The sequence below is a fragment of the Eucalyptus grandis genome, chromosome 10 (genome assembly GCF_016545825.1).
Source record: "Eucalyptus grandis isolate ANBG69807.140 chromosome 10, ASM1654582v1, whole genome shotgun sequence".
NCBI lineage: Eukaryota > Viridiplantae > Streptophyta > Magnoliopsida > Myrtales > Myrtaceae > Eucalyptus > Eucalyptus grandis.
The window spans coordinates 18,231,925-18,302,954 of NC_052621.1; the positions used below are offsets into that span (position 1 = coordinate 18,231,925).

General features: G+C 38.3%; 6 protein-coding genes and 1 long non-coding RNA gene across 8 annotated transcripts in view; 5 read left to right on the top strand and 2 right to left on the bottom strand.

Moving 5' to 3' along the window:
- Positions 1 to 11,526: 11,526 nt before the first annotated feature.
- LOC104422103 (NADPH-dependent diflavin oxidoreductase 1) lies at positions 11,527 to 19,896 on the top strand. Of its 2 annotated transcripts, XM_010034330.3 has the most exons (12): positions 11,527 to 11,918; positions 12,106 to 12,183; positions 12,301 to 12,405; positions 13,299 to 13,390; positions 14,140 to 14,324; positions 14,636 to 14,733; positions 15,990 to 16,064; positions 16,147 to 16,257; positions 17,380 to 17,514; positions 18,252 to 18,371; positions 18,688 to 18,904; positions 19,003 to 19,896. In XM_010034330.3, the coding sequence occupies exons 1-12, from the start codon at positions 11,775 to 11,777 to the stop codon at positions 19,530 to 19,532; spliced, it is 1,890 nt and encodes a 629-aa protein (XP_010032632.2). In that variant the 5' UTR covers positions 11,527 to 11,774; the 3' UTR covers positions 19,533 to 19,896. The 2 variants fall into 2 exon arrangements, with proteins under 2 accessions (XP_010032632.2, XP_018719631.2); XM_018864086.2 differs by lacking the exon at positions 11,527 to 11,918 and having other exon boundaries at positions 12,167 to 12,183; positions 12,301 to 12,379.
- A 1,068-nt stretch (positions 19,897 to 20,964) lies between these two features.
- On the top strand, positions 20,965 to 24,015 carry LOC104422104 (30S ribosomal protein 3, chloroplastic). The gene is made up of 2 exons (XM_010034332.3): positions 20,965 to 21,305; positions 23,479 to 24,015. Exons 1-2 carry the CDS (start codon positions 21,045 to 21,047, stop codon positions 23,758 to 23,760), a joined length of 543 nt encoding a protein of 180 aa, XP_010032634.1. The 5' UTR covers positions 20,965 to 21,044; the 3' UTR covers positions 23,761 to 24,015.
- Positions 24,016 to 24,967: 952 nt separating this feature from the next.
- On the bottom strand, positions 24,968 to 26,075 carry LOC104423678. Its single transcript, XM_039302861.1, has 5 exons — positions 25,890 to 26,075; positions 25,708 to 25,811; positions 25,443 to 25,614; positions 25,248 to 25,361; positions 24,968 to 25,057 (listed from the first exon to the last, which is right to left on the bottom strand). The coding sequence occupies exons 1-5, from the start codon at positions 26,073 to 26,075 to the stop codon at positions 24,968 to 24,970; spliced, it is 666 nt and encodes a 221-aa protein (XP_039158795.1).
- Positions 26,076 to 38,587: 12,512 nt separating this feature from the next.
- LOC104422105 (cytokinin hydroxylase) lies at positions 38,588 to 43,054 on the top strand. Its single transcript, XM_010034333.3, has 5 exons — positions 38,588 to 38,861; positions 38,971 to 39,197; positions 39,301 to 39,542; positions 39,659 to 40,043; positions 42,614 to 43,054. Exons 1-5 carry the CDS (start codon positions 38,588 to 38,590, stop codon positions 43,052 to 43,054), a joined length of 1,569 nt encoding a protein of 522 aa, XP_010032635.3.
- A 2,141-nt stretch (positions 43,055 to 45,195) lies between these two features.
- Positions 45,196 to 48,791, top strand: LOC120288888. The gene is made up of 3 exons (XR_005546797.1): positions 45,196 to 45,478; positions 45,553 to 45,658; positions 48,193 to 48,791. It is a non-coding gene; the product is annotated as an uncharacterized LOC120288888 (long non-coding RNA).
- Positions 48,792 to 54,651: 5,860 nt separating this feature from the next.
- On the bottom strand, positions 54,652 to 56,259 carry LOC104422106 (LOB domain-containing protein 40). The gene is made up of 2 exons (XM_010034334.3): positions 55,747 to 56,259; positions 54,652 to 55,618 (listed from the first exon to the last, which is right to left on the bottom strand). Exons 1-2 carry the CDS (start codon positions 55,934 to 55,936, stop codon positions 54,873 to 54,875), a joined length of 936 nt encoding a protein of 311 aa, XP_010032636.1. The 5' UTR covers positions 55,937 to 56,259; the 3' UTR covers positions 54,652 to 54,872.
- Positions 56,260 to 70,876: 14,617 nt separating this feature from the next.
- The window catches only part of LOC104422107 (ribulose bisphosphate carboxylase small chain, chloroplastic), a 1,415-nt gene continuing 1,261 nt past the window's right edge, over positions 70,877 to 71,030 (top strand). The window contains exon 1 of the mRNA XM_010034335.3: positions 70,877 to 71,030. This exon is cut by the window's right edge and continues 162 nt beyond it. Within this exon, the coding sequence (XP_010032637.1) occupies positions 71,013 to 71,030 (18 nt within the window). The 5' untranslated portion in view covers positions 70,877 to 71,012.

A 71,030-nucleotide genomic window follows, 5' to 3' on the forward strand; every position in this document is an offset into this window, starting at 1 on the left:
ACCAATTTATAGCTTCTGTGGACAGGGAATGCCGCTTCTCACCATATCTTTAAATAGGGAGCAATTCAAGAGGCTCTGACGCGTAGCACGTTAGACATCCAATGTTTCCGTAATATCTGCCATCTTCTCTCTTCCGCTTGCTTGGAGTCGACAGCCCGCCTTTGGTGACACGGCCTCTGCCGCCGCCTCCTTATCACCGCCTCCATTGATCCTCCAATTCAGCTGTGACCACACCGCCGATGTCGCCTCTGTGCGTCAGCACGCGTGCCTGCGCACGCACGTGTCTACACATTTTCTAGGTCGAAATTGTGCGTATGCACCTTATCATCTACAAATGAGTGTTTCTCAATGATTTTTCTTCTTGCATAAGTAAATAAATTTTTATGCATGTAAAATTAGTAAAAATGACGGGATACTTATACAAGTCCAAATGGTATCACCAATCCACACATCTTGCATGTTGTTTAGTATGTTATCACATGCATTATCAGTTATGAACACATGCTCAAAACTACAATGAATATCAGTACATAATTGGTTTGAGAAATCAAAAGCCAAGATTTTGTAAGCATGATGTATCAAATATTAAATCGCAACTGCATCTTATAGTTTTAACTTTCATATTAATTCATGGAGGTTCCATGAAATGCAGTAAGATATTAGCTCAGGAGGATTAGAGAGTCAATTTTTCCATATCCCCAATTTTTTCTCTCCAAATGTATTTTCATGATTTAGGGTCCGTTTATTTCATTGAAATGAATAATTTAAAAAATATGTTCCTAAAAATAATCCCTTGTATAGCTCGAAATAATTGGTTGATATAAAAAAAAATCCATTGTCAATAACAATTTATGTCTAAATACTTTCATAAGGGAATACCAAAAGTTAGGGGGTGTCAAAAACCAAACCGATCCGGACATAACTTTTTTCGATTTTTTTCAGTTCAGGTTTGGTTTTCATTAAAAAAAAAAAAAAAACTTTTTAACCAGTTTGATTTTTATTAAAATCTAAAAAAATTTCATTTTATTTTTTATTTTATTTTTAAAAAAATTGTGATTTTTTCTTTTCTTTTTTTCAATTTTTCTTTCTTTTCTTTGTCTTCTTCATTGGCTGGTCGCCGGCCACAGTGGTAGCCAACGACCAGCTAGAGGCGAGCTGGAGCCTCACCACGAGCCAGTGAGGCTCAGGCTCAAATAGCTAGAGACTGTCAAAGGGAGAGGTGTGACGATGACTGCCAGTTGAACATGATGGAAAGAAAGGGGTCATTTTTTGTTAAGCCATGGAATAGTATCGTTTCGGGACTACTACTGATGCAACATCGTTTTTAGTTGACCCACGAAACGGGATCGGTTTGGCACCATGGTGCCATGTTGGATGAACCAACATCATTTTGCAAGTCCACGTGGATGAGATTTTTCATATAATGCCAACTCATATAAAAAAAATTAATTAGAAAAGCCACGTTAATTTTGATTAAAATTTCTCACCGTTGGCACTTAAATAATCATTTTTTATCCAATTTAGCATTTAAAAACTTTTGGTACTAAAATATGCTCTGTACACAACTTTTGACACTTCTAATATCCTTCTCCCCGCTTTTGCAAATAATGAAAATATTTTTATTTAATTTATTTTTGGAAGCAATACAATTGATCATTTTAGGAAAAAAAATTCCAAATCACTCATTTTTCGCAAAATAAACACGCTCGTTATGTCAAAAGTCCAGAATATGCATGAAAAGGAGGATTAGAATATTTAGGTATCAAATCATGTAAGAAGACTTATAAAGGCGAAATAACTCATACGGACGAAATACCTTATTTAACATCGGCATAGCTCCGAGGGACACCGCCAGTGAGAAGACTTTGTCTCAAGGATGCCTCCTGATCTCACACGGGACGATGCTTTGATAAATTATTTTCACTTTGCACATCATTAATACAGGAAAGTCCGAAGTTGGAATCACTACATGGATTATTCTTAGATGGAAATACTCCGTTCTCTGTAACTTTTACATAAAAATACCGCGGCACATAAAGTTATAAAAAAAAAAAAAAAAAAAAATTGCAATTAACAGATGAGATTTTTTTTCCCCTTGTCGAACGGTTATTGAAAGGTTGGACATCCATTTTCCAAAATCATTGAAAACCAACTCCTAGTTACGTGGCCGTCATGACTCTCCGAAACATCATACTTATGATGATATCCATTTGTGTGGCTGTCATGACTCTGAAATGTGAAACGTAAGACATAGAATGACCTCAACTTGCATGACCATCATGGCTTTGAATGTGACTTTGAAATGTGAAACTTGAAACGTACGACGATATCTATTTGTGTGGTCGTCGTGACTCTTTGTAATTAGAGACGTCAGACGTACTGTGATATTTATTTGGGTGGCCATTGTGACTTTGAAATGTGAAAGATAAGACGTACGATAAAATTAATTCACGTGACCATTGTAGTTTTAAATGTGACTTTAAAACATGAAATGTAAATTGTACGATAATATTTATTTGTGTGGCATCGTGACTCTGAAAAATTGCTGGTGCATAGGACTTGTGATGGTACCGTGTCAGTCCTACGCGATGTGCTTCGCGTGGGGTGGCCTATGATTCGTCCCCATCAACTCAGTATCACCAATGAAGTACCCCTTAAGTGCCATTATGGAGCTCAGCGTCTGGTCCAACACCTCTTTGGTTGAGATGACAGAAGAAATCGAGATCTCCACATAATTTTCTTCTTTTTCGTTTGGAAATGCGAGGCGAGGGGACCGGTGATAGCGATTTTTCTCGAGATATGCCACAATTAGATAGTGCAGCACGAACCGTTCAAAAGGTTCGCTCAAATCTCGTGATTTCATGGAAAACAGATAATTCATTTATCACTAGACCAATCACCTCAACAGTGAAAATCTCCATTCATTTAGACCCCGTAAATATACCGTTCTCCCTTCGAATTTGAAGCAAGAGTACCCGGTTGATCTCAATTTTTGACTTGGATTCCTACTCCTATGTGATTTGGGACCAGATCCTTGAGAGCCACTCGTGGGCTCAATTTGTTTTCCTGGTTTAGGGTTCCGGTCGTTATGAACATTTTCTTTGTAATTTAATTATTCAGGTAAACAAATTGAGACTTTCAAGTGCATCATGGGAGGCTAGGGCTTTAGGGGTATGTTTGGTTACTTTGGTTTTTGAGATTGAAGACTATTCCGCATTTTGTGGAGAACTTCAAGCCAGATAAGTTTGGATGCCAAATAACTTACTTGAGATCTATGTTTGGGAAAAATTATCAAGCTCTGTCAAAATTAAATACATGAAACATAAAAAGGAATGAATGAACAAAATCCCTTCTTGTTTAAAGAAAGAAATAGCGACTGCGCAATGGCACGACCGATGACCGTTGCAAGGTGGTTGCTGCAATGCTCCCAAGCATAGTCACTTCAATGTCTCTCACACACTCAAGCATATGCGCGTGCACGCACGAGACAATATCAAGGGACAATCAAGGCCGTAGTCGATATGACATTCGTCTTCTAGTGTCGGTGTTTTCTTTTTTATAAGCTAAAGGGAGAGGAGGGGTGGCCCGCACTAGCAGAACCAACATGGGCTCTAATATAAGTGTCCCGCATCCATTACGAAATGCTTAGATTAAGCCATTGCTAATCTACCACCAGCATCCCGTAGATTAAGGTCAGCAAGAAACCCTACCAAGACGTTAGCAATCAGAAAAGCCTCTTGATCATCACCGAGCCAAATATCTCACTACCAATGTCTTCCATATTTAAGAATTCGTCCAACTCAGCCGTACAAGGCAGGTCGGAGTTGGGCAAAGCATCACGAGCTATTCAAAGGTTTGCTCATAATATAAATCGAATAATTGATCTCGCAAAGGACAAATGACCAATTAGTCATTATGCCAATTCCATCTCTGTGGTTTGTAGCACAAGTGTTTGGTTACCCTCCTCTGATATGCTTGGTTTTTCAGGGTTTGCTCACTTTTCAATTTAGTTGGTTTTTAATCGTCAAAGCTTATGATGGACCAACTAGCCAGACCATGGAGCTGTTTGCATTTCCGTGAGATATATAGATTCGTTTGGACCATTCGGGCCTTTCTTCTATCGCTCAGTCACTCCTCGTTTCCAAGCCAATCCCAACTGAAAAAACCAAGTTTCTTTTTCTATTTTTGGGGTCGGGGGAAAAACCAAGTTGTAAATAAGATTTTGATCTTTTTCGGGACGAGATCGAGCGAAAATTCCACATCAGTTTACGGCCTGGAATGTGCAAGATCTGCATGGCGAATGTGAGTGCGTCTTGAGTGCAATCTGTACGCATGTGTAATTGACTGATACGCGTTATTTAATGATGCATGCATATGGTTTTGAATTTAAGGAGCCAAGTAATTATTTGGCCAAGTAAGATAGGAATACTTTTGCGTTTTAGACTATATACAATATTAGGTTTGAAAGCTTAAAACAATTCTAAAGAAAATATCATAAATATTGAAAATATTATATATATATATAAAACATGACATGCACAGGGACCTAGTTTCACAATCAGGCAATCATTTTGGCTGATCGGCTTTAAGTCTACCTAGTTCGATCCGCTTGCTACTTCGACCTCTGGGTTGACTTACATGCAATAGGTTTCCAGATGCAAATTTTATAGTAGATAGAGCTACAATCTAGAGAAAGCATAAAAACCTCCCGAATTTTATTTAGCTTACTTTTATTTTGCATTTTTTTTCGGAATCTATTTTGAATATAACAACACCCTACCTATTTAAGAAAAAGTCTGTTCAAGATCCAGGACAATACCGGCTACATTTATTGAATTCTCTAATTTTTATGTCCAGCGTTATTACGATACTAGTTTTATTTGAAGATTAATAACTTGAAAATAGAGAGGAATGAGAAAGGAGCAAATGAGGAATGCACTTACCTTGGATTTGAAAGGATAAGGGAAAAACCATACTGAACAAGCCCACACAGGAGCCTTACAGAAAAAGGCTTTTCAGGCCATGCCAAAGGCCGCATTGGGTTCCACACTGTAACAGACGATCCCTGGGCCACAATGTCGAAGCCCTTGTGCAACAAAAAGGGGCGGCTGGGCCGCGCCCAGTTGCCGATGCGCAGTACTGAAAGGGTGTTGGGCCGCCTATCACCGGCGTCGATTTCTCTTTCTTTTTTTTTTTTTTTTTTTTTTTTTTTTTGGTTCGTGGAATTATATATGTATTTCTAAAAGTTGATCAAAAGTTTGATTGAGCATATCTTTTCTATTCAATAAAATTAAACCTTTTTTTTTTGGGTTCCTAAACTTCCCAAAAATACAATCTAATTTTCTAAATATGTCAAGTAGCGGATTTTCAAAAATTGGGCTGAACAGATAATTGTACTAAAAGTCCTTGACGTTTTCTACATTAAATATTTTATCAACGTGATTCTTACAAATTCATAAAGTTTGTTTGGTCTTTCCGATATAATTTAGTTGATACGGTTAAATCACAAAATTCCTTCTCAAGAATAGAAAAATGTGGTTAAAAGTTGCGATACCTTAAAAACTTGCCGTTCAATTTGGGTAAATGTGGTTTGTTGGTAATCACTTGATGAGTACAACACTCTTATAACCTTAGATTGAATTGTTAGGAAAGTTCTATTTCTACAAATGTGGGTCAAATTTTTATTAGACATTAGATGAAAAATTATGTGTCTAAATTTTTTATAAATGGGATAATTGCATTAAATAGGTGAATTTCGCTCATATAATTTCCTTATTAAATCATGGACTTGTATATAGGAGCTAAACTCCTTACTCCCAATTTCTAATAACACATTTGGTTGTTGTAATGACTTTTACATTATAAATTTGATTGGTCGTTTGCTTGTAGTAATAGCTATTACAACGTAATTTCAAAGCTGGAATGGTTTTTACATGGACCCCCTATGTGATAGTTATTATAGCCACCGAAATGCCCTTGTTTTAATTTATTTATTTTTCTTCTACTCACTCTACCACTGTTAGACCGTTCAGATACTACACAAAACACCCTCGAACTTTGGAGGTTATTTGTCCATAAACTTTTAACCGGGGCATATTATCCGTGTATTTTGATTCTGTTACGCCTGTTAAGTCCCAGTGATATTTCATCTCATTTCTTGATAGGATCACTTTTTTATCTTTGATTTCTATAAACATTAAAAAAAAATCAAGAAAATCAAGAAAAATAGTATTACTAAATATTAGTATCAAAGAAATAGATATCAATAGTAACTTAATAGAAATGTTATAAATTGATGAAAATATTAATAGAACTCAGATATTTGAAGAAAACAAAACACAATTAATTGAAAGGAAAAAATCCTCAATAACAAAAAGGTTAAGTAATAAAATTAATCAACCAAAAAAAGTAATAAAAATTGGACAATGATCGTGTATTCTTAAATTATTAATCAATGCAAAAAGAAAAGAAACGGTTGATAAATAGAAAACATTTAAAAACCAACTTGGCTTTCAGTTAATTATTTCCTTTTATGAGTTGAGAAGATCATTTAATTTTATAATTTTTTACATATTTTTATTAATAATCACTTTTTACAGTAATTAACTATAATATACATAATAACTAAGCAATTTTTTACATTAACTTTTTTTGTTTTTTAGGCCTTTTCCCCTTTTATTTGATTTATGTTTATTTTTTTTCTCAGAAAATTGTATTTAGTTCCATTCAAATGACTATATGTATCAAATTTCGTTTAATAAAACCATAGAGTTTTTATTTTATGTATTGTTAGTATCTAGATAATTTAGTATGCTCTTATCTTCTCTTTTTATTCATTCTTTTACAGCAATTAAGGGTAAAAGATATATTTCTTTCAAAAAATAAGATGAAAACATACTTTTGACTCTTAAAAGTTTCGTGCATTCCACATGCTAATAGAAAAAAATAGGAAAATTATCAAAAAAGTCCTAAACCTATTGTAATTATACCAATTTAGTCATAATTTTTTTTTTTTGTCAATTAAACCCTACACATTTTGCATTTGTATCAATTCAGTGCATCTAGTTAAAATTGGTTGGTCGGTGTTAACATGAGTGTCAACAATCTTACATGGCACCATTGATGTTAACATGAATAATTTTTAATAAAATCTTCGAATTTTTTTCCTTTCTCTTTTTCTTTTTTTTATTCTTCACTTCCTTTTTTCCTCCAACTAGTTGCTAGCGACAATTGGCCAAAGGCATGGCTCTAGGCGAGACTCGTCATCGCCAAATCTAACAAGGGTCAACCCTCACCAGTGGTTGGGCAACCTCACTAGAGGCTCATGAGGTTGCGCCTTGCCCATGACCGGCGAGACTTGACCCTTGCCAAATCTAATGAGGGCAAGCTTCAACAGCCCAATGGGCGGCCTAGGCGAGGCTAGAGGTTGGCCAAGGCATGACCTCATCGAATCTAGCAAGATCGAGCCTCACCTGGCCATGGCCAGCTTCCTCAAGATCGACAAGACCTGGCTAGCCCTACCTCTAACTAATCGCGAGTTGGCAACCAACTAAAGGAAGAAGAAAGAGAAAAAAAATTCAAAAAAAATATTAAATTATTATTAAAATTGTCAACGCCAACACTAATGACACCACGTTGATGGCTAGTGTCCATGTTAACATCCATTAGTTGACTAAAATTAGCCTGGATAGACTCGAATTGACACAAATACAAAAGATTTATGATTTTTTTATAATTTTCCTAAAAAAAATAATGAAGGGTGGCCCTATGTAATAAAATGAAAGTTCAAGGGGACATTGCTTAACACTTGAAAGTTCAAGGACAAAGGTTACTACCCCAAAAGTTCAGGGGTTTTGTGTAATTTCCTCTAATTTTAATCAAAATTTCTATTAACTATAACTAGTATGATGTATATTATTTGTATAAAGCTACCCAAATTATTACTATTTTGACTTAATCAGCTATTATATTATTAATAAATAAAATAATAATTAATATTAAATTAATTATATTATCTTGATAATACATAAGTACTTATTTTATTGAAAATTAGCATGACATTACTTGTTTACTATTGGGTACAATTATGTAAATTCCTATAGCTTAGTATAACATTATTCACAATAAGATTATTAGCTCAAATATTATTATATTAATAAATGTTGGTTAAACGATTATAATTATAATTATAATCTCATTCAACATAAACAAATTTTATATTTAAGTCATAATAATAAGTTAATTGTTACAAAATTGATACAAACATATGCATTAAATTGCAATAACTTGATAAGATATATGGGACACTACATTCATAATTGGCCATTAAAGTAATAGTTATTGTTATATATTATTTTAGCATAATCACATGTTATGTCCTTCATTTTGTATTACTATTATAAATAAATTATCAAAATATAAATAAACGCCTGACGTAATATGCTGTATAGCTACTATTATATGCAAGATATTAACCTTTTATTTTAGGGGTGTCTGAGAAATGCAAATGTTATCTCTAATTTATATACTGGTCTGGCCTTTCTTCTATCACTCATATGCTTCTCATCAACAAACCCAAAACCGCAGGCCCACTAAAACTTTAGAAGTCGATGGACAGTGGGCGCTCATCAAAGGCTGATGCTTGAGATCGCAAATCATACGGCACTTAGGCTTCCTTTGGTTCTTGGACGCCTAAAGCTTAGCCTTCCTTGATGTATCGCTCACTTGCTCACTAGTCCATTCAGATAGTAACGAGAAAAAGTGTTTAGAGAGAGAAACTCTAAAAGAGAATGTACATTTATTACTCAAATGTTAAATGATATAAATGAGACGGAAAACACCCCCATTTCTACATGAGATCTTCCAATTACAACTATTGATAACCTCTTGATCAAACAGTGCTCCCCATCTATCACCTATTCTATTGAAAATAAGAGTACCATTTACCCCATTAAATACAAGAAATTTCTTGAATACAAATATACATCTCACATACCGTCCCTAGGAGTATTCCATAATCCTCATGAGGACACTAGAGCCCTAGATACTTCAAGGTTTGCCAATCATCCAAGCTAACTCTTTGGCTGGTTAGGGAAACCTCCAATTCATGACATTCTCCTCCACCCGTTTGAGCAACGTGCTCTCAACTCTTTCACTTACCCATTCACATCCTTCACTTGGACCATTGGTTTCCTTGAATAGGCAAGTCTTCCATCTTCAATGCCACTTGGTCTTTCTCCTCCTGACTTCTCAACTATACAGCTCTTGAATCCCAATTCGTTCCACAAGCAACTCCTTTTTGGGTTCGGTCATTTCCATGTTACTTGGCAAGTTCTCCACTTCTGGAAGCACATAGAAGGCATCTCATTTTGAGTTGGCATAGGTCGCCTCAACTCCACCTTTGGTTCCTCCAAAGGTTGTAGCTTTTTTTTTTTTACTTAACTACGAGCTCCTCAATTCTCGCCCTTCATCCACGTGTCGTATCGTGGAGATGCCCTTGGCCTCCGTCAACCCTAAGATCATAGACACCACTTGTGGGCATTTTGGGTTAGGGATAGCAAATTTTTTGTTCTCATATTGATCATGACATCCACACTATCAAAGAATTCCAGATAAGATCATATTCATTAAGTGGAATTACCTCAATAGAAAATTTGCCCTTCCAATCACCAATATGTAGTTCCATGTTTTGAGTAATGCCAACAATCAGTACATCAACCAAGTTGAACTCCTTGAACCGATGTTTGGTTGGCTACATTTGAAGTCCCAAACATTTTTCCTTCAACAAGAACATGTTTGGTGCTCCCATGTCAACCAAGTTCTGAATAACCTTGGCTTCTACGAATAACAAACTTGCAGTTGGAGGCTTCTTGAGCTACACTTGAGTCTTCCAGGAGTTGATAAGCTTTACTGCCCCAAGCCGCAATTCTCTCTTCTCTTACTCTGGTTCTTCCTCTTCCTCCTCACATCGAATTGCCAAAAGTTTACCCCTCTTTGGGCAATCTTGAGCAATGCGCAGGCGTTCGCGAAAGAAGCACTTGATTGGCTTTCCATACACTTCACTTTGTGGCTTTGTTACTTGCCACGCGAAGGCCTTCCTTACTTGTCCCATCAATCATGGATAGCTTCGTCCTTTCCAATTCCATCATGATGATGGATCCGCTCCTTGATCTTTTTACTTGGACTTAAGATCTTCAAACTAATGGAAATCAATCAAGGACTAGGTTATGGCAGGAGCTCTCAATAGCTCTTTCACTCCCCAACGTCCCGATTCCAACCTTCCCCCAAGGCTTAAGCCCATCCATGAATGTGAATAGTGCCTTGGACTTAGTCATATCTAGAACCTCCAACAATAGCTCGAAAAACTCTTGCACATACTTGTGAATATCTCCCTCGTGAGAGAGAAGGCGAAGCTTACCCGGGCTTCATTCTTGGCACATTCTAAGAAGAATTGCTTGCAAAAAGTGGCAACAAAGTCGGACCATTGAATGATCGATTTGACACCTTGCCTTTCATCATTACATTTACTCTGCCACCAGAGCAAAGCAACACCGGTGAAGTACATAGTCGAAGTGAGTAACTTAGTCTCACTACCCTTGATTCCCATGGCGTCGAAGCATTGCTCCATGCCACATATGAATTTGTCCAACTCTTTGGCAAATCAGTCTCCCTTGAACTTCTTTGATTTAGGAACATCCACCTTTAAACTCCACTAACCACCCCCTTGTGCCATGGCCGCTTTTGCAAGCCTTGAGTTCATCCTTGACCACCTTGTTAGCTTTGAATTCATCTTTGACAAAATTTTGAGCTCATCTTGCAAGTTATTGCTCAAGGTCTTGAGGGCATCACCCCTTTCGATCATCAATCTGACAACTGCATTCACGGTACCCAAAATTTCTCCATGGAACAACTCTTTAATCTTGTCAATTTGCTTCTTCACCTTCTCGCAGGAATTGTGCATCATCGATTTCATCCGAGTGAGTCTCTCATCAAAGGAGGACATGACATCCCTTGAGGAAAGCTCTCTTAGCCCTCACGCAAGTGTCCTTCTATTGGACAACCTTCTCTTGGTCCTTGTCATCAAGGATATTCTCTCGAACGCTTGGTATGCATCCCAAGCTTTTCTCGATCACACTGTTTATAACTTGCGCCGAAACCATTTGTCATAGGTTAATGCTTGAGATAGCAAATGACTAGCTCAATTACTATCGCTAATCATCCTTTAATCAAACAGTAAAAATTCACTCTCCCCAACTATCATTTATCTATTAAATACAATATTATCATCTATCTCATTAAATATAAAAAATATTTATACACACACACACACATTTCTATACTATCTTGAAAATTTTTTAAAAGAAAACTGATTATGTGACGGTCTTTAATATATTATAAAAATAATAATCTATGACCATAAAAAAATAAATTATATATAATTATAAATTATTATGAAATTCACTTTCAAGAATTTGAATATTATTTGGACTCCCGACGTACATCGAGCTGAATACGTACGCTAGCTCTTCGGCGGGTTTTGTCTTGAAACCTCCGGTCTGTGACAAACCGGCCCTCTTCTCCGTGCCTGCCTACACCCCGCCGGAAATTCCGAAACCCAAGCCGCTCGAGCTCGCCGGAGAAGAAAGAGAGAGATCACTCGGCGGTCACCGGGCGACGGCGAGTCTCGCCATCGGGGTTCAGCCGATCGTCGCTCACTCGTCGTGACCTCAATCTCGCTCCCGAGGGATCACGTCGGTTCGTATCCCCCAGGGGCCATGACGGAGACCAAGTCCAAGAAGCTGCTGATCCTGTACGCGACTCAGACCGGAAACGCCATGGACGCGGCGGAGCGCGTCGGCCGCGAGGCCGACCACCGGGGCTGCCCCGCTTCGGTCCTTTCCGTGGACGAATACGACGCCGTGAGTCTCGAATCGGCCTCTCCCGCTCGCATCGGCTTATTAGGATGAACGGATTGCGTTGTTTGATATTAGTTCGAGAGTCAGTGATGACTTTTCAGTCGTCCGTACGTTGATTTGCGATGGTCGTATCGTTCGGAGGCGATGCGTTGGCTCATGCTGAGTATGTGTTTGCTTTTATGCGTGGCAGAGCTTGTTACCTCTCGAGGATATGGTCGTGTTTGTGGTTTCGACCACGGGCCAGGGGGATCCGCCGGATTCCATGAAGGTGGGTTTAGGTCTCATGTTGGGTTTTGAGGCTTTCTGATTTCGAGTTGCTGTGGTGATTGGATTGGTTAGCGTTTGTAGCTCCTGACATTCCCTTGTTTTGTGAAAAAAAAAACAGGTGTTTTGGAGGTTTCTTTTGCAGAGAAATCTGAACCAGCATTGGTTGGAGGGAGTGCGTTATGCCGTGTTTGGGTTAGGTGATTCTGGTTACCAGAAATACAATGTAATCATGTTTTCGCTGCTTTCTAATGAGATTGGCATATATGCTTTAATGATGGCATCAAACATTCTGGCCCTGACTTCCACTGTCATGCAACTGCTGCTTCTGTGCTTATTCTACGGAAAATAGGAGAATTTATTGAATTTTGTGTAATAGGATTGTGACCTTTTGAAGTCCTAGGATGCATTTATGCCCAGCAAAGCAAATTGCTTTCAATTGAAGTTGATCTTCAAAGCATTTGGTGTCTGATGCTAATTCTGCTCTCAAGGCCCAGCACCATCTTTCTAATAATCATAGTTGCATGACAGCAATTTGATCCTTAGATGTACTTAGATGTAACTGCCAACATTGTTTGTGGGGATCATCTGGCGTCTATAAATTTTACCATTAGGTATTCTGAGTGTGTTAATCCATCATTGTTATATGTTCCTTGTCCCTTGTAGAATTGTAGTTCAAAGGAAGTGCTTAGAGTAGGTTTCTATTGACTTTTTATGGTGCCATTTGCTGGTATTTTTCTTTCCACAGGAATAAGCAACCATTTTAGTAATTTTCTTTTTGGTGGAATCAAGTAATGTTGCATATGCTTTAAGCATAATTGATAGTGTGTCAAGTTCAATGCTGTCATTGTAATTTAGCTTGAATTCTACCCAGACTTTGTCTTTTTTGTTATTCTTCAGTGAAAACGTATCTTGCCAACCATTTCTCTCATCCCATTCCTCTTCTCTTCCTGAATAATTCAGCTTCCTTCAAGTTTAAGTGCCTGGGTGTCTCTTGGATTCATCCTAGCTTTCAGTGCTACTTTGTTAACTCATACCATTTGTTGCAATATTCGTTTCTCCCTCTCATTTACTTCAGCTAGAGGAACTTATCTTCATCTTCATGACTGATGACTGCAGTTTGTTGCCAAAAAACTTGATAAGAGACTTTCTGATCTTGGAGCACAGGCCATTGTTGAAAGAGGTTTAGGGGATGACCAGCATCCTTCAGGGTATGTCACAGTACTATAAACTAAATCCTTAGTAAAAAATTGTTATGCTAGTTCTCACGCGATTAAATGGAGAAACTTTGCTTTGCAAACTATAGTCTTGGTAATCTATCAAATGACATTTTTCCCCTCGGAATGCAGCTTCCAAGTTCTGGCTAGTGTTATGGAATGTGACCGTGTGACTATGTGAAATCATTGGTATTTTCTGGCTCATGCTTTTGGAGCTCATCTTACCTATTTATTAGGATGGTTAAGTTTGGTGGCATGTAGTTCTTTGTCATGACTGGTTGTATTATATGCTTTCTCATTTCTATGTAAACCTGTCTTTTACGTTACTTGTGTAGTTGTGAACCACTGTTGCTTTTCCAATAATAAAACTTCAAATACACCGTCAGAGGAAAGTAAGTATATCTTCATGTCTTTCTTTTACTTTCGAACTAACATGGTTGATTAGTTTTTGAAATGCAGTGTCCAGTGTTTATGAGTAGCTTATGCCTCAATGAAATTGGAGCTTTGTCAACTGATTTTAATAGTTTTATTTGGTTTTCTTTTACAATCAATATTTTGTTGTGTTTAAGGAAGTGTGACTTAGAATCCCTTATTTATTGCACTGTACTTTTATTCACAATTGTTTCTCTGTCACTCCATTGGAGTTTCATGGTAGTTGACTCTTCATGCTAGAGTCTTTCACCTTAAGATAAGGTCAAAATTTGAATAAGCTAAGCAAACAAAATATTTATTTGTAATTCAAGGTATGAAGGTGCTCTGGACCCTTGGTTGTCATCCTTGTGGAGAATGTTATATCAGATGAATCCAAAGCTATTACCCGATGGTCCAGATTATGTGATATCAGATAAGAAATTTCTGGATCTGCCAAAGGTTCAGATCAGATACCATGCCGCTGATGAAGTGAATCCGCAATATGCAGTTGGTTCAGGTAATTTGGAATCTGTCTAGCACGTATTGATATAGGGTATACAAGTGGTGTGGATCTAGGTTAAAAAATTCAAGCTTAGCCAAAAAACGTACCGGGTGTCAGTCAATCAATCTATTGCTAGAACTAGATGTGCTGTTCTAGCTAAGTTGGGGTATTAGGAGTGTTAGTATACACGGTTCTTCATTGTCTGTACTAAGTAGAGATTGCAGGGTGCAAAAGAAGAGATCACTGAGTTGTTTATTCAATTTATTTTTATATATGTGTTCAGGCTGTATTGTCATTTGGACTCTTTTTCTTTCTCAATTTTTCAGGCGTGTCATGCACAGAGATTGAAATTGAGAAGGCTCGCTCTATGTCTCCTGCAAGATTCTCTGGTCGCCAAACAAGACCTGATTGCTTTCTTAAATTGGTAATGCCCTACTTATATGATATAGCCAATTTATAATTTGCAATTTCAACCCTTTGCTTTCGAGTTATGGTTGATTTTGTTATCAAACATATGCTATAACTTTGTCTTAACTCCATTGGGGGTGAGTTCAGTACTTCCAGAAGTGAGAAGGATAAGTAATCAAAAGCAAATAATCCAATATTCCAAGTAATCAAAACCAAATAATCTAATATATTGACAAGCCGAAGTTTCCCTATCAACCATAATCATTTGGCAAATCTACTAAGGCCTTGTTTGGTAAATTTTATTTCTATTCCCTGGAACAATTATTTATGTTCTTTTGTTCTAAGGAAAGAAAAAAGAACAGAAACTTGTTTGGTAAAATTTTTGTCCCCGGGAACAAAATACCTATTTTTTTGTTCTCAGAATAGATTTGGAACAAAAAAAAAAAAAGTAGAAAAAAAGTAATTTTTTATTTCCAGAAACAGTTTCTAGAATCTATTTTTTCTCTCCTCTCTTCTTTTCTTTTCTTCTCCTCTTTCTTTTCTTCTTCTTCCTTTTGGCTGCGCCGGCAACCTTGCCGGAGTGTCGTTGGCCCCCGGAGACGCCGAGCCTCGCCGGTGGCTAGGCGAGGTCGGGCCTAGGCCTCGCCCTCACCATGGCCACGAGAGGCTCCACCTCATCAGGCTAGGGCGAGGCCCCGAGCCTCGCCCAGCCGGCCACCAGCCACGATGGTCGGCAACCGGCCAAAGAGAAAAAGAAAAAGGAAAAAGGAAAAGGGAAAAGGGACAAAATAAGAAAAATAATAAAATAATTAAAAAATTAAAAGAAATAAAAGAAAATCTAAGAATCCTACCAAATGTGTTTCTATCCCGGGAATAGAAATTTTGGGAAATTACCAAATGCGTTCTTTTACTAAAAAGTTGTCCCTGAGAACAGAATCGGAAAAAACCATTTCTAATCAAAAATTGTTTCTCGGAACAAAAGCATATTACCAAACGCGCCCTAAATCTATTTCTTTCTTTCCTTCTTTTTCTTCTTCTTCTTCTTCTTCTTCTTTTTTTTTTTTTTTTTTTTTTTTTTTTTAATTTAATTACTACGTTTAAGTGAAGATGCATTGGTGATGCCCTTTTCTTTAAAAAATTTTGGTCGAAGCTGACGTGCTTAATGAGTGAAAAAGAATATAAAACACTTTAATGCTGTGTGCTGTGGAGCTGAATTTGGATTAGGAAAGCACAATTATATTGATTAATCCTTTTTCTTCTTTTCCTGAGTAGGTAAAAAATCATTGCTTGACCAAGGCAGGCTGTGGAAAGGATGTGCGTCACCTCGAATTTAACTTTGAGTCATCCGTAAGATTTTTAGATGTACTGTTCAAAAATTTTGGAGATTGATTTTCTCTTTCTCATATAACGTGTAATGATGAATTTTCAGGCTATTGAATATGATGTAGGTGATGTTCTGGAAATTCTTCCTGGTCAAGATCCTAAGGCAGTTGATGCTTTCTTGGAGTGTTGTCATTTGGACCCTGAATCATTCATTACGGTAGGGACTGTTGCAGTCAGACTGATTATTTATCATTACTGCCATGATCTTGCTGTAATAATAGGAAATTCTTCTTTAAAATGGACATATTCTTTGCTACAGTCACTGTGTTGTTCACCTCCTTTACGATTTTACTATGCATTCATCTCCAGCAGATTTTAGCTGTACTCTGATCGCATGCTTATTACGTTTCTGTGCATATGCAGCCACATATATCTATCGCTAATGAAGGACCACTATAAAGTATGTCCATTTGGACTAATAATTTGGAAGCTAGAGTATATGCTCTATGACTATTTTCCCTATAGAAGCCAAATAAGTATATTATTCTTTTGACTGGTCATGCTGTCTTTATGGTATTCTTTTTCTTTCGAATGTTTCACCTTGACATGCATGAGCACTCTTGGACAAAATCTCATGCAGGCACACATACTAAATATCTTGGTAATGGTGTTCAGATAATTCAATTCCTTTTCATATTTTGCTCCAACTGAAGAGCAGTGCTACTTGCTGGTTTCTTATCTTTTTATTACTAAATAAATTGCAGGTAGTTATTGTTCCTCATATTAGATTATAAAATCCCATCAATTACTCGTGCATAAAATTAGTTAAGCTCATTTTAGAGGGTTGTTCTAGTCTTCAATATCTTCCCTCCACTCCCTATAAAATTTTGGGCTTAATTCAAAGATAAGCCAATTAGATTTAGGGTGTGTCTTGATTGACTTTTACTTTATACTTTTTGCTTAATCAGAATTTCATGATGTACACATTTTGAATTTTATTGTATCCCAAAACACCTGAAACTTTCATAGCATATAAATGTGGCCATGTAAGTTAGCATTTTTTACTCATAACTTTTCTGGTATCAGATAGTATTTTAAGTTTTGGTGGGAAAAACTTTCTGTCTATACTTAAAACTTACATGAACAACCAATTATAATCTAGAGAACACCAAAGCACATAAAAAAATGCTATAATGACTAAATCTCGAATGAATCCTAGCTAATTATAGAAATCAAGGCAGAAAAGTCCCTTTCCCTTGAAGAACTGTTATCTGAGTTTCTCATACACCTCTGTGCATGATTACTAATTGCTGCTTGAAACCATTTTTCTATGCTTCAGATTCATCCAACCAAAAAGGATAATCGAGTTCTAGCCAATGGAACAAGGGCCTCAACAGTCCCCATCAAATTAAGGACCTTCGTTGAGTTGGCAATGGATATTTCATCAGCATCACCGCGACGTTACTTATTCGAGGCAAGAGTCTTTTATGTCTGACGTTAGAATCCCTATGCTTATCAAATTACGATCAACTCCTTTATGCACCTTTTTTTGCTTGTGAATTGGCCATGCTTTTTGGTGATATATTCTATAAACCTTGAATGTAAATTGACACAAAAGTAGAAGAAGAGTAGTTCATCTGCAAGATATTGATTTGTGTAGTTTCACTATAATTTTGGTATGCATATCGTCTTCCATGTTTCTCCATCCAATGATTGTTTTGTCCAAAATTTCTTTATCTGGACTGTTGTTTTTTTTTTTTGGTAAAGTCTTTATCTGGACTGTTGTTGTCTGCTGCTATATCAAAGAAAAAGCCTAGCATTGGGATTTGTTTGGCATATAAGTCACATGAGCAGCTTGATTTTAGTGAATATATGAGTTCAGTTTGAAATTTAAGTACTCATTGCTGTGTCGTATGATTAGTGGATTTTCCCTTTTGGGGGTTTAACAAGATTCCCTGCTATGTTTTCTCACATACCGTTTCGTACTGGTAAATACAATCTCGCCTGCATAGATTGAAGCTACATTCTCATGACCTACAGATATCCATTACTGATGCAAATTATGCTGGGAAATGCTGGAATAGATAGTTCATGAGCAGTAATAAATAGTTGAAATTTGTACCTATTGATCATGGCTTTGGTCTGGTGGTTTTTAACTCAGTATGTCTTGCATATTTTTGCTCTATTTGTACTAATAGCACCATCTATCAGGTAATGAGTTATTTTGCTACAGCCGAACATGAAAAGGAAAGGCTTCAATATTTTGCATCAGCTGAAGGAAGAGATGATCTGTACCAATACAACCAAAAAGAACGAAGAACCGTTTTGGAGGTGAGGAAACTAAATTAATTGTACGAGATTTTATTATTTGTGAAACATTTGGAAAGAAATCTTACCTTTCATGAATGTATTTGTCCTCAATATGCTCCACAAAAGAAATGGAGATTTTTTAGCTTTGTCAAAATGGTATAAAATCATTCTTTAAAATCATGGTATTCCTCCCTTCGATTACACTATTGACATCACCGCTTGTATATATGAGTGAGATTTATGCTACATTGAGGTATGTATCCTGCTAGAGGTTTTATGTTAATCTTTTCCCTGCATCAGGAGAGGGATTCATTAATAAATTTTCAATTTTAAATAGGTATTACAAGATTTCCCTTCTGTACAACTGCCGCTGGAGTGGTTGGTCCAGTTGGTTCCTCCATTAAAAACAAGGGCTTTCTCCATTTCATCTTCTCCTTCAGCCCATCCCAATCAAGTCCACTTAACTGTGAATGTTGTGTCATGGAAAACGCCTTTTAAGAGGAATCGAGCAGGGCTCTGCTCAATGTGGCTGGCCAATCTTGATCCTAATCAGGGTGAGTTAATAACTAGGCAGACATACTCTACAACAATATGTAGATGGAATTATCAATTGTACATATTGCAATGCTAAATGCTGAATCTGACATGGTAGGTGCTTGTATTCCGGCATGGTTTCAGAAAGGTTCACTTCCTCCCCCACCACCATCACTACCTCTCATCCTCGTTGGACCTGGAACTGGATGTGCACCATTTCGTGGTTTTGTCGAGGAAAGAGCCATTCAAAGTCGGTCTATGTGGACTGCTCCCATCATTTTTTTCTTCGGTTGCCGAAATGAGGAAAGTGATTTTCTATACAGAGATTTTTGGTTAGATCAATCACAAAATGATGGGGTTCTCTCTGATGCCAAGGGCGGGGGCCTTTTCGTTGCTTTTTCTAGAGACCAACCTCAGAAGATATATGTGCAACATAAGATACGCGAGCACAGCCAAACGGTCTGGAATTTGTTGAACTTGGGAACTGCTGTCTACGTTGCAGGTTCTTCAACCAAAATGCCCACTGATGTTTGGTCAGCCTTTGAAGACATTGTATCTAAAGAAGGTGCCGTTTCAAAGGAATCTGCTGGTAGGTGGCTTAGGGCACTGGAGAAGGCTGGTAAGTATCATGTTGAAGCTTGGTCTTAAATTTGTGTTGACTCCTCCTCAGACAGACATTGGTGGAGGATAATGAGGCTGACCCCGCCTTGCGTGGAAGAGCTGTTTTGGGGTACTTTGAGTTTTTCGATCTTCAAGCAACAATACACATCCTTCTTCTAATCAGAAAGTCGATTTTTTTCCCGGTGTTACCGGGCTTGCGAGCTCGAAGGAGGATGATCTTCATTTAATTTCTTAGAAACGCTTTACAATATGGTCTCTTGTAATTTGGTGCTCGATATGAAGGGCTTATAGAGATGTTGGAATGATTGTTGTGAAAGGAAAAAGTGGACTCCCGTCGAGATATATTGATTTCCAATATAAGATGTCCATGAGACGTTTGATTTCTCTGCCTTACGCTGACTTCAGAGGAATGTGGATGCCTTGCTTTTCATCCGCTCATCCGGGGACGTTAGCTGGGACTCGGGATGAGTCGAGACGCGATTCAGTTCTCTGCTTCAATTCGACTTGATTCTTCAGAGCTTAAGTACTTGATGAAAATATACTCATATATTAATAATGCAGGTCCGTAAGGGGGAAAAAGGAGCCAATTCATGTCAAGTATTTGATATCAATCAAGTATTAAACTGATGCATTGCAACCATTTTTAGCATGAACCCTGAAAAAGACTAAATTGCAGCTTGTTGAGCAAGTTGATGATCACGGATGGGATCGTAGGATCGCGGCAAAGTAGAAGGTAATTTTAACCTTCACTTTGATTAAAATTCTTTAACTTCATACCCGTAATGTGATTAGAACTTAAAAGTAAATTTCGTGGAAAACTATGCCAAACTCACAGGAACTTCTAAGGTACAATGTCACACCGTAGCCCTACAAATTTGAGCCTTTTAAATGGATATGAGAAAATCTCATACATGATGGTACCTTTGTTCATTGAAAAATATTTTATACTAGTTTAAAATTATTTATTTATTTATTTTTATAAGCAACACAAACAATCATTCTTAAAAAATAATTTTCAAATTATTCATTTTCCACAAAAATTATAGTTACTTAATTTAAAAATATTGCAAATAATCAAAATAACTATTTTAAACCAGTAGATAAAGTGATAGATTAAGAATTTTCCGTTTAAAAGTACAAATAAATCTATCTGTTTAATTCCAAATTAAGCCATAAGAGGGAGTAATGCAATTTTATAAATATGTCCATGTCGGAGTTCCCAAAAGAACAAATAATTTTTCTTCATGAAGAATTTTTGAAGAAAGATTGGAGGTAAACATGCAAATATTACCCGCAGTGAAAACTGCAAATTGACTCTAATAATTAATTTCAAATTGGGCTGGGCTGAGAATACTTTCATCATGAGCCCAATCAGTCCATGAAGTGAGGCCTCAACAAAAAGCCCAATTCCTTTCTTCCCGAACATCATCTTATCCTCCCACCATTATATCACCAAAATCCAGAATCTCCCTCTCCCTCTCTACATTTGAGACTTCCCTCGCTCAAAGCTTTGATACAGTTTCAATTCCGTCCAAGACAATGCTGACCATGGCCGTAGAACCCAAGGTCAGCGCCGCTCTCGTGCAGCGCCCGCCGTTCCTCTGCTCGGACGTTGTCTCGAAGCCGTCCAGAGCTTCGTTCTTCGCCGCGAGGAAGACCGGGCGTTGTGCTGGACTCAAAGTGGGTCGTTGCGGGTCGAGAGGAATCAGAATCTCGGCGGTATCCGCGGCCGCCGAAGCGGTCGCCGCGGAGGAGACGCCGGCGGCGGACTCTTCCCCGGAAGTCGTGCAGGACAAGGAGGTGGAGCTTTCTTTGTTCTTTTTCTTTTCTTTTTTAAAAAAACTCTTTCTTTGTGTTCTAACGATAGTTTTCTGTGTTTGTGGTTATGCCTATGAGAATTGCGACAGAATGTTCATTGTTTGGCCCAGGATGTGATTTGGACTCTTTTTCTTGTTATGCGGCTTAGCTTGTTTGGGGAATGGAGTGATCAGTAGCTGATAAAATTAGAGGAAGCATTAGCTCAATCTCAAGTAGGTAGCTAAGTTCTAATACAATTGTGGATTTCCAAATCGGTTTATGGAAACTGAGGAGGGGAGGATCAGTTGGTTGAAGATCATAGCGTAAAGCGAAGAGCAGCCTGTGGAATCAAATCCTGTACTATAGCAATGGCGTTACACCTGAAAATGTTTTACACTTGTTGCTCTATTTCGCTCCTAAAGAATCAGTTGATGTTATAACATAGTAATGTCCCAGCAGTAATTGACGCATTTGGTAGGGGACAATAAGGAGGGATAAGGAGATTGAACCAAGTGTTTAAAGAGGTTTGGCTGTACATGTGTATATTCTCATTTCCAGCTCTAGGGGCCTCGAACTAAAGCTGAGTTCCACTACTTCAATCAAGCAGTACAGGAGTTGCAATATATTTTCCCCTGCAACAGTAGCAGTTGCTTCTGTAATTCCCCCCTGGATACAAAACCACCTCCCTTTCTGAACACCTCCAGTAAGAACACAACCTGATTTGTGTACAACTCAAGTACAGTGAACCCATTCCTTCTCTATTGACACACTGAGTGGCATTATGCTTTTCTTCTCATAAAAAATTTAGTCTCAATTTCACAAGTTTTTGATCCCTCAAAATGTAATCAAGAAATACTCTTCAGAAATTCGGAAGTGTATAAATAAGAATAAATGTGATAATCAGGGTATGCTTCTTTGGGTGCTGTCTTGTCTTAGCCTTTTTCTCTTTTCCTCCACTTCAATTTCCAGCCCTTATATGCTTCAAATTTGAAGATTTTCCTTATGATCCACTAGCTGTTGCATCTTATGCTGACTTTCATTAGGATGTGCATTCATGTTTCTAGAATTCTTAGTAGCTTGATTGTCAATCACATAAACAACTCTCCATATATGTGCTTCAATCAAATTTTAAATCACATCTTCAAGCCAACTAGCCTTTTCTCACATTTAGCGATTCCCTAGCCCAAATTTTTTTCAAATAACTGCAAACAGGATCAGATATGCAGATTACAAGTCCCATAAACCAATGTAATCAATCTCCAATCACCTTGATCCTCTCCTTAATAAAAAGATATCTATCTTTTGTTTGGTCTATCTTTGATCAATGCAATTTCATCAATCAACTATTTGTGTCTCGCATTGAGTTGATCCAAATTCAAAATTTGAAAAGTTGTTGGTTCATTAGAGCACCTCATGCTACTAAGTGACAACACTTCCCACTTCTATTTTTTGTAGCACTTCTTTATGTTTCTATTGTGACCTCCTCATGGAGATTTTGCTTCTGTGGTTTATTGCATTAGTAATTGAAGTTTGTTATCAAGCTCTGTGTTAGAATGTATAATTGAAAGACTTGAGTTAGCGGGAACAGAGACTGCATGTATGTGAGGCACATTATAACTATGTATTGAAGCGGCGTGAGAATATGATCGACACTCCCCTCGCATGTAAGCTGATCCTTTACAGTCACACAGCTCAAGCTCTGTTATTGTGAAATGGGCACGACTCTTATTTTCCGTGAGCTGGTTGTTGTGAATCCAACATGAGGAATGAGTTTGAGAGGGCAGTGCTGGGATTCAACCTCTTGACTTGTGCTCTGATACTATGTAAGAATGCCCAACCCAAAATTTTAAGTCAATAGGTGGAGGAAGACTGTGTGTATAAAAGACGCATTATGTATTTATACAATTTAAAAGTATACTTAACACTCTAAATCTCCCTCATGTTGAAATTCATTATTTTCGCATCTGACCTTCTCTTTGCTTACCAAGGACACACAACTGGGAAATTAGAGACACAATTTGCACCTTTGTGAGCTTGGGGCACTTGTTTGATTTGCTGATATTAGTCTGTTTGCATCTTTAGGTTCTTCGGTTTTTTTAAAATGCATCCTTGCTTGTTTAACAGGTCTGTTTGTTGGAATAATTTGTTTTTATATTTATATTTTTGGATGGTCCAGAAGCTTGGAGTGGTTGTAAAGCCAATGGATAAACCCAGACTTGTCTTGAAGTTTATTTGGATGGAGAAGAACATTGGGATTGCACTAGATCAAATGATACCTGGTCACGGCACAATTCCGTTGAGTTCCTACTACTTTTGGCCAAGGAAAGATGCGTGGGAGGAGCTTAAGGTCTTACTCGAAAGCAAACCATGGATTTCACAGAAGCAGATGATTATTCTTCTTAATCAGGCTACTGATATCATTAATTTGTGGCAACAGAGTGGTGGTGATTTATCGTAAGCTGTAGCAGTAGCATACTGGAGTCTGTATTTCTGTGGTCTATTTGATTTTACCGGTTGTTATATCCAAATTAGCCAAGTTTCATCTAATCCGGAACACTTGTAGCTTCTGTTAATGTGTATTCTTCCTGTTGTATCAGCCTATCAGGTTCTGTTTAATTACGTATCTTATTTGAGGTAAAGTTGAGAGTGGAGCATAATGCATTGGGTTCGATACTATACAAAATTCCTGCTGTAATATATTTTCTACCGCAAAGTCCTGGGTGGCTCGATGCATTTTTACCTCTTTGATTGCGGCTGTTTTGCATATGACTTTGCTTTTCTGCAGTCCAGTGATAATGTAACGGGCGTGAAGGAGAAACTTCTTCTGGAGCCCTACACGCGCAGAAATACCTATGCTACAACAATCTGGGTTCCTTTAAGCAAGTAATTCATTTTGCCCAGCTTTACTAGTTTCTGTACAATCAGTAGGGAATGGAACCTGCGTTCTTCACACCATGCGAGAATTAGCTCTGGATGAAAGCTGGTAGGGGTACATACTAATGCAACAGTAGGTAGGGGTAGACGAGTATATGATAAATCATCAAAAGAATAGTTGAACCTAGAAGCGAATACATGATAAATCAACGAAGGATAGCGGAACATGGGGACAGACATCTTTTTATTCCGTGCACTGAACTAGTCCCCGTCCCTGTTTTTGTTTAGATCTGCTTAATAGCTCTATACTTTGATTCCTATTCAGGAAGCATTCATCTGCAACTTCCATTATATTTTGCAGGATTAAGGAACTCATTCATGGGTGATCTAAGCTTTCCATCTCTGCTCCATACCCTACCACCCGCACTTTTTGTTCGATTGATTGTTATTGGTGTCAAGCCACATTCTATTGTCTGAGGGCTCTGTCTGGCTCCATGGTCTCGAAGATGCAATCATCTCGTTTAGAATGTTCCTATCCTAGTTTAAGCCGACTTTCTCAATGCATTTGCCTTTCGTTCTTCTCCCTCTTTTCAAGATGAATCCAAACAGCTTCCGTTTCTTCTTCTTCCGAGTCCGAGTAATAGACTGGATGGATGTTGTCATAAATTGGCCTGTCAGAAAGGGGATCTGCGTCTACCTCCTCTGAAGTTTCATACAGGTCATTTTCATATGTCGATGGTGATGGTTCGTCAGTCATTGAAGTCACAATGATCATCGGGATCATGGTCCCCTTATCCCGATGCTGATAGCCTCACAGCGGTGACCACGTCGTTGTACTCCCTCCACTTCATGGAGTACGAGAAGCTCTCATCCTCGCCTATCTTTTCGGATGCATCACAGGAGTCATCATCTGCGAGTACAGAACTTGTTTAACTGTTTTCAGGTTGCTTGTCCTCATAATCTATGCCTGCGTTTTCCTGCAATATAGGATTTATATATTTTAAAAACTGTCCAACCAATTTCGATTCATCGAGCGGTCCCTGAATCTACTGCTCTAATTCAATGACCTACCTCATCATCAGCATCCTTGAAGTGCAAAATCATTCCATTTTCGTAGGCGATTTCTTGCAGTGACTTCATCCTACTTTCCACGCTTGGTTTTCTCGTGGAGAACTTCTCAATAATCTGAATTCATTGAGCTTTGAGTCACTACACATTAAAGAAAGTGACCAATTTTGATCAAGTGATCAGAGTCAAATCATTTACCCTAGGATTCACTCCAGAGTCTTTGCGTAGTTCAACTGCTCGAGCCACAAACTCTTCCCCGTATATCTTTGTGATGACAGTGCGGATCCCCTGGAGCTCAGGGAAGTCCCCGCTCCTTGAAGCTGCAAACGTCAAGCTAGATACTGCCTCTTTGAGCTCCTCGGGACATTCCCTGTTTGTAAAAGTGCAGCGAAAAGCCTCAGGCGTCATTTGATTGGTTCTTTAGTGTTCTTACTGAAAATTGCGAAGGCCTTGGCAAACTTACATGTTCTTTTGAATGAGCATTCCCCTCTGCACAAGGATGTGGCAGTAGCATTCCAAGATGCAAAACGCATCCACCAGATTCTGCTCCTTAATTACAAGCTCAACCTGTACAAAGATAATCCGTATTAGAATGATTGTGCCTGCACGCAAGCACGAGAGAGAGAGAGAGAGGTGAAAACATACGCGGAGGAGAGCGCGTTCTTGGTGTCCAAGGCTCAGTAGCTGAACGACATCTGACCAGGCATGGAACAGCCGGACTTCTCGATGTTTTCTGAGGATGGCGATCCTAGAGATGGCGAGTTTTGAGAGAGTCTCGATCCTGGATTCGTTGCTGTTCCTGCCAAGAAGAACATTTAGCTTCCCCCCCATGATCTCTTGGTCTGCTGTATCAGTTGTTAAGAGCTCTTAAGAGCAGAAGAGTTTCTCAAGTGCAGACTCAGGCCGTTGCCGTTTGCAGGCCACTTCAGACTTTATATACCCCAAGGCTATAGGAGACGCGTCTGCCCAATGCGCAATGCTCGGATACATTAAATAAAAGACATGTTCAACTCGCCGGCGTTATTTAATGTACGCCTAGGTCCATGCAAAGCTTTTTTAAGCCAGACAAGACGCAGTCAAAGCTCGGCAACGCTGACGTTCCCTATCAAGACAGTTAAAAAAGAAGGGTATAGTTTACAATAAATGTTTTGACCTGAGGGTTTGTGACTTGAAGATGTCCAGGGCGAGTTTCTGAGTGTACATACAAAGTCAGCAAGCGAATGCCAACGTACGAAGCTCCTGGAGGAATCATTCCTCCCACCTTCGAAGGGACGAAATGGTCTGGTCAAATGGCGGCGAACTACGTCTAGAAGGGACAAAAGGAATACTGCGGAAATCGTACAGATTGGTCCTTCATGCGCTGTACTGCGTTGGAAAAACATTGAGTTCTAGCGCTCTGACTTGGCGGAGGCGATGAAGGCTTTGTCAGCCCTTTCATCGACCATTTCTTCGCACGTAGATACTGATGAACAAATGTAGCGGGGTCATTTAACATGGCACGTGAGTTTAAGAGAGTTTTTGTTACGCAAAAAATGAGTAATTTATACATTATTTTCATAAAAATAATCATTTATATCATTGCAAAAATGAATCAATAAAAAATATTTTTACCATTCACGAAGGTACTTAAACATAAATTGATGTCTATAATGAAAATATTTGTCAATGACTAATTATTTTAAGTGATAGAAGTGATCATTTTAAGAAATCTATATTTCGTGAAATGAATAGAGTTTAAGGGTTTACATTTTTCTGAGAAAACCTTCACACATTATAAAGGAATTATGGAATAGGAGGAACATCAAACCCAAAAGATCCTTTTAACTTTTGGTCATTGATTAAGTGGTGTGGGAAGAACCTAAAATATTTTCCCGAAAGAGAATCTTTTGCATGCTACCCCGACTATCTACCAAGCTAAGTACCACAAGACGAGCGTTATCCGAGAGCATATGAAAAGATTTCTATCTAAAATACCCGATTTTATATTATATCGGCTAAATATTTGGTACCATTATGACGAAAGTGGCATGGCATGATTTCATATCTTTAGAATCATTTACTCTTCTCAAGTTGTCCAATTGTGTAAAAAAGACAAGGCCGCTTGTATAATACTATAAATATAAATTTAAAAAAAAAAATAGAGAGAGGAAGAAGAAGAAGAAGAAGAAAAAACGTAGCCCTGTGTGGGAGTGTTCGCGGAAGGAGTCAACTTTGACCCCGACACCTTCCATTTTTATGGCTTTCCTCGGCCAAGCGCCGGCGCCGTGGGGATCCTCTCATGGTCCACACCGTACGGACAATTGGACATGATTTGTTTTTTTCTCTATCTCTCGATCATATTGGATAAAATTGATCATTAATTTTGTTATTGATTTAGAGGATTTCCTATCTCTAACAAGCACACCATCATAAAAACCTCATCCAAGAGAAATTGGAACAAAAAGTTGTAGTGCTGGAGAAAATTGACACATAGGTTAATAGTGCATATTCTTTTCAAGACAGTAAATGCAAAAAAATTTGAATAGTAAATAAGTGTGTCGAGATTAAAAAAGTATGTGGAGTATTCACCTAATAGGAGAATATTGTGATGTGTTTCATACTTTCCATTAATAAGAAGGCACAAAGGTCCCAAGTGGGGGTCCAAGAGACCCACTCTCGCGAGGGTTGCAAGTTCAGTGCTCTTAAGTTGCCAAAAGGTTTTTATAGTTTGAGCTCATGTTTATTAATAATTTAGGCTTAAGCCAATGAATAACTACTTAGGATAAATATATATATATAATCCATTTCTCTTGTAATTAAGGAATGTAATAGAGAGGAGCAATGTGCTAATTATAGTGGAATTCTTTATTGGATATAACCCTAGTTTAAGGGTAAAACAAGATAAAACCTTGTGTGTCGAATTCTTTTTCTTGCTTTAACTCTCTATTTTCTTGCGATTGTGCGCTGAATTCTAGTATTAATTATCTACTTTACCCCCTTGACATAAAATCCAAAAGAGTTTGAAATTGATTATTGTCAAAGCGTGTCAATCATCAAACTTTTAATTCATGTAAATTCAATCGTTTTATCCTCCATCATTTTGATCATACCTGCTGGATGCTGATCACCTTGTTTTCCAAGGAGAAACTTAAGTTTAATGGCCATTTATGATTCGGATTAGAATGTAACATCAGAATAATTAGAAGATAAGAACAATGGAAATGTGATCACTTTCATACAATGTTCTTTTAAATACCATAATTTTTTTGCACTCACTCAAGTGTCACATCTTTTAAAAGTCGCTCACTTGAATGTCATAAGCAGTTTGTTTTGCCGGAGAATCTAACACGGCATTAATTTATTAAATAAGATCAAACATGGCTTGCCAACAAGATAATCAACCAGTAAGAAGTTAAAATAACGTCTTTTAGAGATGTATTCAAAAACCCCTAACTCAATTTAAAGAAATTGGGGCAAAATTTTTCAAAATTGAAAAAGTTTGTGAAGAAGCCTGACTTTGAAATTGGGGATAAAATTCTGTCAAATACAAAATTGGCGTTCTTAGACCAAGTGAGAGAGAGAAAGAGAGGGTTTGTGCCATCTGTTGGGGAAGAGCCCAGACTCAAAACGAGATTCTCTCACGCACTCTCTCAGCAGTTGTCATCGCCATTCTTCTCCACGAACAGATTTTGAGATCTCAGAGCAAGCTCAGGGATAGAGAAGTGAGGACAACCATGGACAGTAGAGGAGGAGCAGTATCGAAGTTGTCGGACTATGCTTCCAAAGCTAAAGTAAGAGAAGACAGTGCGCGAGTGACGGGAGAGGGAGAGGGAGAAAGCTTCATAAGTTTTCCTTATGTAGTCAACCATTTTCACACACACAGAGTCTTCCCAAAAGAGTCGTTTTGTTAACCGTTGCCACTCGGACAAAAAAAATTTCACACCGAACGCCAATTTCTTTTGAAAAATCACGTTAGATACAAAACATAATTTAAAAGCTACGTAGGAAAAGTTGCTAAAATAGGCACTCAATGGAACGATTTTACATTTATGTGACACTCAAGTGAATAAATAAATAAAAAGAATTATGATACTTAAGTGAACACCATATAAAAATTACAATAATTTTAATATTTTTACCCCCAAACAATTAGAGTACTTCCAATGATAAATTAGCGTTTCTGTCATGAAGATCATAATACCATAGACATTATTTTCCACAAAAATGTACATGATTATAAACAGAGTTTCTCTTGAGAATCATTCGATTTTTACTTGGGCAGCAATAAAGATGCAATTATTCCTTGGGCGTCCACGACTTGATTTGCTTCTCTTTAGTAGATATACTTGGTAATCCAACTCCCGAAGCTATTGATAATTAATTATGCAAGAAAGATTGTTACCAAGATAACATCTCAACACCTTAGTTTGTTCTTGTATTTCCAAATCGGTATCTAATATCACTAGGATTCGGAATATTATCATGATTTATCTCTCTTTTCATGTCTACTTTCTTAGATGAATTGTTATCAAAGTTGTATATAAACATAGGCCTAAACATTTATTTCATTTAGCATTTTTATTGATGAATTGAGAATTCTAATTATGTGTTAAGCTACCTAAATTGGTATTTCCTCTTTCTCAATTGGATTGAAATTTCAATTTCTTTAAATATGTCTTACTCGCTATGCGTTAATGTTCTGCATCAATTAGTGTTAGAACGAGATTTGTGGTTGATCAATCGATATCAGAGCCATTCATTTGTTTTATCCTTTGGTATTGGAACTTTGCATATTATTTTGAAGGAAATTATTTGCGCAATCAAATTACTTTTTTAGGCCCAGCCCAATCTCAAACTCTGTAGTGGGCTTAGCTTGGCTCAACTGGTGGGCTCTCTCACATGGATATAATAAATGAAGAAAAAGTCAACTAGATTTCAATAGTCCCAGACAAGGGCTTTTCCAAGCCCAACGTTTGGTGAGAAAAATAAGAAAAACAATTATTTTGGACGAGCTATTTCCACCTCCTCTTTAGCTGAATAAATACTTTCTTTTGTTAACAGATCAAAATAATATTCTACATTTTTCGAAATAAGTCAATCCGATCCCCGATCATCCTACTTTTTCTCTCTCATCTTCACTATTCACCTTTTTTTTAGTTGCTAACCGGTTAAAATGACCTTTTTATGTTTCGAAACCTATTAATTGTTAATTAACCTAATCTTTCCTTTCTCACATTTTGTTTCTCACCACTGCTTGTCGCATCTTTTTTTCCGTAATTTATATTATTTTAAATGGACTTTTTGTATCGTAAAATATTCAATAACAAGAAATGCAATTAAACTTGAAAATTCCTCTTATTAGTTTTTCCATCACAGACCTAACAACTCTCTCTCTTTTTCAAATGACAATACTCTTATTTATTTTTCAATTTCCAAATGGGTCATCGTTTTTTCCACCTCTAGTTTCCCTAAAATGCACCCCCAATAAAGTGTTATGACCATTTCCTCCCATTATGGGTCCCACCTTTGAGCATTTTAGGCATCCCCTTGATGTCTTTTCCTTTTCCCTTTTGTTTTCTTCTTTTGCGGGTCCAACTTTCCTTCTTCATCCTTCTCTTTTATCACTCTCTCTTGCAGGGACTTATATTCCTCTCTCCTGTGGCTCCCACTTCTATGCTTTTTGGCAAAACGTCATCGTCTAGCAAAGTTGAGGACAAGCACTGGAGTCAAAGAGAGTCAAGATTGTAAAGCAACCTCCGAGCAAGCGGCGATTTCTTGCCGAGATAGTTATTATCGCACCTGAGATTCGCCTCCGAGATGACAGCAATGTAAGAATCAAATATGTTGGTGAGAAGAAGTCTATAACACAACATAAATCTATGAGCAAGAGAATTGCAACCAAACTAAGACAAAAGAGTGCCTCATTTTTTTTTATGATTTGACCCATCTTTATGAGATTTAAGGTTAAAAGCATATCGATTGAGCAGTTCCATGTGAAGCCTGTAAAGTGTTGGTTTGATCTGCCTATATGAAATGACCCTAAAAGGAGACAATAATGTAGGCCATTTGAATTTGTCAAAAAAAAGTAGGCCATTTGAAAATTAAAAGAAAAAATGCATAGATGAAATTGCATAGATTTCCTAGCAATTCTTTTTTGTAGAGAAAATGCCACCATAATCACCTCCGTAAAAGCACAAAACTTGGTCGAATGATGATTTCTGGGGTCTAATTAGTGGTTGTGCAACAGGCAAAAGCCCTTCTTTATTAAACCTACCCAATATAATAAAGAGGAGGAATCCAACCACCCTTTGCCTCTTCACCAATAAACTTTACCAGCTGATTTGCGAAAATGCATTTAGCATACGCACTTGTTTTCCACTTTCTCAAGAATCGGAAACAAATCATAAAAGTTTCAATCAACCTACAAAAATGAGAAGAAAACTCAAATTTCTTGGGAAAAAAAAAAACCCTTCATTATTTACTAAGTCCGAACCATAATTAGACCAATGGTATGAGGTGCATCTTGAAATCATTCTTCCAAACAGAATGTAGAAAAGAAAGAGATCAACGAAAACAAGTCCGTGAAAAATTTTCAAGAAAAAGAATACTCAAAAAACCAAATGCATGCTCTATCCCAACAAGTCAAAGAAATCAGTAAGTTCTATAGTTGAAAGTTAATGGATGATAAACCTTTTTCACTTGGTGAAAGCAAAACTTTTTAAATTCAGACAAGATCCGTTTTTCTTCTATCCACTCTTGTCCACAAAATTTTGAAAACTTTAACTAACAGAGAATTCCTAGAAGGAGAGACACTCGGCAATGCCAAAAGGCCGCACTAAACATCCTCAAAAATATCAACTCTAATCAGATTCAACTATTAACAAGGAATGAATCAATACCCAATTTTTTTTCGACATTGAAAGAGAGAGATGAAAGAAGAAAAAGAGGGAAAAAGACCTTCAGGCTTCTTTGACCCGAAACCATCACCAGGAAAATTGCCACATTACTCGACATTAACCAACACCCTAAATTTATTCAACTTATCTAGCACCCGAACATGGAAGGGAATAAAGTAAAAGGAGAGAAAAAGGGGGAACGATGAAGATCGAGGAAAGTGGACCCAAGATGGCACCCACCACAATGGGTAAAACGGTCAAGACGCTTGATCTAATCAAGTGGGTTCTGACTGAAATTCATTCTTGACCTTTTATTTCTAATCAGGATCAGATTTTATTTTATTTTTTTGAAGGGGGTTGTTGGGACGGGGTTTGCCCTCTCCCGACTTTGAGAGTTTGTTTGAGACCCCAATAATAAAAATTTCTTTTACAAATATGTTTCTAAAAGTTAAAGTTTTATTCCCCCTCCCCCAGAGATTTTCATATTTCTTGAAACTCAAAATTTAAGGACATTTTATAGTAAAAGAAATGGAACATCAGTTTTCCAACCTGTCATGTCAACGAAATGGGATGAGAAGTCCACGAAAGAAAAAAAAAATTGCACTAGCTATAATTTCATGTAAGATTTTAATTGCGCTTTTTGAAATGTTCTTAATTAAATTGTACTTTGAGTCCAATTTCGAGACTTATGTTGTATTTTTATTTAACTAACTTTCAAAATTATACTTTAGGAAAGAGAAAAAGATAAATTTCTTTAAGTATTTATTATCATAATATAGCAGCATATTTATATAGAATGACATATTGAATAAATTAAAAATACTTTTGCGTCAAACTTTAAGCAAAGCATGAGAACCCGTGTTTATTATATGACAAATCATAATCTATTCGTGTTAAATTATGGACAAATTGGTACTTCAAAAGCTGTCAATATATTATAAAAAAACAAAAGAGGTATCTCTAGATAGTTAAAACATTCCAAGATCTTATACTTGTTAGAGAGATCGAATCTCCAAATAATTACTTGTGAAAATATTTTATTTCTGAGAAATTGCAAAAAGTGGTCACTGTTGTTATTGCCACTTTCCAATTATGGTCATTGTCCTTTATCTTTTGACGAATTCGATCCTAGGTTAATCTTTTGTCTCGATTCTAGAATAAATCCCCTTACATTTCCACATTTCATCGGAAATGCTAACTATGCGCCGAAGAAGAACACGTGGCCCTGACATCGAATAAAAAAACTAAAATGGTGGAGAGATTTGGAAATATGGATTGCCTATTTTTTGAAGCTTTCTCAACCTATTTTATTTTGTGACCGGTTTGGTCCCTAAACTAATTCTCGATCCAACAATCAAGATAAATTTCATATTTTCGTCAAAATGATATATTTCATATCATCATTTAACATCCATGTGTTCATGTTAAGCCATAATTACTTGCTCCATGCGTAGGAGCACGAGCCCTCAGCACAATATGATCATGACTTTCTTATATCACAAGAATTACATTGCTCCTAACTCAACCGACGCAACTTTCTTGCCTAGTTGCAGGATCACTTGACCAAACCTATCACAATCATTTATATCACGAGCTCAAGTACGGGATCCACATGAGATCCATAAAATGAACGGCCATGATATACTTGATTCGTGGATCTGAGTCCTATGAAGAAATTTCCGCTACCGACTATTCATTTTCTTGAGTAGCAATGAATGAGCAGAGGTTCACCCTTTTTTAGCGAACCAATTCTATCGACAAAGACTATTCATTTTCTTGAGTAGCATTCTATTGACAAAGACTATTCATTCCTTTTCACCTCTAGGAGGACGAGCCCTCACTGCAGTATCGCCATAAGTTCAACAAACCATTCACTTGCACAATAATCAGCACAAGAATCACATTGCTCCTAGCTCCACCGACGGAACTTTCTTGCCTGGTTGTGGGCCCACTTGACTGGGCCTATCACGATCATCTATATCATGAACTTGGATACGAGATCCATGTGAGACCCATAAAATGAATGGTTGTAATATACTTGATCCATCGAATCCGAATCTTATAAAGAAATTTTCGCTGCCGACTATTTATTTTCTTGAGTAACAATGAACATGCAGAGGTTTATCCTTTACAGCAGACCAATTCGGTCAACAAATTCCTTTCTTTTCCACACGTAGGAGCACAAGTCCTCGCCACGGTACCAACATAACTTCGACAAACCATTCACTAGCACAAGAATAGCATTGCTCCTAGCTCTACCAATGGAACTTTCTCGCCCTATTGCGGGCCCACTTCACTAGGCCTATCACAACCATTTATATCACGGGCTCAGGTACGGGATCCATGTGGGACCCACACAAAAGGCATGGCCGTGATATACTTGATCTGTCGGATCCAAATCTTACAAAGAATTTTCCGTCTGCCGACCATTCATTTTGTTGAACAGCAATGCATGTTCAGAGGCTCACCCTTTTTTTCTGGCGGACCAATTCGGTGGATAAAGTCCTTTTTTTTTTTTTGTCCACTCGTCTGTCCGCAGACACCACAGGAGGGCGCGGATTCACCATCAGCGGGCGATGAATCATAATGTACCTTTCCGCCATCGATGACAATGCGCACAGCTTCACATTCTTTTCCGCAAAAGCGTCTCTCGAGGAGAAGGAAAAAAGGCCATCTTGGCCGTCCTCTTACAACGTGAATGATGGCGAGGGAGGTTCACGCACCGACGAGAAGTCTCCAACTTTGATCGGTTTTTCCAAATCCTGGCTCCAAGTCCTTCTGCATCGATCCCTCTTTTTTACCCCGTGATAAAGACGTTACTTTGTGGGCAAGGACCAGCGATGGCGATTCTCAGTCTACACGGGAGCGAGACTTCGACTCCATTTTCATGGTGCTGCCAAAGGTTCTTTTTATAAAGGGCTTCGAGGAACGATGACATCACGCCCCAACATTTTTCCTTTTTTGCAATTTCCACCCCGACATTATGAATCCGTTTCAATATGACCCCAACCGTCGAATCTGGCCTAGTTGCTCGTTGAAAATCCGGTGGCGTGCTCTCACTTGGTTAGGTGGTGCGCGTTGTGAAGAGCTACAGTGTCCCGCAAATTCGGAAATATTACAGTATGTTCCCGAGGGTTTTTTAGATGGTTACGATTTTGCAATGTGGCCCTTGATTTTCTGGAACTCATTGATAAGTTCCCACTAACATTAGTTGTAAAGTCAACAGAAAATGAAATTGATACTATTGCTACTTCCAGAGAAGTCGACGGTGGTAGTGGACATCATCACTTTTTTAAGCATCATAAGGTCCCACAAAGCAGTGGGAGGAGATAACTAGAAATCTGATCATATGGTGGTTGAAGAGGGAGCCGGTGACTCAGAGGGAGTGATTGGTTAAGAGAAATCACCAAAGCCGTCACGAAAGAGAATCTTTATCGTCTAATAACATGAGAGAGAGAGAGAGAGAGGGGATGGGAGATGGGTCCTTGGCTAAAAATAAAGATAAGCAGTTCTAGATTTCATCTAGATTCCATATAAAACTTGGAACCTACCGTTGGAATAGGTTTTTAGAACCTATAACCTACTCTACATACTTAGGAATCAAGATAAGTAGTTCTAGATTCCACCCAGATTCCATATAAAACCTGGAACCTACCATTGGAATAGGTTTTTAGAACCTACAACCTACTCTACATACTTAGGAATCAAGAATCTATCATATCACAAAGTTCTAGGGTCTATCCAAATGCTATCTGTACTGTTGATTGAACGACAACAGTTATTATCACCTCTAATATTTATCATTTATTACAATTCACTAATCACAACTTATATTTAGACACACGAGGATTATGAAATATTAATAAAATAAAAGTCTTGGTCATGGATATTACCGGAAACAAAGGCTCAGACTAGTAGTTTGAGATTATGCACTCATCATTGAATGTTATAAAATACTGCAAGATCGAGCGGAGATATAGAACAAATAGATTTGTTTCAGGTTTCAAGTCCATGCTGCCTATCGAATAGATTTTCTAATTTTTTTAAATTTGAAACCTACCCTACATATATTGAAACTTAGAACGGAACCGATTTGCAAGTCTTGGTTCTACTTTAGAAGCATGCTCCCCTCTAGCTAAAATTACTTTAATTTCAACGACAATGACTGCCATGAATCTCTACGGACGAAGCTATTATTTTCTTATTTATTTTATCCTATTGTTATGTTTAATTTATTTTGACTGTACAATTATGGAGGAAACATAGCAGGAGATTTCAAAAGGGAGGGGCACATGGGGGGGCGAGGGGGGCGCACTTTATAATAATGTGAAGAATTCGAAATTGACGAATGAAATTCTAATTTTGTAAGATATTTCTTTCGTTCACCAAGGACGCTCACAACTCACGGGAAAGCATAGAATTGAAATTCCGACAAGAATTTAATCAGAGTCAAACTTTGGGAGCCCATCGAAATTGATTTCATGCAAGTCGCGATTATGACAACCGGAGTGGCATAACTTAATTACCTTGAGCTTAGAAGTGACAAATATGTATTTCAATCGAGGACAAATTATGCCACATTCTATCCGACAATGCTATGTCATCCAATCGGATCTAGGATCTATCATACGCAAATCACAACTGTTCTATCTCCTCGGGAGAAATGAAATATAGGTACTCCACGCTCGACTAGGCTAGTATAGACAGGACCAAACTTTCCTCGGTATCCCGTTGCGAGATTGACTCAACAACCCAACTAGATAAGTTTCTTGCTTTCCTTGCAAGATCTTTTCACATGTCACTACTTTGAAAAGGATTCAAATCTACCTTAAAGATATGGTCTTCCCTTAAAATTCCACAATCTTAGGTCAAAAGTACGTCGGCACTTGGAAAAGTCAACATCACGCCTCCTCCTCTTCCTCGATAGAAAGCAGTCTGTCATGGCTTGGCCAATCCCTTCTTAGTCTTCACGTTAATAGGAAACAATTAGGCCATGCTTATTTCACAAAAAATAAATAATTTAAAAAATATTTTCTTAAAAATAATCCCTAATAATGCTTACAAAAATTAATAAACAAAAAATATTTTTATCGTCTAAGAAAATATTTAGCATAAATTGTCGAGACAATGAAAATATTTTTCATTAAATAATTATTTCCATCGATACAAAAATCATTTTTCAAGAAAATATTTTTAAATTTTTTTATTTTTTACAAATAGAGGGTGGAGTGCTCTTCATTATTTCGGTTTGCCCTTGTGGGCATGATGGACAATCGAATTTCCTTAATACTTGATAATTAACGTGATTAGATCAATCGGGGAACTCCTTTAATCATGAGAATAATAAACAAAGAAGGGAAAATCTCATCACGGGCGTGGACTTTCAACCACATCATCTTTACTCGAAGAGTTCTCGATAGAAGGATCAATAGATTATGAGCCTGGTAGTGGTAGCTAATTAATAATTAATATAGTCCCAGAATTCTAATTAATTCCAAGATCAAATTAACATAACAATTATGATAATGACGAATGCTGGAAATTTTTTGCGAGTTTTCAATCAAAGAAGAATCAAGACCGAAGTGAAGTAAGGCACCGATTCTTGTTCTAGATTCAAGAACATGATTTAGGATATACCCTAAATTAATTAAAGTGGATCTTGGTGAATAATAAGAATGTGTATTAGAGACTTAGTCGCATCAAAAGAGACAGAAAAAATGTACACAAAGTATATGTCCTTTATCACTTCTGATGTTGTTAAAGCAAAGTTTGCATATCCAAAGATGCTCTATGTTGGATCTCGGCACCCCATCTCGGTGGACGGAACGACAGAAATTTGAAATATATGGACCCTTTGTATTCTACGTTTAGCGATGTAACTGCACAAACGGGGTTACGAAATTAACAAAGTTTTATTTTGGCATAACTTTATTCTTTTCTTTTTATTAATAGAATGGTATTTCACAACTATTCATATTCGCATTGATAAGTTAATTGGACACAGAACGGAGAGATAGATAAAGATAAGAGGATTTCATGTAACGAAAAAAACATTTGGAGCACCAAGCCATGTATCAACATTCCTCACTATACACCTGCATTCTAGTATTATGTAAAGGTTTTGCTAGGATAACGATTTTTAGTTATTATGAGAATAATAGTATGTTGTAAGTCACATATTTTCGAATGAGTAGGATCCATAACAATTTATAATTATTTTTTATTTGATTTTTTATGGTCCAGAACAGGTTGTATGTAAAATTTAACGCATTCATCCGAGATTTTGATGTAAAAATCCAAAAGCAAGCGTCCTGTCAAAACCAAGGCACCCGTCTGTTGAAGACTCTATAAATAGGGCATTCAGGACCGCTTACCCTACATTGCGTATCAATCTCTCCCTCTCCCTCTCGTCTGGTCGAGCTTGTGCAGTGCAGAAGTCTCTTACGTGCCATGGCAACCACCATCGCCATGGCGGTTATGGCAACCCTTCTGCTTCTGCTTGTGTTGCTAATCGTGAGAGCCGTGTATGCGACGTTCTCGTTTTACTGGCTGACTCCGAGACGCATCAAGAAAATAATGGCGAGGCAAGGAGTGCATGGCCCTGAACCGCGGTTTCTCGTTGGCAACCTCGGCGATGTGTCTTTTTTCGTTGCTGAATCTACCTCCAAGGACATGAAGCCCATACGCCACGACATCGTGGATCGCCTCTTGCCTCATTACGTCAGATGGACCAAACAATACGGTCTGTCCTTGATTTCTTCCTCATATGATCTAGTTGCGATGAAATGATCGTTATGATAAGAATTAGCTCATCTTTTTCGAGCGTGTGCTGATAAGAATTTTGTTCACAGGGAAGAGATTCATATATTGGAATGGGGTTGAGCCTCGCCTGTGCTTGACCGAGATCGACCTCATCAAGGAGTTGCTTTCCAAGTACAGCACACAAACTGGAAAATCATGGCTTCAGCAACAAGGATCAAAGCACTTCATCGGGAGAGGGCTCTTGATGACTAATGGGGACGATTGGATTCACCAGCGCCGCATCATCGCTCCTGCGTTCATGGGAGACAAACTCAAGGTTTGTCCAAACATCAGCAATTGGTGTTTTGAGCATATTTCATGAATTCTTCTGCAATATATCAGTGAACTGTCTTCATGTCTTCCGTATTTGTGAAAATCAGAGTTATTCTGGGTTCATGGTGGAGTGCACTAACCAGACGCTGCAATCACTGCAAAAGGACATAGACTCGGGTCGAACCGAGATCGAGATCGGTGAGTACATGACTAGGCTCACGACCGACATCATTTCTAGGACTGAATTTGGGAGTAGCTACGAGAAGGGAAAGCAAATATTCCATCTTTTGACAGTTTTACAGCAAAGATGTGCTCAAGCAAGCCGGCATTTGTGTCTTCCCGGAAGCCGGTGAGTTGCGAAATATGTCTTCTTTGTGATACAATGAATTTTTCAACCATCACTTGTGTTCAACATCAAAATACACAAAATTCTGTCTCTAAAACATGTTCAAAATTTGTATGCAGGTTCTTTCCCACCAGATATAATAAGGAGATCAAGACATTGAAGATGGAGGTGGAAAGGCTCCTGATGGAGATAATTGAAAGCAGAAAAGACTGTGCTGAGATTGGACGGAGTTGTACGTATGGCGATGATTTACTCGGCATGCTGTTAAGCGAGATCAAGATGACGGGCAGGAATAAGAGTGCATGTAGTCCTAGCATGCAAGTGATCATGGATGAGTGCAAGACGTTTTTCTTTGCCGGGCATGACACAGCCGCGCTTCTGCTCACATGGACCATCATGCTACTGGCAACCAACCGGTCTTGGCAAGATAAGGTCCGCGCTGAGGTGACTCGGGTCTGCGACGGTGAAAATCCTTCAGTCCATCATCTTCCCAAACTCAGCTTGGTAAGCACTAAAGGCACATACTCTATATGAAATATGGTCATTTTTTTATTTGTTATTGGAGCTAACCAATATGAACATCATTCACAAACCAAGTTAAACTAGATATTGGACTCTGACCAAATAAATAAATAAATAGAAACTGGACGTGTGCTATGTCTATATTCCTAAGTAGCAAATTAAAATGCCATGTAACATAAATTCACAAGCACAAATAATCTTCAAGAAAAGCAAATTCTGGCGGTGGTGGCACTCAATAAAGCACGATTGACTTCAAAAGAATGTAAAAAACTTTCAGGATGATTTCATGTTCATTTATTTGAAGTGTATTGCAAGAATCTGTGGTGGTTTTTTTTTTTTTTTTTGGTGACCCAAAAATCTGTGGCGGTTTTTGGTCGTAAATTAGAAGAAATGCTAAAGAACATTGAAGATGTCCACGTCATAGGAAAGTTTTGGTAAGTCCCACGAAGTCGAATTTGGACTAGTTCTTTCAACTCATGGGACCATCGAATCTTAGAATTATTTCCTTAATAGGTTCCTCCAAGCACTTTTGTTGTTCTTTTTTGGCGTAATTCATGCACCCTTTCGAGAACTGCCCCATAAAAACTAATTTCAGAAAATTTACCTGAAGAGATTGTCAAATGGGTGACCAAAGTAGAGAAGACCAACCAGTCAGAGTCAAGAACTGCGTCTTTCTTTACTTTGAAAAATTTGCATGCAAAACGCGAGAGGGAAACCGGGATAATGATCCAAAAGTATCTCAACTTTTACCCGCTTCACAATCAAGTATCAATCTCTTTTCTTCGTCAAATCAAGTATTTCCATTGTTCAAATTTAGCTCAACGTGAGGTCTACTTCGGTCACAGTAAAGAAAAACATATATTTTTGAGCTAATTACGCCGCAAGCACTCGAACTTGCGACAAGGAGGCCGCAGTTGGGGGAAGGGCGGTGGTGGTCCTATGGCAAGGACTGTAGTGGCCATGGGCGGCGGCTGCATACTGAGAGAGAGAGAGAAGAGAAGAGAAGGGCTAGATGGGGTTAGGGTTTACTTGCATCGACTAACTTTGCATGTTAGGGTTTTTGTGAAAGCATGAAATTATGCTACCTGTCCTGATAGCAACGTTAATATTGCTGCGCGGCGGCAGCAACAGCTTCTCCCACATGACAATTTCAAATGGAAAAAGCCCATATTTGAATCGTGAGAATCCTTTTCCCCACTCCAGTCATGCCCTCATTGCATGTTGCATTCTCTTGATCATGACATTCACCAACTTCACAATAGCTTTACTGTTAGAATTCACGTGTGAGTGAGTTGTGTTACTTCACATTAGAGAATTGATGTGGTATAAAGTAGTTAATATATCCTAGTTGATCATAACTCATTGACTTAAAATTTTTGAATAAAAGTGGGTCTAACTTAATATATTGACAGGCTCCAACTTGAACTCCCTCTTAGCAATCCCTCTAAGTGAAGATTGCATGTTCCCAATATTTAACATACTATATCGAAACTAAAACCACCCTAACACCAAACACCCCTCTCTCTCTCTCTCGTCGAGATCTTGGCCATGGAGGCAACGTATGGAGGCAACGTATATCCCTGAGATCCAGAGGCTTACCTCTCTCTCCCCACCTTCCATTGTCGGCTTACCTCTCTCTCCCCACCTTCCATTGTCGTCGAGATCTTGGCCAAGGAGGCAACGTATACCCCTGAGATCCAGAGGCTTGTCGCCTTTGGCAATGAGAAAATGGATCTCCCCCCCTCGGGCGAAGTCCACTTCCACTGTCGTCGAGATCTTGGCCATGGAGGCAACGTATACCCCTAAGATCTGAAGGCTTATCACCACTGACAATGAGAAAATGGATCTCTCTCTCTCTCTCTCTCTCTCTCTCTCTCTCTCTCTCTCTCTCGATTTCCACTTCCCATTGTCGTCGAGATCTTTGCAATGGAGGCAATGTAAACCCCCTGAGATCTGGAGGTTTGATGAGAAAATGGAGCTAAGCATGCAGAATTGGGTCGCCTAGTAGTGCTAATTAGTTTTTTGCTGGATTACATAATCCATTGAATATCAACATATCAATGAAAATTAGAATATAAATGATTGTATAGTTAGAATATAAATTAGAATATAAATGATTGTGTAGTTAAACCTAATAATATTATTCATAGCTAATAAATTGAGTGATGTCCATGTACGTAACTTATCAATCATAAGACCGATTCCTCCGGTAAGAGATGGAGTGAAACATGACCTTATTTGCAGCCATTATATTTTCTTAAAAGAACCTAATACGATATTTGACATATTCTTTCAGCCATTATGAAAAAACAAATTGTTTTCACTTTCATCACTTAAGATTGTCCACTTAAATTTTCAATACTTATTTTTTCAGTTTTATCAAATGAGTATCTTCATGTGGATAGGGAAAATCAATGGCCTATAACATTTACATTTGATGATTAAGGTGTGCAAATCAATGGCCGAAACACCTAATGCAGATATTGACTAATGTCAGCACTATGTTGATTATATATTGTGACGAGTTGCTGAATAATTCAAACTTCATGCAGCTGAATATGGTTATTAACGAATCCTTAAGACTCTATCCACCGGCATCACTTCTTCCGCGCATGGCCTTCGAAGACATCAAGCTAGGCGACCTTCACGTCCCGAAGGGATTATCAATCTGGATCCCGGTGCTAGCGATTCATCACAGCGAAGAGTTGTGGGGAAAAGATGTCAACGAGTTCAATCCCGAGCGGTTCGCATCCAAACCATTCTCATCAGGTCGGTTCATGCCATTCGCGATGGGCCAGCGGAATTGCGTTGGCCAGTATTTCGCTATGATGGAAGCGAAGATCATATTAGCGATGCTGGTATCGAGGTTTAGCTTCACAATCTCAGACAGTTATCGTCATGCCCCTGTTACTGTCCTCACCGTAAAACCTAAGTACGGGGTTCAAATATGTTTGAAACCCCTGAATCCATGTGAGAATGGTTGTTCTGATTAGATATGCTTCTTTTTCGTATCTTGGTTCATGTTTCGTCAAGAGAGGTACAATGAGTAATGTTCCTCGTCAGGATTGTCGCAAATTTGCTCTTGTAACTGCAGATGGGATTAAACTGGCACATGAGAGCAATATTAGAAATCTGGAAATCGAATGATGATAAATTGGTGCATAAAATGCAGTCAAGCAAAGATCAAGTGAGGCTTCATACGGCCTCTTGTTATTCTTGAATGAAGGGCGTCGTTATGAGGATTGCAGCAAGTTCAGATGAAGCATTTCAGAAGATGCGTGGATACTTTGGACAATCCTAGGTTGACACCAAAAGCAAGAAATGCATATTTTTGGTGAAGTATCTATTGGAGATTTGGAATTTGAGAGGGATTATTACCGGAAAAAAAAAGTCCTAAAATTACTATATGAATACCAATTCTGTTATAAACCTTTTAATTTGGCTAATTTAGTCCTAAACATTTTGATGTTTTTTAACTAGCAATGTTGATTTGGACCGTTGGTGTTGATGTGGAATATTTTTTTGCATACTTTATGAATTTTTTATAAGTTTTTTCTTTTCTTTTTCTTTCACCAATCATAGGGTAGTGGCTAGGGGTGTGCAAAAGAACTGGGACCTGCCCAGATAGCCTGGAACCGGACCGAAACCACTCGAAACCAATGGTTCTTAAGGGAACCAATCCGGTTCCCAATTCTAATTTATGGGAACCGGTGGGTATCGGTTGGTTCCCGATTCCATTGGTGGATCTAACCACCCGCCCACCCGCCCACCCAGCACCGGACCGGTTATATTGTAATAATATATTAATTTTTAATATTAAAAAAAATTGAAATTAACAAATCTAAAATTTAGGGCTCCAATCACTATCTTGTTTCAATTTAGTACTCTCCTACTCCATCTTGTCTCTCTCAGTTCAAAATCTCCCCGAGCTCCCTCTTCCTCTCTGATTCACCTCCAAATCTACTCATCTCTCTTTAAGTCCTAATCCAAACTCGGCAAAATAATGAGTTAATTCTCTTTTCCTCCCTCGAACTTAAACTCTCTCTGCACGTCGTCGCCACCTCCGCATTCACTGTCACTATCGTCCTCTTCGTTGTTGGGCTTGTCCCGCTTCTACCTCCCCTCTTCCTCCTCCCCCTCCTCAAGCTTCTCCCCATCATCCTCATCTTCGGGGATGGGCAAACTCTAGGTCAAAGAACGGCTCATCATCCCCATTGTCCTCCTCATTGTCAGTCTCGAGGGAGAAGTAGGAGACGACAGTGGCCAAGATGGTGGTGGTGGCCGAGACGGAAGCAAAGCGAGGGTTGCAACCGGTTGAAGGCGAAAAGGGGAAGGCATGGAGGTTGAACCGGTAATATGGATCCACTCGGGAATCGGACCGGACTGGTGGTCCGGTTCTCAGGTGGATCCATGCAACTAGCAGGCGATTCCTAGTTCCAATTTTTCTTTCGGAACCGGTTCTTAGCGGGTGATTCCTAGTTCTAGGTCGGGAACCACACGCCCGGACCCTGCACACCCCTAATAGTGGCCGATCAAGGAAGAAGGAAAACAAGAGCAAAAAAATTCAAAAAAAAAATCATAAAATTTCAGAAAATTTAAATAAAAAAATCTCCACTTAGCACCACCGTTTGGAAAGTGTAGGTTTTTTTTTTTTTTTTTTTTTGGGGGGTCTAAGATAGGTAATTCATTCATTCATAAGCAAGGATTACAAGTAGACAATAGGTTTGATTCAGAGCATAAAATACTAAAAAGAGGATAGGGAGGTGCATATAACCAATTTGTAGGAAGGGATTTAAAATGATGCGATTTCGCTACCCAATCGGCGGCTTGGTTGGCTTCTCTCGAGCAATAAGATAGCTTAACGAGAGGTAGATTTTGTAGCATAATTCTACTTTCATTAATCAAGCTACTCACAGCCCATGGAACTTCGGCCCAACCCAGCGTTGCTTCGACAAGAGCTTTGTTGTCACTTTGTACTTCCCAACCACTTCCCCTATTCTAAACTGTTCCCACGTGAGTTGTTGTTCGGTGGGTGAGAAAACGCAGACCGTGTGAAAGGGCTAAGGCTTCAACGCATAGAACAGTCTCCGCTTGAATCTCAGTAGCAAAGCCATCAATCAACAAACCTCTTGAGTCGCGCACGACCTCGGCCACGGAGTTCTTCTCTTCCCCTTTCACCCAGGAGCAATCGATGTTTAGTTTGAAGCCATTGCTGTCCGGCAATCTCCACGATTCAGGCGAAAGTCGGCTGCTGGTTCTCTTCTGCTCCTTACTCAAAACCCATCTGGCGAAGGCCTTGACTTGTGCATGGGCAAGATATGCTATGGAAACAACTTTGGGAGGTTTGGATCTGAAGACATGGTCGTTCCGGAGCTTCTAGATTAGCCAGATCATGCTGGCCACCATTTCCACTGAGGGTAAGTCAGTTTTTTCAGCAAATAAGTCTTCAAACCACTTGTCCATTCGGGTTACTGAGGTTGTTTTGTTTTAGAGGTTGAGGCACAGATCAAGCCATATGTGTCGAGTTCTTTTGCAGAGGAAGAAGAGATGCTATGTTGTTTCAGGATGCCGAGAACAGAGGGGGCACAATGGATCAGGTAATACTCGCCTCTTGTAAAGATTGTCCTTTGTGGGTATTGCATTTTGACATATGCTCCATAGAAAAAACTTAACTTTGGGAGGAACTAGAGTACTCCATAATCGGGTCCATAGAGATCTAGGCGGCTGGTAGAAAGTTGTTGCTCTGTTGGGATTTGGAGAATTAGTCAATGAGCAAATCCTATTGTAGCCACCTTTAACTGTATAGGAGCCTAACTTATTTCCCATCCATATCATCCTATCTTTATGTGGAATTGCTAAAATGGGGATTGAAAGAATTTCATTAAATACTTGGTCATCAAAAAGTTCGCAAAGTTTAGGCTCATCCCATGCTCTTCCTTCATTACACATTAATTCAGCAACTTTCTTAGGATCATTTATATTCTCCGGGCCTCCTATTGCTCCCCTTGGAAGCCATCTGTCCTGCCGGATGTGAATACATTCCCCATCCCCCACAATCCACCTTACCTCCGGTGCAATAGTGTCTCGGCCTATTAGAATGCTTTGCTAGCCCCAAGATGGTCGCTGTCCTAGTTTTGCCCTCCATAAGTCCCCATTTGGATGGTAAACGCCTTTTAGAATTTGGCTCCATAGTGTTGAGAGTGATTGTAATAATCTCCATGCTTGTTTGCTTAACATAGTCTTGTTAAACTTAATTAGGTCTTTAAAGCCAAGACCCCCTTCATCTTTTCTAGACTTCAAAACTTCCGATTTCTTCCAATACATACCTCTTTTAGAATCATTTTGTTTCCACCAGAAAGTTGCAATCCTTTGTTCAATGGCTGAAAATAGACATTGCATACTGAGGAAGAGCTTGTACCACAGCTTTTATCAATACTTCTTTGTCGGCTTTAGACAATAAGTTTTCTTTCCATCCTTCAAGCTTCATGTTCACTCTTGCAAGAATTCATGAAAACATCTCATTTTTTATTTGTCCCCAATCAGATGGAATTCCCAGGTATTTCCCTATTTTGTCGATAATAGGCACATGTAACTTATATGCCATATTCCTCTCCAAGCTCAAAGGGCAGCCCTTGCTAAAAAACACTCCCGATTTGTTTAGATTGATAGCTTGGCCAGTAGCATAGCAATACTGATTCAGAATGTTTGCCACATTTTGACATTCTCTAACTGTCCCATCCATAAAAATTATAGCGTCGTCTGCAAATAATAGATGAGACAGAGTGGGACAATACCTGTTCAATTTTATTCCTTTGATACTACCATCTTCTATTGCTTTGTGCATCATCTAGGAGAAAGCATTTGCCATTAATATGAACAGGTTCGGGGATAATGGATCTCCTTGTCTTAAACCTCGTGTGGGATGAAAATATCATGTATGATCCCCATTGATTTTGACGCTAAAAAACACTGTGGAAACACAATACATCACAAGCTCAATTTATTTTTCACTAAATTCCATCTTCCTCATACTCATTTTTAAGAAATCTCAATCAACCCTGTCATAAGCCTTTTGTATATCCAGTTTAAGAATTGCCTGGAATTTCTTTTTTGGTTCTCTAATCCTCAACTGATGCAATACCTCCTGAACAGTAAATATGTTATCTTGTATTTGTCGTTCTTTAACAAAGGCGCTTTGTTCAGTAGCTATTATCTCAGCAAGCCATGGTTTTAGTCTATTTGATAGCACTTTAGAGATAATTTTATAGCTGAAATTACATAAACTGATTGGCCTAAACTGGCAAATACTTTCTGGATTTTTCACTTTTGGAATGAGAGATATATGAGTCTTGTTGAGCATGGGGTCAAATTTATCTAATTCAAAGAAGTTTCTGACCAAATTTAACACATCCAGCTTAATCTCTTCACAATAATGCTAATAAAATTGTCCATTGTGACCATCCGAACCGGGGGCTTTTAGGGTACCTAGCTGGAACACCGCTTCTTTAACCTCTTCCATTGAAATAGGGACCAACAGGCTTTCGTTCATTTCCCTGGTGACTAGAGATGGGCATATGTCCAGCATAAGCTGAAGATTTCTTGGGCCTGCCGATTCATATAGTGAGCAATAGAAATCTTCTATGTGTTGCTTCAATATTTTCTGATCCCTGCACCAAATATTTTCATTTAGTTTCAGCACAGTAATTCTATTCCGTTGTCTTCATTGAACCGTTGTGGCGTAGAAATATTTTGAGTTCCTGTTGCCCCATTGAAGCCAATTTACCCGAGACCTCATACCCCAATACATATCTTCTTGCCACCAAAGCCGTTCTATTTTCTCCTTGATTTCCTTACTTTCCTTTTTGCTGGACAATTGGGGATCCCCATTCGTGATCTCAATTAGTTTCTGTTTGAGACTTCTGATTTGGATAGAGGCATTAGAAAACTTGTTTTTGCTCCATGCGGTCAATTCCTGTGTAACATGATGTATTTTCTGAGAAAAAGTCACATAACAATGCTGGTAGTTTACCTAACAGCGTTTTATGATCTCCCGACATTCTTCTTCCTCCATCCATAATGTTTCAAACTTAAATTCCGTTCTTTTTTTCTTCCAAACATGATGTAAAAACAGCACCAGGGGACTATGATCAAAACTTACCGCTGGGAGGGCGACAACTTTAACATTTGGGAAGGTAATTCTCCAATCCATAGAGGCTGGAAAGTGTAGGTTTGAATAGAACATTGCCACTGAGGCAGGGTGGATTTCCTCTTTCATTGAACAAAAGAATTTGAATTGAAGGGTCTCGAAAAGCTCAAAGAGAGAGATTTTATAATTGTCTAAAAACTCAAAATCAACAAAGCAGTGAGGAATATTACCTTGATCGTAAAAAGCAGATCATACTCGAAAGTTTTATCTTTTTCAAAATCAATAGTAGGTTCAAAATTTTAAAATACCCGGTCGTCATCATCTTTTCAACGCTCGTGTCTCAAGGCTTCTGCAAATGGTTTCGTTAACCATAGAGTCTCTTGCTTGGTGCTCCATGCTAGTTATGATTAGCTTAGAAATGCACATTTACAATCAAGAATTTAGATGGTACATGCGCTTTAAAGTGATCTATGTTTTGGTGGGGGAAGCCATGATGCTCAATCTCATCCTCTCAATGAGAGACCACTATCAGCCATGCCACATAGTGGTCAGTGTCCACGTTAGTATCACCAGTCAAAATTAGTTAGAGGGATTACATTAGCAAATCATCAAAAGTTTAAGTCTAAATTAACCAAATTAAAAGAATTGGCATCTATATAATAGATTTAGGTTTTTTTTTTTTGTAATTTTTCTGACTTTTATGTAACTTGTTCTAAAGAGTTTGGACTTCTTGTAATGTAGAAGTGGATAGGAGTCAAGACATTTTAGTCCGTGGTTTTAATGTCCTTCTTTTTCTTTAGGATAAGTGCATTATAAGTCTTAAAATTCATCAAAAAAGTGTAATCAAATTTTAAAACTTTAAAAACATATAATTAAATCCTAAAACTTGTCAAATTGGTACAATCAAGTCATTTTGTTAATTCCATCAAATTTGGTTAGCGAAAAATGCTAACGTGACTTCTTCTTCTTCTTCTTCTTTTCTCTATCTCGCTACATAGTTTTGGTCTAAATCTAATTTCCAATATTAATTTATTTAAGTTATATTAAAAAGTTTAAAGAAATACAAAAAAAAATGGCAATATATAGCCAAAAAAGGAAGAACTATCGCTGGCCCTTCCCAACAATCCTCACCTAGATCTAGTCAAGGGCCGCCACTAGCCAAGATTAGCCACTAATGGTAGCCCTTAGCTAGACTAGGGCAAGGGCTAGTAGCCCCCGCCAACCATTTCTCCACCATCACTGGCCCTTCCCAAGGAGTTTTTTTTTTTTCTTTTTTGTGTGTTTTTTAAGTTTGCCTATTTTTAATGTATTTTAAGTAAAAATTATATTAAAAAATCATATTTGGCCCAAAATGATGTCGTCTTAACCTTATGTTTTATGTTTTAGCCACGTTATGGCCATATGAGAGAGAGAAATTAATAATTAAAAAAAAGCGATATTAGTATTTTCCGTTAACCTAATCAAACAGAGTAAACAAAATGAATTGATTGCACTAGTTTTAAGATTTAAATACAATTTTTAAAAGTGTTAAAAATCAACAGCACTTTCATGATAGAATTTCAAGACTTTTAATATACTTATTCCTTTTTTTTTCTTTTGTCCCACCAAGAAAGGACCAACGTTGGTGGGTCAACACATTCTCCTACTTTCATTTGTCTTTTTTTTTTTTTTTTTTTTGTCAACACTATTACGCACGGCTGCTCTGTTCTGTTGTTCTCTAGCACGTACACATTGCGCGTGTTTTGGACAGATCGCCGACGAGCGGTGGCTCGGTCAACAAAGGAAAAGCAATTCGACGGGGACACTCATCATTAGCATTTTCCTCAGTTTAACTTTTGTTTCTCAACGATTTCCGCAAGGGATAGAGAGATGGGAACGTTTAGACTCAAAATTCAAAAGGAGAGAGAGTCCATAATGATGATTTTATGATCCGTCTGTTTTCAACCCTTGCTGGGGGGATTCGCTTGCTTACTTTTGGTTCTGCATGCATAAGGATGCACTTTATATCTTGCGTGATGAAACACGATTTCCTTATGTATGTCGTCCTAGTCTACTTTATGTTCAACAGCTGACCAACTTTTTGGTACGCACCTATCGACTTTCAAAGGAGAGAAAGAGAATCGAAATACCGCATGTGGCTTGGAGATCCGTGATGGTTTTGCTTTCTTCCGGTGAATAAACTCATGATTGAGATCGACCAAAATATCCTCTGCGATAGTACATTCTCGCTCCGCGGTTGGTTTATGTGAAATGGGTTTATTTATCTTGGTCTTTCTTAGATAGGGTAAATCGCGCATTAAAGCTACTTCAGCTGAATATTGTGATAGATTGGATGCAAGAGAACCTGTATACCCGATCCATGTAACAAGACCGCATGTGTCGGATTATGGCTTAAGTAGAATAAGCATTAAAATTTGAAACTCGGCCAACTTGTTAGGCGTGGAGCACGGGGCCAGCCGGGGGCGGGGATCACATTCCCAGTCCCTACGACTTGGGGTGCTTTGAGCCGTAGCCTCCTCATCCCGTGGGGCTCGGGGTATATCCTCGCAAAGGACAGGATGCCTGCGCTACATGGGGAGAAAAAATTTCATTAATTTTATTTAAATTATACAATAAAAATATATGTATTTGTTAAAGTTTGACTATCTTAGCATGGATACATTCCTTTAAGAAAATGTTTTTGGTATAGAAAGTTTCAAATTTAAGATCTTTGGCTGCACGGATTTCATGCTAAACCAAGTCATAAGCACATAGATTCAAAGCCGAACCTACTACTCCAAGAGCGCTCATCCAAGAATCGATTACGAGTACAGATAACATGAATAAATGTAGCCAATGTGTATTGGAAAAAACAACCCCAAAGATTTGGGACCAAAAGCATTTAGTGGTGACCATTAAATAAGTTTCTTCAGCTTGAGTTGTATTAAAAGCATTGAATTATTTGCACCATCGCCATTTTCAAATATAGTATTTTCTATGGTAACTCCATGAATAGCACATACGAGAGCAACGTCTAATATTTCAGCAAATCCAATCATATGAAATGGGTTCAATGTTCATTTTTGAAACCCTTGGAAAAGAAAAAGGAAAAAGTCACCAAAAACCCCAAACTTTGCTTAAAGTGATAAATTTACCCCAAACTTTTTTGTGACAAAAAATCTCAAAGTTTGCTAACCGTGATATATTTACTCCAAACTTTTTTTGTGACACAAAAACGTTGAACTTTCAATTGTGTGACACATTTACCCTAAATCATAGGGGCATTTTGGTTTTTTTACTTTAAAAGCTTTTTTCTTTTTCTTTTTTCTTTTTTTCTTCTTCTTCTTTCTTCCCTCTCGCCGATGTCTAGAAAGGGCCACCCTCGCCGGCATCGAGCGAGGGTCGCCCGCCTAGGTTGGCTAGGGCCTCCCTCGCCAGATCTGGCAAGGGCACCCCTCGCCCGGTGCCAACAAGGGTGGCCCTCCCCCGGTGCCGGCAAGGGTGGCCCTCCCCTGGCACCGGCAAGGGCAGCCCTAGCCCGGCCCAAGCGAGGGCAACCCTTGCCCAATGGTGGCAAGGGCAGCCCTCACCGAACGCCGGTTTCCCTCCGTCGGCTCCACTATGGCCGGCGCAGAGAGAAGAGAGAAGAAAAAAAAAAAAAAAAATGGAAAGAATAAGATGAAAATGTCCTTAATGGGGTAATGTGTCATAGTTTGCAAAGTTTAGGGTTTTTCATGACACAAAAAAAAAAAAAAATGGAGTAAATTTGTCACTTTGAGTAAAGTTTGGAGTTTTTGGTGGTCTTTTCCCAAAAAAAAAAAAAATGAAGCATAATATAGTAGCTTCGCCAAAACTATTCACAATCATACAAAGAATAATTATCCACCAAGCTAAACTGTACTTATATATATATATATATATTTGAAAAAAAAAAAAAATCTACTTATATAGGCAGGAACTTGTTTGTATTATTCACTAGGTGCCATATGTTTTAATTTTATCTTAATTTTAAATTAAGTGGATAATAAATTATATTAAGTTAAATGATATAATAATATAAATTCTAGTATATCACTTATAACTAAATAATTTTGTTTTAAAACATGTAAGCGGGCGCGGGCGCGGGGGGGCGAGGCGGACACCAGCTTCGTCCCGCCCCACCAATCGCCTCACCCTGTGTCACTCGAAGGAAATTTTGCCCATTCAATCATCATTTGGAACTATGATTAGCACCGTCCGGCGAACTGAAAATGCCGTTGCCTCTTGCTCAACCCAAGCACGACAAAAATGATTTTTCATTGTCTAATGGTTTTGTCTTGGTATGCTGCTGTAGGGTGGATCATGGGAGAAGTGTCAAAAAAATTTTAAATTTATTACATTGATATCAATTCAATCTTTTCAACTAATATTAGCTAGATATTGTTAACGTGAATTTTGTCCAACCTACGTGACATGGCCAATACTAACGTACATAATTTTTAATAATTTTTTCTTTGTTTTTTCTTTCATTTCTTTTCTTCTTCTCCTTTTACCAATGGCCGACCATTGGACATGGTTGGGCTAGTCTCACCTAGGCGACTCTTACCTTGCCCGCCACAACCGAGGCCCTATTAGGTGAAGGCAAGCCCCAACAAGTGCTCCCCTTGCCAAATTTGGCATGGGCACCCAAGCGAGGCCCAACAAAAACTCTCTCACCAAACATGGCAAAGCCAATCCTCACCCAAAGCCAATCCTCGCCTAGGCTAGGACAGTCTCGCCGAGCATTGTCTCGAGCAAAGGCAATGCCCAGCACGATTGCCTTGGCCTAGGCAAGAGTCGGCCGCTCCAAATATGGCCTAGGCAAGGCCTAGCGAGGTCGAACCTCACCAAGCCTTGGCCTTGCTTGAGCCAAATTTGGTGAGGCCAGCCTAGCCATGGCCGGTGGCTAGTCACTGATAATTAAGAAGAAGGAAGGAAAAAAAAAGAAAAACCGAAAACATATTAAAATATTAATAAAAGTTGTCAACATCAACACTACCGTGCCACATAAGTTAACTGGCGTCCACATCAGCAATATCTAGTAAAATTTACTCTATGTTAAAAGATTTAAAACTAAATTGGCATTATTAAAATGTTTAAAATTAAATTGGCTTTGTAATTGTTTTAAGACTTTTCTGATGCTTTTCTTAGTGAATCAAGGGCAAAGAAATTCGCATTTCACGGCCGTGGGTCTCTTTATGGGCAACGAGGCTTGGCGTATGGCGACCAAGTCTGTTTTCGTCGCCAAAATTTTCTTCCACATGGATTGCGTCGCTGGCGCGAGTTGTGAAGTCACTCTCCAATGGCGGAGACATTCTTGAGAGAAGAAAATCAAAACTATTTACCCAGAAAAAGAAAAAAGAAGAAGGAAAAAAAGGCCTTCTCCGTTTTCACAAGATAGTTCTTGAATTGTTCGTGGGCCTCGGCCTTTCTTTTAGGCCCACTTTGTTCTTCCAATTTTTAACATTTTGCTAGCCCAAAAAAGTGGATGAGTTCACCAATTAGCCGTGCTGCGATTGTTCTTCAATGTCCAAGGCCTTCTTCATATGCCTTTTTTAATGGTTCTACACCATCATTTTTTTTTCTTACACCTTAGATTAGAGATGAAATCCATTTTTTTTCCGCTACTTTTATTTCATATTGATAATTACTTTTAGCACAATCGCTAAATTCATCAATCTTTTTTGACAATTTGATCAGCGTGCTCCAATTATTTCGTTATAATTATCTAAACATGGGTGTGAGCAGTGAGCAGAGTAGTACGAATGAGATCTAAATCTTTTTCAAGTCAATTTAGCCATTTAGAAAGGTACCATAGAGATTTGAAATTTCATTTTCTTCGTTGCGGAATGTACGGTCCATTTTTATTATAAATTTTGGAGCGAGGACGAAAATACATACTGGCATAGTGTGGGAAAACGCGCACCGTGCTCCTCTTGTAGAGGATACACTTCTTGTTGTCGTGTTTTGGTTTAAAAAAAGAAAAAAAATTGATAATTCTTTCTTTTTACACATTTGCATTTCCACAAAGATCGCCTACCCATAGATATTTTCAATTCTTTCATTTACTTTCATTCCTTGAATTCTCTATCCATCTATTTTTCCTTTCTAATTTTTCCTGATAAATATAAAAATCTCGCGCAATCGCGCCGGGTGCACATTTTTCTGGGAAAGAAACAAATTCGGCTTCCAACTTAGACTTTACAAGATTTTACAAAAGGCAAGAGGGACCCAATTCGAGAAAAGTAAGAATCGTCCGCCCCCATGTACACTATTATGCAAGGAACCTAAGCACGGCATTAGAACATGCACCGATGATTCGAATCCGCCCCATAGGATCAGCATGCGACACAGGTCCGATTCTCCAGATTCGCCGCATTATAAATCGATATTGATTAACGAGGCACTTTGCCTCATCTACCTGTGGTTTACACTTTTGCACAACCATGGAAAAAGTATTGTCTCCATCTTTCTTTTACTCATCTGAAAGACACTTGCATTTTGTACATCTCATTTCTCAACAGCTAAAATTCACCCCCCAAAAAAAGGGAGGCGAAAATAAAAAGAGAAAAAAGAAAAAAAAAATGAGGAAAAAGAAAAAGAAAAAGAAAGGGAACTCAGTTAATTAACAGAGAGCCGTCCAGAGTCAAAACTGCACGCTGCTGACTTCAAAGGATTGATTTTGGGCTTCCGCCTAAATGGGCCGAGCAGTCCAGGCCCAACTCCATCTTAGAGCTCGCTCCGCAATCCTCGAACCTCCTCTTCTTCACCGGGACCACGTGATTGGCACGTGCCACCGGCTCAAACCCCAGGGTCAGCTCCAGCCCGATCTCCTCAGCCCCGCCCGGCCGGCGATCGGCCAAGTCCGGCTCCCGCTCGGCGGCCCGGAACAGTAGCGGCGGCTCGGCAGTCTCCTCGGACACCGCGCTCAGCGTCTCCTTGCTGTCGCCTTCCGCGCTGGCCGCCGCCGCCGCGGCGATTACCTCGGACTGGTGGCTCAGCGACGACTCGTGGCTCGTCGACCGGTTGGGCTCGTCGTCGGAGGACTTCGCCGGCTCGTCCTGAACCGGCGCCAACTCCGTCGCCGCCGCCGCCGCCGACGCGGACGACGTCGACGACCTAGCCTTGGCTAAGGATCGCTTGAACCGGCAGCGAGCCCTGACGCGGTGGAGATCGGCCACGGCGGCGGCGGTCTCGTCCTTGGAGACGTGGCGGATGTCGTAGACCTTGGAGGGCGGGGCGTGACTGCTGGCCGCCGCCTCGGAGGCGATCGGGGTGATGGGCACGCCCTTGAGCACGGCTTCGACGGCGGCCTGGCAGAGCTGCCAGCTCCCGGACCACAGGAGCCCAACGGAGCCGTATATCGGGTTCACGATCCGGCCGCACGCCTCGTAGAGCAAGGACCTAAAGATCGCTGCAGGAACCAAAGCAAACACAAGAACCCATCAGAAGGGGGAACTCTCTTTTCTAAAAGGGGAGTGAAAAAAAAAACACAGTAACTTGAAATGCATGCGGAAAGTGGAGGGGGGACGGAGCACGGACCAGGGCGGAGGTGGTCGGGGCCGGCGTTGAGGAGGTTGAGGAGGCCGGCGCGGCCGTAGAACTTGGCGAGGAAGACGGTGGCGTGGGCCTGGGACTCGGGGCTCTTGATCCACTGGAGGCAGGGCCGGATGCTGCAGCTCTCGCTGCAGCCCTTGCGGAGCACCCTGCACCCGTTACAGCTCATCCGCATTCTCGAACCTCTGTTTCTCTTGGTACACAAGCTATAGAACAGAGAGGAAATCAAGAAGAAGGAAGGAAGGAAGGGACGAGAGAGAGAGAGAGAGAGAGAGAGAGAGAGAGATTTCCTAGGTGGGATGGATTTTGGGAGAAGGGTTTGGAGGCGATGGGCGATGAGGAACTTGGGAGGGAGGGAGAGAGATTGTCGGGGGGTTTATAAACGAGGGAGACGATGGTACCTGTGGGTATTTCTGGGTGCGGGGGTTGGATTATACAGGGGGAAGGGACTGGTGAGAGCGCAGCAAGCTGTTTTCCCACGTTCCAGTGTTCATAAACCCCAAAAACTAAAAAACAAAGAAAAACCAGTTTTTTGGATTAGGAAGTAACCACCCTTTTTTTGCGCTGTATTATATAATAAGAGCCTGCTGATCGTACAATCCTCCTTCCAACCCCCCACTCGCGGCTCTTTGGCGCGTGGACGGAGCCTCCCGCTTGGATCGAGTGTCGCCGCGGTAGAAACTCCTCGAAACTGAAGCTGCAGTTTCTGCGAGAGAGCCTGGACGGCCTATCCGTTTGACATACAAGGACAGCGGGTTTTACGGATACACTTTTTATTTTAACATATTGGTGAACGCATCCCTAATTATTCTTATATCTTTTTCTTCTCTATTAACGGGAAACATCTTCTCGTTATTTTACATTCCGATGCTCTCGAAATTTGAATGAAGCCTTTTACGTCCAATGTTGAATGGTGAGAATAAAATTAATTTGTAGACTATTAAAGGGAGAATGACACAAATTGAATCGTGAATTTTGATCAAATGTACAGTAAAATTTCTGAACTTCTATTTTATTCAATGTCATCCCTCAATTTTAACCAAATATATGTAATCTCGCTCCTAAACTTTTTATTTATTTAATATAATCTCTTAATTTTGTGTTTATATTCAAGCTAATCTCTAAATTGTAGAAAATATTCAATGTTAGTCCTCTTTTCATATAATTTAAGGATAATTTCAAACGCATATTATAAAAATTTAGGGATCACATTAAATAAATTAAAATTCAATATGTGTAAATAGTTAAGAGCATGAATGATATTATATATTTGGCCAAAATCTAAGTATCTTGTGTATCATTTTTCCAACGGTGAGAGAGGGGTGAGGAAGGAAGGTAGAGTGGGGAGGGAGGAACGGGAGGGGTTAATCACGAGGAACGGGGCGGGGCGGGGGCGACACGTGGAGCTGCGTTGCGAAAATTGAGGAGAGAACAGGGGAGGCGCGTGGCGATCACGTCATGGGGGTCAGGGTGCGGTCGAATCGCCACATCTGTTACGTGAACGCAGAACGATCCCCCACCACCCCCCTGCCCCCATTAAAAAAATCAAAAGTTGTTTGAATTTTCGAGAAAAAAGAAAAAAGAAAAAAGGGGGGAGGAGAGCTCCCGGTTTTCGGGAAGTCTATCTCAAGTAAGTTGGAAGAGAGAGAGAGAGAGAGAGAGGAGGAAAACCAGGAGCTGGTTTTGCTTCGCGGGACTGTGGGCGCATATCATCACCGCCTCCCCCGTCTCGCCAACAGATTTGGAGCTTCTCTCTCTTCCCTCTCTCTTTCTCTCTCTACAACCCCCCTTCCCCCACAAGATTTGATGGGAGTCGTCTTCGAATAGCCTTTCTTTGAAGTTCCATGCTTTCCAATGTACCGTCTCATGGGTTCATACTCCTTAGTCCTTATCAATAATAATAATAATTTAAATCGGATTTATTCTGCTTTTCTATCAAACAAAAAACAAGAAATTACATACGCCTGATTTTGCGACTCCCATTTTCCTTCCCGTCCATTTTCTCTCAGCTCTACCCAGAGATTGAGGCAGTTGTTCGGCGCGACTCCGACTCGACGTGTAGAATACCCATGAATTGCCAATCCCGACTAATTTGGATCCACACATGGTGCCCAAGTCAGATATTGACTTAATTAATTTATAGATTTCGCTAGGTATTCTATACGCCACTCAGATGGTCGAATCTTTGCTTCTGCGCTTGTACCTTAGGTGAAAAAAATGACTACATTAATGATTAGATACTTCGATGAGATTTCAGTTCCATTTGTTTTATGAAAAATAGATAATTTAGAAAAAAATCAGAAAAATAACTGGTTATATTGCTTAGAAAATTTAATTAATAAAAATTCATTATCAATAATAATTTATATTTAATGATTTTCTTAAATGATTAAAATATATATATTTTTTCAAATGATATTGGTGATTTTTTTCAAATACTTTTAAAATTTTAAGTTTTTTCACGAACCAAACGTATCAAAAAAAAAACTTCACCAAAAAAAAAAAAAAAAAACGTATCAAAAAAAGTTATCTCTGAGGTGGTGCGGGGAGGAATCGAGTGATTAGGTAAAAAGTGGAAACATCTTCAAACATTACTTCGGAACTCGTTTCCTTGTCTTGTAATTATGAGATTCACTGTTCTTTTTTCTTTCTTTAATTAATTAATTTTTATTTATTTAACAAATATTCAGAACGCTAGGTGGGGGTGGCGGTGGGGTCCATCTTATCCGAGAAGGTTGGACTTAAATTTTCCAACTTGGGATTAGAATTAGATTGAAAGCCTATCAGTGGTGGGGAGGGCGGCCTAGACCAGATCGGGACGCAAACAAGACGTCGTCGTTTCGTCGCCTTTTCCAATTTCGGGCCGGGTCGGATCGGGTACCGGACCCACCAACCTGACGCGGCCCACCCACGAAAATTCAGCGGATCCTGTCCTGTCCCAACGTGGAGTAGCGACAAAACCCAGACTAATTCTCGCAGAACCAATTATGAAAATAAGAGTATTAAATTTCCCAACGACGACGAAACGCAGATTAGTTTTGCAGAATAAATAAAGAAAATGAGATTTTTAAATTCCCAAGAAAATTTTAGAAAAAGAAAAGAAGAAAGAATAACCTGCGGGGAATTCAACGTGACATATGCGTGGCAGGTGGGGGTCCACGGAGAGCGCATGCAAGTTGGGAAGCCGACCGCGTGGAGCTGCCCTTCTCGGCTGCTTCGAGGTGCTCTTTCTCCTCATTTCTTGGGAATTTCGTTTCCTAACCCAACGCCCGTCCCCCTTTTTTTAATTGTAATGGTCCAGAAAATGAGTTTAAAAGGTCCGATTATTTGAATGCCCATGAAATTCCACTCCATAACCCCATTGGTCTCTACAAGCATTTCTTACCTAAAGTGATTCCCACACAATTGATGAGATTCAACAAGTAATCTTCAAATTTTGGATCAAAAATTTTTAACACACAGTAATGAAATTCAAATGAATAATCTTTAATTTTTGAACTGAAAATCTGCCAACATTCTAATTAATAGTGGCATGGTGGGGTCAATTTGAGAGTTAAGCATAGGTGCGAAACAAAATTGGGTTTTTAACAGCGATTTTAACTTTTTTTCTATTTGAAAATTTAAAAAAATTAGGGTTTGTAAAGTTTTTTTAAAACCACAAAAACATTATCACGTGAAATCACTTCGAATCACTCTAAAATTTTATCTATTTATTTTTCTCATTTTTTTTGGGGAAATACAAGAACTAGTTGCATGTTGAGTAATATAAAGTATAAAAACAAAAACCGCACTCTCATTTCATTTTCCCGTTGGAATTATAATTTAATATCAATATTTATATATTAGTAAGTTTTATAGCTAAATATCTTTAATATGATGAATGACTAACTCTTGTGTGAGTTCCCTGGCCAGCGATGTTACCCATATCCCAATGCTTATGTCCATGTTTTGTTTTACAATGTAAATAATAGGGAAATAATTTATCATTAAAATGAAAGAATGTACCCATTTAATGTGGAATCTCAAATTATTGAAAATTAGTAAATTTCATAATTATCTCAAATGTGCCCATTTAATGTGGAATTTTTGACTTACAGAAAATTAGTAAATATTATAATTATCTCGCGATAAACTATGTAAAACATTGCCTAGATTAATATATCCATATCTTGTCCTTTGAAATTTTCTCTTTTCTACGAGTCATTCAACACGAAGTTGAGTTCATAACTAATCAAATTTGTCTTGATCCAATGCTTTTTTGTTATCGTTGTTATTGTTGTTACGAAGTGCAAAAGAAGGAATTTGATTAGCGGTTTAGCAAATATTTATAGAGAAAGTGACAAAATCATTGAGCATCGAGATAAGGCGAGGGAGAATAATGAGAAGGTGTGAATGGAGAGAATATTCAACTACTCTAATAATCTTCAACCACATTAGAGTCTAGTTTCTTCTAAAAGAGTAAGATTATATTTCATTAAGAAGCTTTGGAAAAAAAAAAAGAATCACTGCCCATTTCTTAAAATATAGTGTAGACGTACTTATAATCTTAACAATTTGCACATGTTTCTCCTCACTTTCTTGCATAATGGTTTGTGAAAAGATTAATTACCCTCGTCCTCTTCATCCTTATTTAGTTTCGCATCCTTTAATTGTTTCCGACGAAAATTTTACAATTTGGGAAAAAAATTAGTAACCACTAAAATCCCGCAAGAGCAAAATTTTAATTACCAATTACACCACCATCCGTGACAAAGGACCCCCCCAGTTGACATACCGGTGACTTTCATTAAGGTTTTGAATTTTGTGACGGATTATATCATAGGAAAAATTGTCTAAAAAAATGTAAACATAATATACAATGAACAATTCAATCCTAAACATTTTAATTTGATCAATTTAGCAATTTACCTTTTGAGAATTTGCCAATGTAGTCATTTCGGCCAAATTTAACTGAAAATCACTAACGTGGATATCAGGCATCTACATGGCCTTAATCAGTGGCCAATGAATGTTAGCACTAAAGTGAGCAGTTTTGCAACTTTTTATATTTTAATTTTTTTATATTTTTCTATTTTCTATTCTATCCTTTTTCTTTTTCTATTTTTCCTATATCTCTTCATCAAACTGAGGTCTCAACGATGGCCAACGACCTCACTAGCCACAAGCAAGGAAAATGCCAAATTGGTATACTTATAACAAATATATCTTAAATTAATTTTTTAACCACTAAAAAACTCAAATTAGTATATCGGTGAAAAAATTAACATCCATAAGTTTTCATTGAATTTTATCATCAAATTTATGAGTTGAATGATATGTAACAACGTGATTTTACCATATATTTGTGGTTTTTCGTAATATTAATCCAATTTATAGAAACTAATAAATTATAAATTTGTCACAAATGTATTGGTTTAGAGTTTTTGATGATTAAAAATGAGTTTATAATAAATTTATTACAAATGTACCAGTTTGAAGTTTTTTTGTGATCAAAAACTTAGTTTAAAGTACTTTACCAAAAAAAAAACTTAGTTTAAAGTAAATTTATCACATATGTTTTTCGCAATATTAATCTAATTTAGAGTTTTTTGTAGTATTATTCTTATATTTTATATCCGCCAGTACATATTGTTATATGGTGTTTTACTATATATTAGGAAAAAGGACAATTGTGAATAAAAAGTACAAAAATGATTGATGTAAGTTGCTAATTGCTGTCTGACACTAGTGTTTTTGAAAATATATACAATAAAGTGCAATTACAGGCGAAATTTAGAAGGGTTAATTGATATCTTCCCTAATAAATTTCTTCCAATCATGTTCGTCCTTTTCCTTCTTCTTTCTTCTTTTTTCTTTTATGGCTTAATTACATTTGTTTTCTCACATCTCGAACAAAACAAAAACAAAAAAAACTGTGGGAGATAGACAATGAACTTACATCCGATAGGCAGATGGAGAGCATGGGACGAGCTCCTCCATGATGCGGATGCCGCCAGAGATAGACAAGTGCGTCAAGGGCGTGGCCCGTCGCCTCCACAAAGGCGAGGCGAATTTATACTGATGACGTGGCAAAATATAAAATCCTCAAAAATTTACTTGTCGACATGTCACAGCTTTGGAGTAGGTAACCCTTTCTGGTCAAAAGAGGGGGTAGGACGATAATGTCTATCCATTCCTAAACGGATAGATCCAATCCTTGCAACCCACACGCCCAAGATGCTCGTAATTTAGATATGTATGGCCAATAATCTTCATTATGATATTTTAATCATTGTCACTAGGTGACAAAGAAATCAGGGTCTCATTTTCGATCTTCGTGCTGTTCATCCATTAGAGCATATAAACGTTAAATCACACATTCATTTAATAATATATAATTTATAATTAATTTGTGTTAGGATATATGTGTAAGTTGTGTTAGAAAAATCCCACATCAAATAATTAACGTGGTGTAAAGCAGTTAATATATCGTAATTAACTTATAATTCATTAATTTAAGTTTTTGAGTAAAGATGACGAGCTCGAACTTGAGCAATCTATTGGCGATATTGGCGATCTCACTTATCAGACTTTTGCTACCGACTCTCAACAAATGGTATTCAAAGCCCATGATTGTGGTTTCCAAGTAAGTGGACATTGTGGAAATTGATGTGGAAAGGATACATGAATTATCGAGCTTACACGTAAGGGGAAAACGATGTGGTATAGAGCAATTCGTTGACACATAACTTATTGACTTATGTTTTTTAGTTAATATGGGTCTAAATGGATATGTTAATGGATCGGACTTCCTTCTTAGCGATCCCTCCAGGTGAAAGTATCGGACTTCCGCTACATACTCTCAAAGTGTGCAATGACCCATCAAATCTCGTATTACATTAGAGCGTGAGAGTATAAGTTCAAATCTTTCTAAATTCTATAACTGGAAGATCCTTGTTTCGGAAGATAATCGGATTAGGGATCCTCTGGGGGAGGTCCAGACAATGCGGAGATGGTCTTTTCACACCTGGACAAAACTGATGCTCCTTCTGGTTGGAGTGTTCACGGTAAAAACAGTTGTTTGGCCTTGAATGTTTCCGTGAAAGATCAACACCTTCTTCCCAATTTGGTATCAGTCAATTCGAAATGCAGACAAGAAAATAAAATTTATGAATAAAAGATTAAAGATACTTTTCGACTAGCTATCATTCCGGCTTACACGCGGAAGGCCGTGATGGGGGGGCATGTCGACCAAGCCCACTGTTTTGGGAACCAATCAAATGGGATTCTCCTGTGTTGTATTCCACGAAGTAGTCTCTCGAAATCCAACGTATCATCTTGTCATCATTTGACCGATCTACATATGTTTAGGCTCAGGTTCATCCCCCCCGACTCTCCTCCTCAAGTTTAGTGAGTTGTCCAAGCTAATCAATGTCGCCGAGGTGGGCCTGGCCGGCCGTCTCTTGCGGCCATCCATGGTTTTGGCGATCTAGACCCTGTCATTAGATTCACGTGTACCATGATCGTATTTTTTTTGTCAATGACAGAGGCATCATCAACTCAGTCATCTTGATTGATCTTCATATGACAATTTTCTACAGAGGATGACCAACCGTACCATGAGATTCCGAGTAAATCAACGACCGGTGATTGATGTAGCTCTTGCGTCACTATGAATAGATCCATCGCTCTTCGATAGGCCTTTTGAACGAAAAACTCTACGATTGATGCTGCTGGCCGAAGCGCATCTCGCTGTCATCTCATTGGAACTGGGTCACCGTGGAGAGACACGAGTGGGGCAGGTAAAATCCACGTATCTGCTGCCGGGGATTAGAGGTTATGCAAATATTCCCCACGCGAGGGCACGAGACCGGGGCCAGGACATGGGATGCAATTCCCCGCACCTGCCCTGCCCCCGTCCGATCCCTGCCTTTGGGCTTTGATTCTTATGTACTTACTAACGTTTGGAAAATCCAAAGGGTTATTAACATGGTGTCTAGACGGAGAAGTGAAGGAATATTCCTCACCAAGATATGAGCAACTTGTGAATAAAAAAGAGACGGGAAAAATACGGACATATATCATCGGGGTCCGCTTCGATTATTGACTCCTGACTTTCAGGAAATGAAATTGGAAGCGGAACCGCCTTTCTCATTTTATATTCTGTTCCCTTCCAAAACCAGCGAATGGTTTTGTTTTGTTTGGTGGGGGAGGGGTGGTTTTCCCCATCCCTCCAAGAACCGTGGGCGGCGACACCGCAGCCCAACACCAGCAACCACCGTCGTCGGCATTGGTGGGTCCGAAAGGAGGACGCGGCTTTCACCGCTATTATCCTCAACTCGTCGTTTAATCTAATCCCACATTCGCTATGCTTATCTTTCCGGGTTTTTGTCTCCAAGTTGATTTAAGATGCTCTAACAGTGCGGTGGCCTTAGGGAACTCGAAGAGGGTGAGAATATCTTCCTTTCTTCTTTTCTGGTTGTTGAATTTTGGAAATTTTTCGACATTTATCCTTTGAGGATCTGTTTGATCGAAGGAAAACTGCTTTCGGAAAATTATTTTCCAACTTTTCAGTATTTGGATGGCGGAAAATTAATCGATTGAGGAAAAATGACTTCCCTATTTACTGAAGAAGGAAATCATTTTCTCTAAACTACCAAACAAATGAAAGCTAACTATTTTCACTGAAAATGATTTTACTAGAAAACAAATTTATTAAGAGAAAATAACTTCCCCCACGTACCGAGCTTTACATCACATAAAGGCTCCCTCACCACTCCAATAGTATTTTGTGCGGTATTCAAGGGTTTTCAGCTTAGAAATTAAAAGGTTTTCTAGTTTGAATGTTACTGATTGCATGCAAACTAATTTAAGTCAAGCCACTCGCACAAACCAAAAGTCTAGATTTGATTGGTTCATGGGACTTGTAGGTGCGTTTCATGGGTGTCCAAATAATCAGATCTTCACACCATTCATATGAATTATAAAAAAGACAAAAAAAAAAAAAAAAAGTTGCTCCAAATCTAGGGATGAACGTCATAAGATATCTAGATTTTTTCTATCATAACGTTCATTCTTAGCTTAGTAAAGATGAAAGTTATCTTAAGTGAATCTTTCATCAACGTTTATTTTTTCCAGAGAATGTATTCATTAACACAAATAGTATGAATAGGATGTTGGACGAGAGAACAATATATGGTCAAAATTGACGGGAAAAGTATTAAAAAGGTTCTAAACATATTGTATGTGTATTAATCGAGTCATTAACATTTCAATGATATCAATTGAGTCATAAATCTTTTGATGATTCAATATAGTTCATCTAGCTAAGTTTGGCCAACATCACCATCATAGATATTGGTTATCTTACTTAGATCCAAGAGAGAGCCACGACTCTCGCTTGTTGGCTGGTGAGGGCACAACACCCTTGCTCGATTGGGCGAGGGCCATGAAACCCTCACTGGCCATAGGCAAGGGCATCTTGGCGAGGGTGCAAAAGGCCCTTACTCAGACCAGGCAAGGGCTAACGATCGTCTATGAATAGCAATGATTGGCCAATGACCTCGCTTGCCCAAAGTCGTTAAAAAAAATAATAAAAGAAAAAAATTATTAAAAAATTATAAAATTTGTGTGCGTCAATACTAGGCGTTCTAACCAATCATGTCATGTAAGACGTCCGGTGTTCATGTTACAGATTTCGAGTCAAAATTGGCTAGATAAACTATATTGGCAAATCATCTAAAGATTTGGGACTCAATTAATACAATTGAAATATTTAGAATTGAATTAGCACAGATCCATTAGATTTAGGACCTTTTTGTGAAATTGACTATATGGCTATTTTAGGGTACTTGGTTTTGGACCCCGCCATTCTGGCAAAGACAGAGGCCTTAAGCGAACACACTAGCAATGACAGATGAGTCTTTCCAATTATATCAAAATAGCTCCGGTGACAAATTTATGACTCAATTAGACAATTAGACAAATGTTGAAGACTTAATTGACTAAAATAATATGTTAATAACTCAACCGCTTAGTAGTACTGAAAGATGACTCTACATTATATTTTCAGAATAATCGAGAAATTAAGGTGTAATAATTTGTTATTAGGTTAGATAATACACGATGCAAAGTGTAATCGGATTATACTCGACGATGAAGGCAAAATGCAATCTTGGAGATATAAATTTTTTATGCAATTGGCTCAAGAATATTAACTAAACACTACTAGTTTACTAAATTAATCTGAAATGCGAATTTTGCGCAATATACTGAAAGTAACATTTGGACAATATGTGTACTTAGGTTTAATGACATGATTCTTTTCTCTTATAAATAAAAATCTAAGATTTTTATCAAAAAAACCAAAAATTTTGGAGGAAAATATCACGATAATAAGTAGTAAACTTCACTTTATGAGAATGAGGGTTTTTATTCAGAGAAATATTTTCAAAATATCAACAAAGTTAAAAATATTACATCTTTCCGGTAATATCTAAAGTCACGGATCTATTCTTTAAAAGACAAGTCTGTGATTATTTTTGCCAACCATGCTCTAATGGAATGTCTTGAATTCTGGTTTTTGGTTTGTTTTGAAGCTCTATGAGACTATTTTGTTATTGTGACTTTTGAGATTTTCTATCATGTATCATTTTAGTAATGAATAGAAATTTCTTTTTGATAAAAAAGAAAATTAATTATATCTATAACTTCACACAAAATTGACTCTATAATGCATTCGCATGCGATGTGACATAGATAAAGGAAAATCTATTGATGCATCTATAGAATAATATATAGAGAGAGAAAAGTTGACTTTGTTACCTTATAATACAATACACTTTTAGTTTCATAAAGATCAATATGTAGTAAGAAATGTAATATTAAAATTATGTTAAAGAACCATGGTTACTAAAGAAAGTGACCTTACAGGGTGCTTCGAACTAAATAGAAATAGTCCGTGATAAATTAAGTATTTATAAGGAGAAAAGCCACAAAAAAACATCAAAATATGTCACTATGACATATTTACCCTAAAATTTCTTGTAATATAAAAAGCTCAAAATTTTTATCCATGTGACATATTTACCCTCCGCTAAGATTTTGTCAAATGATATCCCAGTCAATTTTTATTTCATTTAAGTCACATGAACATCATGTCAATATTATTTTTAATGGTACTCAATAGCAGATTTTTGATGGAGGGTAAATATGTTACATAAATATAAATTTAAAAAATTTTATGGCAAAAAAAAAAAAAAAAACGTTTGTGATAAATATGCCATAGTGGGCATAGGTTGGGGGTTTTTTGGGATTTTTTTCTTTATAAAATATGACTTAAGAGTTGGCGTACGGGGCTTCCCTGGGTCATAAAAAAAAATATGACTTAAGAGATGTTATAATTTTTTTTGTGAATTTATAACGCAAATGACTTCATAATATTCAATTACCAACGAAGTTATATATATTATATTTCCAAGTGATACTTCCTTCCCTCTAATAAGATTTCATAATCGTTGTCATCCTCTAAAAGTACTATATTTTCATATAACCCATATTTGCAAGAGGCCATAGGCACTTTTAATGAACGAGCAAGTATACTAGAGAACGAAGACAGATAGGTTTTTTTTTTTTTTTTGGGGTAAAAAGGCATACGGCTCCAGAGGGTTCTCCTTAACCAACCACTACCCATGAGTTAAACAACCAGTAGGTAGCAAGAACCCCTTTTTCAACCCTATGAAGTAGCATCATAAGGATTTTCAATAAGTATCATTCTAAATGTGTTGCAAGCAAGTAGAGTGTTTAAGGTCGACTTTACAAGGTTTTGATGTTTTCTAGGATATTTGGAGAATGAAATGTTGATTTAGCGGCATCTCTCTTTGATGAAAAGGAGAGGTAGGGTTCAAATAGGGTGCAGTAATAGGGTGCAGTAAGGAAAATCTGATTTATATGAAAATCGCATACATCTTCTTTTTCTTAATCAGGCAAAAAACAAAAAGGATCTATAGTCAAAGTCAATCAATATAATTAGTATTTCACTTAACATAGAACAATAATTCTCAAGAAAAACATTGAGATTCCCCTCGTACTAATCATAAAAATCAAACTAATCTGAATTATCTGAAAATAATCCTCACAAAAAAGTAATTGAAATGTTTTTGTAATAGAAAACCAGGTACCATTCTCTTGTCATCTCCACTTTTTTTTCTTGAGGATGGTCGTTGGGTTGGGCTTTGGGCCTATCTAAATGCGCCCTGAACCTTACTCTCTCATCAGCACTAGCAAAGCTATACAAAATGAAACCGAGTTCCGAGATTTCCAGCTCAAAAACTGGAGATGTTCTGTTCGAATGTTACCGATTGCATGCGAACTATTCTAGGTCAAAGCCACTTACACAAAGTGTGTCCAAATAATCGAATCCTCCTGTTCAAAAATAAATAAATAAATAATCGAATCCTCACGCCATTCACCTAGATTAAAAAAGACAAATAACAAAAAGAAAATTGCTCCAATTCTAGGGATGAACGTGATTAGATATCTAGATTTTCTCTATCATAATCTTCCATTCTTAGTCCAGTAAAGATGACAGTGATTTTAAGTGAATGTTTTATCAACATTTACTTTTTCAAGAGAATGTATTCACCACAATCTTCCTTATTGAACACAAACAGCATGAGTAGATGTCGGATAGGAGAGCAACATATGGTCAAAATTGACAGCAAAAGGAAAGTTATAGACCTATTGCATTTTTCAATAAAAATAAATTGTATATATACTAATTAAGTCATGAAACTTTTAATTATACCAATTGAGCATTAAAACCTTTGACAATTTACCAATATCCAGTCAATTTTTGTCAGAATCGCTAACATGGACACTATTGTCCTACATAGTGTGGCCTAGGCTGACATCAATAATTTTTTTAAACTTCTTATTAATTTTTTCTTTTCTTTTTTTCCTCAATTATGGGTTGACGACTGCCACAGGCTCTATGTGAGGGCCTCCATGCCCTTGTCAGCCATGGGCGAGGGCATCCAGTCCTTACCTAGATCCAAGAGAGGACTGCGACTTTCGCCTATTGGCCAATGAGGTCCACAATGATGCCCTTGCTTGGTTTGGGCAAGGGCCACGATACAATTGCAAGTGATGAGCATCTAGCTCTTGGTGAGGGCATGGACGCCCTCGCCCATGCTTGCGAGGGCCACAACGCCCTCACCTATGGCTAATAATGGTTGGCTGATGACCTTGCTATCCTCGAGTTGGTAAATAAAAAATAAAATAAAATAAAATTATGCCTATGTTAGTGTTGGTTGTGTCATGTAGGTCGGCCGCTCATCTATGTTAGGGATTTTCAACCAATATAAGCCACATAGACTACACTGGCAACTTGTCAAAAAAATTTAGGACTCAATTAGTACGAAATGTTTAGAATTGAATTAGCATAAAATTGTTATATTAAGACTTCTCTCCATAATTGACTATATGACTATTTTCGCGTACTTGGTTTTGGACCCCATCACTTTGGCAAGGACAGAGGCCTTCAGCCAACACGCTAGCAATGGCATATGAGTCTTTCCAGTTAGACAAACATTGAAGACTTAATTGACTAAAATAATATTTTAACGACTTGATTGCTCAGCGGTATTGAAATATACTCGATAACCTGGAAATAACCGAGAAAGTCCGATTGTAATAATTTATTATTAGGTTGGAATCGTTGGATAATATAAGATGCAAAGTGTAATCATATTGTACTCGATGATTTAGGCAAAAATGCAATCTGGGAGAAAGATATTTTTCATGCAATTGGCTCCGGAAGATTAATTAGCTTTTAGCAATTTATAAGTGTACTAAAAACACTAGTAGTTTACTAAAATATGAAATGCAAATTTTATGGAATATACTAAAAGTGACTCTTGGACACTATGTGTACTCAGTTTTAATGAAATGAATATTTTCTCTCATAAATAAAAATCTAAGAGTTTTATCAAGAAAAACTAAAAAGTTTGGAGGCAAATATTACAACAATAAGGAGTAAACTTCACTTTTTGAGAATGAAGATTTTTATACAGAGTTAAAAATATTACATCTTTTCAGTAATATCTAAAGTAACATGTAAAAAATTGACTCTATGTAAATGAGGAAATTAATTGTATCTATAACTTCACAAAAGATTGACTCTGTAATGTGCGGCATGTGATGTGGCATTAGATAGAGTAACAAGAAAGAAGTTAACTTTGTTTAGTAAAATATAACACACTTTTGGTTTTATAAAGAATAATACATCTTATTTTCCTTAATTAGGAAAAAAAGAAAAGGATGTATAGTCAAAGTCGATCAATATTATTAGTATTTCACTTGACATTGCATGTACCGCTCGCTTGTTATTTAGGGGAAAAAAAAAGGGTACCATACTCTTGTTATTTTTCCTTTTTTCGCGAGGATGGTCGCGTTTGGTTGGGCTTTGGGCCTATCCCTACCCAACTCCACGACATCAAATGCAACCCCTGCAAATTTCTTTCCCCATCCCTTCCCCATTTGCCCATATTATTTGCACATGTAATGGAAATATCTCTCTTCCTAAATTTAACACCACATCTTACGTTTCACGAGTCAATTTTTTATTAGAGCTTTTACACCATTTTTTTCATTAATGATTTCGGGATATGAGAAGAACCCTTCTCTAAATTCTTCTCTCCCCCCCCACCCAAAAAAAATAAAAATAAAATTGGGGGACATTTTCTCATGTTAAAGGTCCACAAAAAGAGAAATAAAAAAAAATCCGATTGAATACATGATTGAATTATTATAATTCTAGGGTTGATGACTACATGTGATTGAAATTGACAGATGGGGCATCAATGGAATGGCTTAGATCCCTCAATTCCTCAACACCAGTGCTTACAAAGGAGTGGGGATCAGCTCGAGAGACTTCAACTTCACCAGTCACCACCATCACACATTCATCGTCCTCCCTAGGATGAGATAAGATCGCCGAGAGCCCGCCACGTGGCGCTGTCATAGCACTGGTAACGATAAGGCTAGATCAATAACCTTCCCCCCTTATGTGGCCAGCAAGCGGTAATGTCATCACCTATCAGAACCGACGGCCAGGATCCGCAGCCTGTCAACGCCGGGGATTTGTGGCCCTAGGATACGTGAAGGGGGACCTTGTGTTTATATATAGGATGAATCCCACAGTGGAAGTTCCATAAGAGAGCATACAAGTTCTCACTCACCAAAGGAAGAAGAAGAAGAAGAAGAGGGAGAAGATGGCCTCCTCAATGCTC

Coding starts and splice junctions, on each gene's coding strand:
- LOC104422104 (XM_010034332.3), top strand. CDS start 21,045: ATGCTGACCATGGCCGTAGAACCCAAGGTCAGCGCCGCTCTCGTGCAG. Junction 21,306..23,478: donor AAGTCGTGCAGGACAAGGAG/GTGGAGCTTTCT, acceptor TGGATGGTCCAG/AAGCTTGGAGTGGTTGTAAA.
- LOC104422106 (XM_010034334.3), bottom strand. CDS start 55,936: ATGCGGATGAGCTGTAACGGGTGCAGGGTGCTCCGCAAGGGCTGCAGC. Junction 55,619..55,746: donor CCCCGACCACCTCCGCCCTG/GTCCGTGCTCCG, acceptor TGGTTCCTGCAG/CGATCTTTAGGTCCTTGCTC.
- LOC104422103 (XM_010034330.3), top strand. CDS start 11,775: ATGACGGAGACCAAGTCCAAGAAGCTGCTGATCCTGTACGCGACTCAG. Junction 13,391..14,139: donor GATGACCAGCATCCTTCAGG/GTATGTCACAGT, acceptor TTGTAATTCAAG/GTATGAAGGTGCTCTGGACC. Junction 16,258..17,379: donor ACCCTGAATCATTCATTACG/GTAGGGACTGTT, acceptor TCTATGCTTCAG/ATTCATCCAACCAAAAAGGA.
- LOC104423678 (XM_039302861.1), bottom strand. CDS start 26,075: ATGGGGGGGAAGCTAAATGTTCTTCTTGGCAGGAACAGCAACGAATCC. Junction 25,812..25,889: donor AAGAACGCGCTCTCCTCCGC/GTATGTTTTCAC, acceptor ATCTTTGTACAG/GTTGAGCTTGTAATTAAGGA. Junction 25,362..25,442: donor ACTCTGGAGTGAATCCTAGG/GTAAATGATTTG, acceptor CAATGAATTCAG/ATTATTGAGAAGTTCTCCAC.
- LOC104422105 (XM_010034333.3), top strand. CDS start 38,588: ATGGCGGTTATGGCAACCCTTCTGCTTCTGCTTGTGTTGCTAATCGTG. Junction 39,198..39,300: donor TCATGGGAGACAAACTCAAG/GTTTGTCCAAAC, acceptor TGTGAAAATCAG/AGTTATTCTGGGTTCATGGT. Junction 40,044..42,613: donor ATCTTCCCAAACTCAGCTTG/GTAAGCACTAAA, acceptor AACTTCATGCAG/CTGAATATGGTTATTAACGA.